A 71,850-nucleotide genomic window follows, 5' to 3' on the forward strand; every position below is an offset into this window, starting at 1 on the left:
CTAGCTGATTTTTTTTCACTTGAGTTGTAATGTCTCCCAGGTCTGAACTATGTTCTAAGTATCAAGTGTCTAGCTCAACGGGAAGTTACCGAAAAAGACTTTTCCGTGGGTCAAAAATTCGTATGGAAATGAGGTGACAAACATGAAAGGGACTTAATATAAAGGCATACAAAATAAGTTTGATTGTGATAAATTAGAACACGCAACACTTACTTAATTGGCGCTTAACCGTCTAAACGGTTATGACCGTCCAACAAGGCGCGCCAGTCGCTCCTTCGCTCCGCCAACCGGCGCCAATTGGTCACACCAAGGGAGTTTAAATCGTTTTCCACCTGGTCCTTCCAATGGAGCGGGGGCCGCCCTCTGCCTCTGCTTCCATAGGCGGGTTCCAATAAAAACACTTTCTTGGCCGGATCATCATCTTTCATTCGCATAACATGGCCTAGCCAGCGCAGCCGCTGCGTTTTAATTCGCTGAACTATGTTGATGTCTGCGTATAGCTCGTACAGCTCATCATTAAATCTTCTTCGCTACTCGCCATCGCCAACGCGTAGAGGTCTATAAATCTTTCTAAGAACTTTTCTCTCGAACACTCCCAAAGCCGCTTCATCTGCTGTTGTCATGGTCCATGCTTCTGCCCCATATAGCAGGACGGGTACGATAAGTGACTTGTAGAGTATGATTTTCGTTCGCCGAGAGAGGACTTTCCTTTCAAATGCATACCTAGTCCAAAGTAGCATTTATTGGCAAGATTGATTCTTCGCTGGATTTCAGTGCTAATGTTGTTGCTGGTTCCCAAATAACGGCAACAAGTTAATTGTTATTAATTATATCTTACCTTCTTTATTTATTATATTTAAAATTTTTTTCAATGTTTAGCGAAAACTACTGAATAAGCAATAATTTGTGAGAGTATTCAACTTCTTTGGAGTCAGTAGATTACTTACTATATAACAAAAGAATTTCCAACTTAATTCCAACACTTAAAGTATAAAAGATGCACCCAAAGGCATGGGAACCCAGGCAGTGTCAAGAACACTTAACTATTTAGTAAATACTTTTAGGCGCAGCAGATATTATTTTGTAACGAGTTTTAACAAAAGCACTTTTAAGTATTCAGATGTTAAAGTCACTTTACGGTCATCTATAAACCAGTTACATAAAAAGTTTTACAAGTACAAAATTCAAACACTCATTTACGCATGCCAACATATTTTGTCCATATACCCTTGTTGTCAAAATATGGCTTATTTCGTGAACAAATAATGGCATCTCTGAACTTGGTCGAATATACTTCAGGTATAGCGTTGTTCTTATATAAATTGTATAAAAATTCATAAATCTAAGAGAAATAAGAAGAAAAAACAAATTTAGTACTGCATTCTGTATGTATGCAATGAAAAATTTTACTTAAAATATGTACCTTTGCTTCCTGATCTTTCCAGAACACATGCTCACACAAAAGTTGCATACTCTCTGGAAAAAGTGCAAAACGATCTTTACGCTGTGTTGCGACTGCATCCAAATTACCCAATAATACAGCGCAACCGGAAAGCACAACCACAGCTAAAATGAAAATATCTAAAAGATATAAAACTTTATCTAATTTCTCTTTGTTAGATGATTCGGCGAGTAGTGCTTGTATTTGTAAAAACATTTCCATAATCCAGTTACAAGACTGTTCATCCTTATTGTAGGCATACAAAGTTGCAACTAAATGACGGAAAAAGAATTGTTGCTCTTCGTGCCTAGTTGCATATGCATCGATAATGGGTGAAAGCCATTTTAATGGGTTTGTCAATTTTGTGTTATACAATACTAAATAACAACGTATAATTGTCGCTTTTTTCAGCTTTCCTATAGGAGTTTCCCACCAATTCGCTGGTGAGGTGAGCCCATCAATAGAGTTGGGATGCAGCACGGATACGACTTCGGTATAACGCTCAAAGAGCTGGATGAAATTGGAAAATTTAATTTTTGATTTTGTTAAATACTAATTTTGTATGAATAAACCTTACTCTTGAATCCAGATCCATGGAGTCCATATAACGTTCTACTATCAGTGTGAAAATATCAAGCACTTCTGGTATGTCACATTTGCCTAGAAATACGTATTTCACACTGTCTATAAATTTTTCAAAGAGGCATCCTGAAGATATAAGAAAAAGACATTTTTTTGCGATGTTATATTCAATTAATTTATATATCTTATATCTCATCATAAACTTTAAACGAGCAAGTCTTGTATATTCGTATATTTGTATAGCCCCGAACGATCTCGGGAACGGCTCAACCGATTTAAATGAAATTTGGCACAGAGGTAATGTATTATCATCTTCTACGACTTTCTACCTATTCGAAATTAAAAAAAATTGCATGATATATGCCGATATGGGTACCAAACGAAAGGTATTTAACTTCGCATTACAATAGGGACATTTTTGAGTAGGGTTGCCCTTTAGGGTTGCCACCTATTCGAGATTAAAAAAAATCGCATGAGATATGCCTATATGGGTATCAAACGAAAGGTATTTCACTCCGCATTACAATAGGGACATTTTTGAGTAGGGTTGCCACCTATTCGAAATTAAAAAAAATTGCATGAGATATGCCGATATGGGTATCAAACGAAAGGTATTTCTCTCCGCATTACAAAAGGGACATTTCTGAGTAGGGTTGCCATATAGGGTTGCCACCTATTCGAAATTAAAAAAAAAATTGCATGAAATGCCGATATGGGTACCAAACGAAAGGTATTTCACTCCGCATTACAATAGGGACATTTTTGAGTAGGGTTGCCATTTAGGGTTGCCACCTATTCGAAATTAAAAAAATTGCATGAAATATGCCGATATGGGTACCAAACGAAAGGTATTTCACTCCGCATTACAATAGGAACATTTTTGAGTAGGGTTGCCATTTAGGGTTGGGGAAGTTAGAAGAAATAGTACTCTACTTACTCATATTCTATTAAAGCTTTAAAGGAGAACCTTAAAGTTAAAAATCTTCGTAAAAAAATCTTATACATGATTCGACTTAATTTTCTGAATTTCACACACGCTAATAAAATTGAAATGCAATATCAAGGCACCCAGGCAAATTCTAGCAAAATATATTTAAATGCATATTTTTGGCAAATATGAAATGAATAATTGCAATTTGTCACAGATTACTATTAGAAAGATTTCTCACCATAGCAAAAAGATATACCAAAATGTTTGAAATTAATAATTCGGCGCATGAAGATACTCGACCTAAATAATTTAGTTCTCGATTCCACTAATCGTCATAACAATCCCTTATATTATAGGCTGGAATTACCCATTTCAAATTTTTCATTCCAGTTCATTTTGCGGTTAGTGTTTGTATTGTTTTTAAAAACAAATTTTTAAGGAAATCAAATATTGGTATGTGAAAGTATGTCTGTATGTATGTTTGGACTTGAAGCCTAAACCGCAGAATGGAATCGAACGAAATTTTGCCATGACATACCCTGAGTGCGTCAATCTATGGTAGGCCATATAAAAAAAGTTTTCGACAAGGGGGCGTGGCACCTCCCATACAACTGGAATTTTTCGTAGTCAATATATCTGAAAGATTAAGCTAGACGACCCCTCCAGAAAAACTGGGTATAACGAAAAAGGGGGCATGGCACCTCCCATACAACTGGATTTTTTCGTTGTCAATATATCTGAAAGTATTAAAGCTATACGACTGAAATTAGGTGAGGAGGTATATAATACTAATCCCTACCCCCTCGGGAAAAATTGCGGATAGCGAAAAAGGGGCGTGGCATCTCCCATACAAATCGGGGTTGGGATTAGTCTAATATATTAGTTTATATAGTACTGCTTTTATTTATACCCGAACGACGTCGGGTACTCTGCTAGTATATAATAAATGTACATATAAAAAAAGTGGAGTTTGATTAATGATGACATGTAGAACAAAGTATGTTATGCGGCATACTCGAAGATTACCGAGCAAAGCTCGGTCGCCCAGGTACTTTTACAATAAATAACCATATTTTTGATAAATTGCAACATATTGTGACGAATATTAGCAACACTAAGGCATACTATCAACTCTAAGCCGATACTAAGCAGTCACTTGTATCTACATAAACAAATCAATAATTATGTCTACACATATGTACGTACAAGCAGCGGAGAGAAACGCACAAACACATGCATATATCTGAGCTATTCACAAAAGTATGCAATCATCGGTGGGAGTATAACTCACATATATACACGCGTATATGGCTATGCGAGAAGCTCTAATCGTGCATCTGTAGTTTATAGCTGGTAAACAAGTAGTAAATTCTAGAAGAAGAAACGCCTAGAAGTATGCGAACGAGGCATTAGAGAGTATAAAAGGAGTTAAAGCTGAGTAATCAGAATTCAGTTTGATTTAAGCACGCTATCAGTTACGAAGTATAAGTGTTATGTGGAGTATTTTCAAAGTAGTCTAATAAAGACCATTTTGCACTATTGAATATTGGAGTTATTTATTCAACAATTTTGTGATACGAACGTTAGTAGAAGGTGTAAAATAAGCGGAGTTTCCATAAATTCGTTACAATATCATCGACTTGCAAAACTTTAAACTGTTCATATTAATGAATTAAGCTGGCTCGAGGTCAGGTGTAATAAAAACACAAGAAGTTCTCGTAAAACCGATATATTTTGATTACCTTTGGTAATCGTGCTCATGGCAAATTTATTTTCATGCTTGCACCGTATGACGTGGAGTATCATACATCGAAATATATCGGTTTTCCGAGAACTTCTGGTGTTTCTATTACACCTGACCTCGAGCCAGCTTAACTCAAAGATGCTTTAAAGTTTTCTTTTACTTGTTGTTGTTGCAGATCCGGAAGCTCTTGGGGAGTATAATCGATGTTAATGGCCCTTTGCCGGATATAGATCTTTTACGTTCCGGTATTGAACCTGATACACCCTATTTCATAATTTGTTTCGAAAGGGCCCTATCTCAGAACTTGGTTGAAGAACGCCTCACCTCAGCATTTTTTTTATAAATGTAATGGAAAAACTGTATTGAATTTAATCTCAGATAGGGCGTTTTTGAAACAAACTCTGAAATAGCGAGTTCAGATTAGCTCGAGTCCTACATTTAGGTGAAGGTATCTACATTTTGCGCAAGTTATCGTGTTAACTGATGAACGGAAGGTCAAAAAGTAGGCGTGGCTTTCTACTGATTTCGCCCATTTAGACTACAAACAGTTGCCGGAATAAAAATAAAAAATGTCCTCACCGAATTCCACTAGGAATGGTTTATTTTTGTTTGACTTATGGCATAATAGTATTTTAGATATTGACCAAAAAATGAGGCGAGGCAGGCCCACATTCAGCAGTTTTCAATCTATCGTACTTTGCTCTACCATATCACTACTGAGGTGGAATATCAGCATAATTCAGTTACGATTATACTTTGAAAAGAAAGATTTTTATAAAATGGGCGTGACTGTCATAGCACTGCCAAAGCTTCTGTCAAATTTTAGCATGATATTAACGGCTTTTTGAATTTTCTGGTAATAAACGTAGGCGGAGCCACTCCCCTATTCCAAAATTTTACTAAATATCAATTTCACGCCATAAAGCCATATTTCATTCACCAATTATCGGCCTTTTTCGATATCGAAAAATTCCGCATGGTTAACGTACGATTTCACTCATTTTCAATACTGATATATTCTGCGTTCGGATAAGCAAGTATATATACCAAATTTGGTAAATATATGTATTTCAATCTATTAAATCTAATATCTTAATCTAACCTAATACCCTGTCTACAAGTTTAGCTAGGTATGAAAATTCCCTTTGATGTACATATATAAAATATTTCTAGCTCATAACTTTTTTTTGGAAGATTTCAATTGGTTTTATGATTTCTGAATAGAGATGGGAAAGGGGTAAACACCCAAATGGTAAATACCCGGTAAATTGGGTATATATGGTAAAAATAGGTAAATATCCAAATATTTACCCAAAAGAAGGGTAAAAATAAGCTTTTGGAAAATATGGGAAACAAACACACAAATTCAAAATGTACCCAATTTCTCCTATATTGGTGGGTAGTTATCCATTACGCTATCGGTTGAATTAGTTTTAATCTGTAATCCATCGTTTTTTAAAAATATTTCGCCCATAATGCATGTCGTTGCAAAAATTTAAGTTTACCCAGTAAACATTTTAAGTCAAAAAAGAGTCTGAAAAATATCTAAATTGGAGCGTTTACAGTCGGTATGTGCTCATTTGGGAGGCCGAAACCAATGTATTTCCTCCTTGCACTGGTCGTCCTATATGAGCCTATTAATGTATATCATTTGAGCCTAAATAAGAGTCTGACATAAGTCTTAAAAGGCGTTTATACAGCTTATATTATACTCTACTGGAGCTCTTTGGCGTCATTTTTAACTCTAATAAACTCTGATTATCTGACACCTATATGACCTTTTTATTAGGCATCGTCAGCGCTTATTGGGGTTATATATAGTTCGACACACCTCGACAGAGCGTGGCAGCTTTGCGTCACATTAAAAATGTCGAGAAGAGTCCATGAGCGGAAAAACGTCGATGCTTATACAAAAAGGATAGCAAGGGTAACAATAATGTACAAATGTAATTCATTTTGTATTAAAATTTAAAATTGTCGTAACAAAGTTTCAAAATTTATTCCAAACTCGCTGTGACTAACATAAATAGTTGATAAATGCTAATTTTTGCATGCTAGGTTAGGAGCTTTTAGGCCGTTAAATAAAAGGCAAAAATTAAATTTCCTTTTACCCTCCTACGCTTTTCGACGCTTTTCTGATTCAAAGCTTGGACTCCTTTCAGACTAATTGTTGACTCCGGGTGTTTGCTGGGTTGGTTGTTTAAAATAAAAACGAAAATTTTTTAATTTCAAATGACGTATAAATTTAATTACTGATTGTAATTCTAAGCAGCCTCGATTCAAATGATTTTTAAATACCCAAAAAAAGATACAAAAAAGGAATATTCCGGGTATTTTCCTGGCATTTACCCATAAAAATGGTAAATACCCGGTAGAATCCCAACTCTATTTCTGAATTTTTATATACATATATAAAAACCTGGATCGTTTTGTATGGACGAAAGTTAACTGATATCGCGCTATCGATTTTTCGATAGGATTTCGGCTCAGGAAAAAAAGTTCCACTACGCATACCCAAAAAATAATAATTTTCGAGCCTGCGAAAAAAAAATGGCGAAAGGGTCAATTTTTCGACCAAAACACTCCCCAAAACCCAAAAAATATTTTTTTTTTCAAAAAACTGTTGTAAAAACGTTGGCGATAACAGTTTTGAAAAAAAAAAAATATATATTTTTTGGGTTTTGGGGAGTGTTTTGGTCGAAAAATTTACCCTTTCGCCATTTTTTTCGCAGGCTCGAAAATTATTTTTTTGGGTATGTGTTGTGGATCTTTTTTTTCTGAGACCAAATCCTATCGAAAAATCGATGGCGCGATATCGGTTCATAAATCGACCCAGTCTAATATATAATTACTAAATGTCTGCCTTTTCTTTCTACCGCTAGGCGAACAAAGTAAACAAAAACAAAGTATGCTTATTTAGACGACTCAACCCAGCAAACCATAAAACTTAAAATTGGTCCAAACAAACTCTTCAAAAAAGATATAGAAACTTTACTACAAGCTGCATATAGGTATAAACATTAATTCGAACTATGTACCTTAATATTAATTCCAAACTTACCTTCAACAAAGCCAATCAACTGTGATTCCTTGAATGAATAAATTGCTATTTTCTCAGCGAAATTCTTTAAAATTTGCAAACTAACGCCATTTGCGATTTCCGGCAACAAAGAAAACAACAAAAGCAAATCTTCTTCAAAACAATTCGGTTCGAAATCCGCTAGGAAGTTTTCCAATAAACGTTTCGCTGTACCAGAGTGCAGTAATTGGTTTTTCGCTATCAATATACAATATTTCCTAGCTTCAAAGGAGAGATGGAAGAAACAATGTAGAAAGCACCAATCCAGCGGCGGTATGGGTTTGGAAAACTTTTTGGAAATTGCGCGCAACGCATTTATAACAACATGCGGTTCTGTAACATGATCACCAAAGCGTGATTGTCCCACCAAATAATTGACTATAGCGCGCAATGGACTCTGAGCAAATAGTCCTTGCAATTTTCGTGGTTCTGGTTTGCCTTCTGGCAAACGATAGACGCCACTACGATAGCCATTAATTTCGGCATATATATGATGTGCTATCAAATCGGCAGCTGCTGCACCACATTCAGGACGTATTTTTTGTAAAAGATGTACCCAAACTTCACCAGGTACCATTTCTTGCTGCAAATCAACCACCTCACGACCACCAGCAAACTCACGCCGGGTACCTGACACTGTTTCTACACGAAATTGCATGGGTATATGACGCATAGCTAATAGTGTGCCTATTTCGTAATTTTTCAATGCCATCAAAGCTTCGCGTACTAGTTCGGGTTCTGCATCCCCACGACTCACTGTTAACCAAAGTTGTTCAAGCGCCTCATCAACCAGTTGTTCATACTCTAAAGTGGGCGTGTGCAATGCTGGTATGTGTGCAAAAAAGCGATAAAGAGATTTTAATGCGCGCGGACGACGTTCATGTCGAAATGTATTACTAAGTACGCGCCATGTTGAGACAATATTAACGGTATGACTATCACAAAGTGCGACGATAGCATCGAGTGCCAACGAAGTGGCCAAATCCCCAGCATCATCGGTGCATGAATTTAATGTATCAGAGAGATGTGAAACCAATTCGGAACCGTGCTGTGTGGGCCTGAAAGGAAAAGCAATATAAATATTGAGTTAATACTGAATCTAGTTATCTTATAAGTTGCACACTAACTTGTCATAACATATTTCGCGTATGGTGTGTGTCTTGGCTATTTCAAACTCCCAGCGTTTGGTGTTATCCTTTTGAGGTATTGAGAGTAATTTAACTAAGAAGGTATATGTACGTGGCTCAACACGCCATAAACGTAAGTATAAATCCATTGCAAATGTGATATTTTCGGCAGTGAGATTACGTATCGTATTTAAAATCATTGGGATGTTATCCTGGAAGAAAGGGAGGAGATATAGAAAAAGGGTGTATAAGTGATAGGACGTTTCAAGCAAATGGCGAAATTTGCTACAAAGGCGCGTTTAACTTGTGGAAAGGACCCATTACTAGAAAGTCGTCTTGTGATGCAGAATATATGAATTACTATTCTTGGAGCTCCGGTTTTTGGCTTCGTTAGAGTTTAGAAGTATTTCGTATCTCATAACCCAAATATTAAAAAAAAAAAACAAGAAAGCATTTAAGTTCTAAAATTAGGCTAAAATTTAAGATAGGAGTACTTTGCGTTTACCAAAGTAGTTCTTAAATGATCCGGAAAAATGTTCTCCAAATAATCCAAACGTTGTGTTGAAATGATGCTGGAAGCAATTTCTTCAGTTTCGAATTGCATTTGAAAACTATTCGGAACCAGTTCATATATGCCCGCACAAATAACTCCAACATTTGTCTTAGAATAGTTGTGAACTGACCCCGTAACAGCCCTAAAAAGATCCCAGAAATACCCCAAAAAACAGAAGCGATCCCGAAATAGTCCTGAAATTATACCCAACATAATTAAGAAACTTTCTCGAAAATAATTTTAAACTTATACTAGCCCCGAAAATAAGATGCTAAAAAAATCTAATCATCCCTTTTTAAGGTCCGATAACTGGAACCTCGGTGTTACTATGAGTCTTCGGCAGGTTTTGAGGTCAAGCTTCGATCGCTTCAACATGAAAAGATTTTGAAGTTTGTTAGCTCAGCTCAAGTTGTTGTGGTTGGTGTAGAGATAACCCCGAAGGCTTTGGGGAGTGTTATCGATGTGATGGTCCTTGGCCGGTTATAGATCCGGTACGCTCCGGTAACACAGCACCTTTAAGGTGCTAGCCCAACCATCTCGGGAACGATTTATATGGCCACAGTAAACCTCCAGGCCAGACCTCCCTCCCCACCCCCAAGTTCCGTGAGAAGCTTGGGGTCGCCAGAGCCTCGCGACGGATAGGTGAGGTTGACAATTGGGTTTGGAGAAGCTATATATTGCGCTGGCAACCTGAAAGGGTTGCGCTACACACCCCTTGAGTCTGGTATTTTAGTCGCCTCTTACGGCAGACATACCTACCGCGTGTATATTCTGACCCCCTAACCCGCTGGGGGCTCAGCTCAAGTCTTCAACAGGAGTAGACAAGGCTGATTTTTGGATAGAAACGCTAACTATACGCATAACATGAAGTACACTCTGAATGTAGCACTAAGTTTTTCCTTTGAAGGGCCTTTCCTTTCCTTTGGAACCACGTTTAAAAAATCATCGATTGCGAAGCGTTTGCGTGAGCTCTATATCTGCTCGCCAACAGGGCTAATCAACCATCTTATTGTTTGGCGAGAATTATTTTTCTCTTATATCTCTGCTGACCGTATGCTTTCTTTCACTTACGAAAGCTATGTTATTCATGACTTTCCCCGCGATTAGGCCGCCAATTGTCTTTTTTGACCTCATTCGTTTTTGAGCGAAGTGATCGCAGGAGTATGTGGCTTACGTTGCGTATATCTCCGCAGTATAATCTCCCCCCCATTCGTTTTCCGCAGTCCACTGTCTTTCAGCCTTCCCTCTTAGTATACTACTAATCTTATTTTTATTTTCCTCTCCTCCTTCCTTCCACTCCTCTCTTTCTTTCTTTCACTTATCCTTTCTTCTCCTCCTAAATCTTCACATCTTTTCCGTTACCCTCTTCCTTCTACCCTCCTATATTTTCGAAGATATAACCAAATATATTTGGTAATAGTGCAATTTACGGTACCCACCGAAATTTGGGCCAAAATTTTCGAGTGAGGTATCAAAAGACGAGTATTCACGTCTAGATCAAGAATCCGAAAGCGGAAGTTAACTTTTTTTACCCGTTCAAAAGATATTAACGAAAATCCGAAAAAGACCCGCGGGACCCTCCGAAACCGGGGGTGGGATCCATAGTATTTTTGCGCAGAACACCTTTCTGCGTCGGCGGCCTTCGGCCGCGCTTATAAAAAATAACCCTGGGCTACGCCATGCCAAGTCCGGGTGTGTGGTATATGCACAATTTTTTTTGTGGGTACAAACACAACAACAACCACATTAAAATCGCCAACTTCAACTGCAAATATCTCCGGACAGAGATACAATTTTTCTTTTCCGGATTATTGTTCTCGAGATTAATACGCGTCTTTTGATACCTCACTAGAAAATCTTGGACCAACTTTAGGGTGGGAACCGTAAACTGCACTACTACCATATATTTTTTTCAGAAAGGACGTGACACCCTCTTTCCTAACATTGCATATTACTTTATCTTTAAGAAATATTTACCCAATTCAGTCCAAAAATTTTCCGTTTTAAAAATATTCCTCTTCATTTTCGTCACCCTATTTCTTTCTCTATTGCGGAGATTCAACAAATTTGCTTTGTTTCCAGGAAAAAATATACCACCACACATATTGGCAAAATTGCTAACTACTTCTTTAAAATACATCTATGGAAATTTTTTTCCTCCACTCGTTTAGCACTAGAATAATTCTTCCTCTCCTCCTTATTTCAAACCACCACAAACATATTTGATCTATAGGTAATAAACTTGCTTAATAACGTTTACTTGCACTTATGGCATTTTCTTTTCTGGAAAAAATGATACCCTCATGTTGAACTTTTAAATCCTAACTTTTAACCTAAGTCACCTGGCGATCTGCAAAATAGCTGAATTAGTAGGTAATGGTACCCGTTTTCCTATTTAGTGGGAAATATTTTGGGAAATGAGCACACAAACTTACGAGAAGGCTGAAGCATTGCTACAACAACAACAACAACAGAAGGCTGAGAAGAACCAAGCGGGTGACATTATTTTCAGAAAAGAAAACGCCAATAGTTTGGTCGTTAAGCAAACTTATGGTGCACTATGAGCTCATTCTGTCTATATAAGGTCCTTACAGTTCAACCTAACCTAATTAATACTTTTGTCCGTTAATTGCGATAACAAATTTGATTGCACATATATTGTGGCATGCGATTTTTATATTTTCTAGATATTAAGTTCTTAATATATTTATCTTTTACCTTCGAAACACCAAAACTGGGCAACCCACGCAGTAGCTCCATTTGTATCTCGGGCTGTTGTTCACCAGCCAATTTGAATATATACGTCATCAAGAAATCATAAGCAATATTGCTATTAACTTTGATTATTTCGAGTATAGCTTCATATATTTTAAACCAGCAATCCATTGAAGGTTCACGGGACAGGAATAATGCACGCAGAAACAGATGTAAGCGTTGAGAAAACATTGAATTCGCTTTAACATTGAGCGTATCAACAAATATGAATATATCTTTAAATTCTGATTCATCAAAAGATTCCACCAACTTTGCCACATCAAAAGCAATTGCTATATCCTGATGAAAGTAGCGCACTTGTCCTACTTGCAAATCGTTGGTGTGCACCACTACAGGCACGGATGTCTCCTTACTGCGTCCAAGTATTTTACGTACAATTTGATGAGCAAGTGCCAGACCTTCTGAGGGTATGAATGCAGTCTGAGACATCCACTGGATGATACCATCAAGGCACATGTTCAGAATGTATTGATTCCCACAGTTTTCTTGCACCACAATAAACGAGATGACACGCAGGAGTTCATGTAGATAATTTGGTGATAACAAATGTAAACATTCAGCCATTAGAACGAGTAAAACATTGTAATGATTAACAGTATGTTCGCGTACATTGTGCAATACGCTTAATAAACAATGTAAGCTTGGACGTGGATCGATGGCATATTTGTTGAGTTTGTTTATAATTAATGCTTGGAACAGGCACAAATCAATTGCGGTGGTAAAATCATTCGAGTTAAGGCAGTGTTCAATTGCTTCAATTAGGAGCGTGCTTGTCAACAGGCACGTTGTTGATGAATTAAATTTACTCCAACAAAATATTTCTCGTACAAGTTGTATAGCATTTGGATTCGTTTTACTGTGTGTAAGTAAAGCAGTCCATATGGCTTTTGAATCGGGCAGCGTTTGTGGACTGCAGAGCACATAAAGGAAGACTACACGTAAATATTCAACGCTGTGCTCTTTTATTCTGTAAGCGAAGAGAGAGAATTTTGGGTGATATATTTACATTAATAACACGATAAGGACTACGATTACTGTCAATATTGACAAAAACAACATCTATGTTGCCAAATACCTACTGAATTTGCATTGTGTTTATGTCAATACACTCAGAGAAAAACGTCGTTCTAAAATCCAGCACCACCGGACTCAACTCAAGCTTTCCATGTTCTTACTTTTTTGTTCTTGAAAGACGAACGACCTGTTCTCACAACAACACCCTTGTTCTTGAACTGACAACCTATTTCTTGAAAAGAGAACGGTTGGTCTTAAAATATGAACAAATGTTCTATTAATGAGAACAATGTTCTTAAATTAAGCTCAAGAAAAAAGAAACGGTATAATTCGTATGCACTGCAATGTTTAATACATTTGGCACAAGCTATCAAGCAGTTGTAGTGGCCCAGCGGCTATGATGTTATGGTTGCGCTCGTGTGGCGCGAGTTCGATCGCCATCGAACTCTGAAGTTTTTTAAAACAATTTTTTTATATTCTATTTTTTTAACTCTTATTTTTCGCTCAGTTCCATTCACATATGCACAGGCAATTCTCAAAATAATATGCATTTTTTGGTTTTAATAATAGTTTTTTTTGTTATCAATATTTTTAATTATGACAAAAAATAATTTATTAAAAAAAAAAAAATAAATTGTACCTTCCCACTTCCACCAATGATCAAGCACAAACTGTTCTTGAATTGTCACCGAAAACTGTTTAATCGAGCACAAATCGTTCTCGCAGCGTGAGAACGAAAAATCTTAAATCAAGCCCAAATAGAGCTTGAAATAAGCACAGAAGGTTCACTATTGATGTGTGAATTGGTCATAAAATACGAACGGTGTGCTTGGAAAAACTGTTCTTAAAACAAGCCCATCGGTCACGAGTTAAGAAAAAACGTACTTAACTGACTTTTGTCACGAATGTTCTTAATTTTGAACTTTTTTCGTTCGTTTTAGAACGATTTTTTCTCTGAGAGTATTGACAACCATAATCATTACTATAGGGCTAATTAAACTTCCTTAACCCTAACGCCATAGTCGTACCCATACCCATATCCATAACCATCTCCAATGTGATCGATTAATGGTGCCTTAACCTAAAAATCGTGAAAATTTCATAAAAAATGAAGAAAACGCAAAAAATTACAAACATATTCCACAAAAAATAAGTCTCTTAGTCATAACGTATCCAAAACAATGAATAAAATCTACAAAAAGTTATTAAATTCACCAACTCAAATATTTTTAAGTTATGTATATGGCGAGAAACCAAAAACCAATTGGTTGGCTATGGTATGGTTATGGCGTTAGCGTTATGGTATGGCACCATTAATCGATTACATTGATTTCCATAAGGTAGGTTCGATCAGCTGTTTTATCTGGTTATGGTTATATGGTTATAAGTCACCATTAATTGGCCTTTATAACTTTAATTTTTAATCTGAACTTACTGCTGATCATGATGATTACAAATACCAACAATTTTGTTTGCCACATCGTTCATGTTGACGGCGGGATTTTGTAGTAACGTTATAATAGGATGTTGTTGCGTTTTTAAACCAAATGTGCTTTGAAAGGTTTCGTTGTTTTTTAAAAGCGCCAACTTTCGTTTCAAACCTAGCAGCAGCACACTGATGATTCCTTCAGTGATCGTTATATATTGTATGGAACTAAAAGTATGAAGAATTGATTAGTATACGAATCTTTCAAAAGTACGATTATTAACTAAATGTAATTTATTAAAGGGTAGAAAGGCGAATCGAAGTTGATATTGAGACTGCTGAAGAATGATCCAGGTAGCCACACGCCTTTATCAGACATGCTTTAATAATAGAGTATTTTATTTAGACGGGCGGCCGCCGTGGTGTGGTGGTAACGTGCTCCGACTCCCACATCGAAGGTCCTGGGTTCAACTCCCGGACAAAACAACATCGAAAAATTAGAAAATAGTTTTTTCAATTAAATTCAATCAGCGATGTCGCCCCTCGGAAGTGATTTGGTAAACAAAAAAAGCTTCTCAGTGAAAATCCATTTGCCTTGCAGATGCCATTCGGAGTCTGCATAAAACTTGTACGTGCCATCCCGACAATTTGTAGGGAAAATTGAAAGGAGCACGGCGCAAGGTATTGCTTAATTAAATGTTATTTAGATGAGGAAGTTTAGTTAGAAAACTGTCCGCAGTGTTTAGTGGAACTTTATCTGCATACGCCGCTTGCAGTGGAACCTCTTCAGCAGCTTGCTGATGACTACCACCCACAGGAGAGGAGATAAAACCTCGTCCTGCGGCGTGCCCCTGTTGACGGATCATGTGGCCGTAATCTTCCTGCAGCTTGGCATTCAGCCGATACAATTTCTTAAGCCTGAATGTATTTCAATGAAATTAAAAACCATGGATAGCAGTCCGGATCCAGGAAGATACCAAAGGCGTACTCGTTGTATTCCAAGGCTTTCTCTTTGTTCATTACCAAACTATGTAGGCCTTTGGTACAGGCCTTTTCTGTTGCAGAAAAGAGTATTTCATACATGTTCGACTTTATATACACATTTATAAGCCTCTCAAGTGTTTTGAAAAGAAAAGATGTTAAACTAGTTTTCCTGTATTGGTTTTCCTGTATTGGTTAGGACCTGCCGATATATACTTGCAGAATGGGCGGTAACATTCAATTTCGCTTTCGGTCATCATTCCTTGTATTTTACGCTACATGATCAAACCCCTTGAAAAGGTAGAACTACACAACTCCTTTAATGCCCAGAAGCGCTTCGCGTACTTTTCCTTATCGGTAATAGTAATATTTTACCCTTGACAGGACTTGTTTTTTTAAACCTAGCTCTTCCGCTGGTGCATTTGTTGTCTTCACAAGCATTTTTCCATGAGCCTCTTTTAGTAAACTTTGTTTCACGTTCAAATATCCTTAACAGATTCATATACTCCTCCCAGTATGCACCGCTTTACACAGCCTTTGTTAGCTCAAAGGTCTCTCTTAACTACCTGACTTATAAGTAATTTAGCTCTTTACACCACCATGTTGGAGATAGTTCTTACCCGAAAATGAGAGCCGTGGCTTCTGGATAGCGCCTCTCTTCAATATAGCTTGGATTTATTTCAGGTTAATATATCGATTATATATCGAAAAGTTATCGATATATTATTAAAAATTTATTGATTTATTATGAAAAAGTTATCGTTTTCTTATCGAAAAATTATCTATTTCTTATCGAACTTGATTAATTTGAGGTTATTCATTCGATTATTTATCGAAAATCATCGATATACGTATTACCAAAAATGGATTGATTCGTTATCGAAAGTTTATCTTTTTGCTATGGAATAGTTAACGATTTAGGGCGAAAAAGATATCGATTTGTTATCGAAAACTTATCTATTTATTATCGAAAAAATATTTATTTTTTATCGATCAAAAATTCTTCGATTTGCTATCGAAAAGCTATCAATTTTTATATAAAAGCTCTCGATTTGTTATTGAAGTTTCAGCAATTTGTTATCGGTATATTATCGAATAGTAATCGACTACTCATCTGCTTGTTATGAAACAGATACCGATAAAACTTCAACAAAAAATCGAGGACTAATACTTTCCCAAAAAGCCGGAAATGCCTTGTTTCTGGCAAAGTGGATTCTGTTGTGTTTTAACTTCAACCCCTAAGTGAGCTCTATGTAGACGCACAACTGCACATTTATAGATCAAACTTTACGAGTACCCCAGGCCTTTTTTCTTCTATGAGAATTACCGGCAGGGATGTACCGAGACTGGTGCAAGCGGTGCCGTGCACCAGGGCCCCCAGCTACGAGGGACCCCAAACTCCCGACTCGGAAAAGTTTCACCGAAAGATTTATAAACTAAATTATGGGAAAACTTTTATTTTTTATTTATTTTATTCAAATTCTAATCCAAAAGCAGATATCGGGATGGACGTCTAGGATAGAAATTGAGTAAAATCCCGTATTCTACACATACTAAACGTCGATTTAGACCATCCACTAAAAATTCTCGGCTTCGCCTTGGATTTTGAACTGTGGATGAACGTCGGATACCGAAAATCGACGTTTCGAATGTGCTGAATGAGCTACTATTAGTGTCTGAAAATTATCTAATTACACTGGATCACAAATTCCAATTTTTTTCTGCACCAGAGACGCCATTATGAAATACCTATGTAAAATCATCCCCTGATTTCGAAAATCAAGGTTATTTTTAATTCTATGGTAACGTTTTTGAGATATTTACTAATAAATGTTTTTTCCAAAAAAAAAAAAAAATAAAAATTGGGTCCACTTAATCTTATATATCTCAAGAACGAATTTAACAATTCCAAAACGGTTTGAAGCTAATAAAATTTGCTATAAACTGTGCATACAACACATTTTTGCTAGGCCCTGCAGATTCAAAGATAACGAACAATCATTACGGATTTTTTCCATTTTTTTTGTAAAAATATAAAAAAATTTGTACTTTGCGAGGAAGTATCGAAAACTTTTTATTTTTTTTGCAGATTTGTTTTTTTCTCTCTAAGCTCTGTTTTATTACCAAAAAAATAAGATTTTTGGAATTGCTCAATTCGTTATTGAGATATATATGATTAAGTGGACCCATTTTTTTTGTCTTTGAAAAAACCGTTATTCGTAAATATGTCAAAAACGTTACCATAGAATTAAAAATAACCTTGATTTTCGAAATCAGAGGGTGATTTTACATAGGAATTTCATAATGGCGTCTCTGGTACATTTTACCTGTAAACCAGTGTTGTTGAAAGATTTTAAGCCCTTTAATATATAGTTGTGTAAATGGACACAATTAAATTCCACTTATATACGAACGACTCGAGACTCGTGCGCGGAGTTTATATTAAACCCTAGTAGGAAGTAGAGGTACCCACAACTCGTAACACACGCACAATTTATGTGAGCGTACGGCAATTTGTAATAAACTTAATAGAACAAGAGCCCGTGACTACCAGACCTTCGTCATTTTATAAAAGTTAAAATTTCGTCCAACTGAAGCAGAAACGTTGGTCTATTATAAAACTTGAGTCATAGTGGTTTTAACAGATATCGTACAAAAATTTTGCAGAAAAATAGACCTTTCTTTCGTCATTTTATAAAGACTGATTTTCATATATGGTCTTCGTCACGATATAAGAAGCTACTAGCCTCATTGCCAGAGACTTTCCATATTGTCTTTAATTAGCCAGATTGAAAAACTATATTTAGGTAAGCATATTCGATTATTTCTTTCGTTGTTTTTTATGAAATATAAATATCTAATAATCACAGGACTTCAAAAAGTGATCGAAAAATGCTTTTCAGTTTTTGGTCATCAAAAGTATTCATATTTGATTATTTCTTTTGTTCAATTGTATGATAACTCATTATTTAGTCAGAAAGAGTAATGAAATTGTATTGATATGTAGGTAACTTCAAAATTTAATCATCTAAATGATGAGTGGGATAATATATCTGTGGTTCATAGGAAGAACAGCTTAAGTCCACTTTGCCGTAAGGTTCATTTTACATGATATTCGGATACGACACAAGTAGTACGACAATTTGGCTGTAAAAAATTATGTAAAGAAACTATGAATGCAGAATAATATAAAAATATCCTACAAGCAGGCCCGACGAGGGGGGGCGGGGGATTCCCCCGGGCCCGGAGTTTCAGAGGGGACCCGCGATTTAGATGTACTAAGATATTTTTTTAAATTCAGGAGTCTTTAGTTGTTCCATGTGCAATTTTTAAGCCGAATTTCGAAAGCAACGAAACGCATTTCGTTTTAATATTATAGTGAACTGTGAAAAATAATTAGAAAAGTCCTTTTCCTTAAAATTTAAGAATATATATTTCATTTGGCAGCTGGCTCAAAACCATTCAGGTTCCGCATCCGATTCGACTATTGATAATAATTTTATGCCTGGGCCTTCGAGCAGTGAGGAAACAATAAAAACATCAAACAAAAATGTATGTTTACATGAATCCGAAATCGTAAAGTTTCGTGGTGACACTGACGAAGGTTCATTTCAAAAAGGCTTCCAACAATACCACCAACTCTGTATCAAAGTCCAGATTATTTAAACGACTTCGAAATCGGTACCGTGAATAATGAGTTTTTGCGATCTGAAGAAGTCAACGAAATAATTCGTCGAGGTTATCAAAAGTGTCCTGTTATTTTTCCACGTGATTGTCATGACGAGGCATTTCCTACCTCGTGTTGAACACAATCTTGGCATGTGGAGAGAAAGTGGAGCGTGACTTGTTGGTGTGGAATGCCAATAGCAATGCTTTTTATTGCCTACCATGTCTACTGTTAAGCACCAATACTTTAATTCGACCTAAAATTTGTTGTCCTGGCCGATATTCCAAATTGCAGGTAGGAAGAAGCTATACGATAAACTGCCAGCACACGAAAATACTCAAGATCACATTAAATGTTATATTCATGGGCGATCTTTACAAAATCTAATTCAAAAGGAGGCTACAATTGATACACTTATCAATGAACAGCTAATCACTGAAATTCAGAAGTGGAAAGGAATTTTATATAACATTTTGGACACTATTTTATTTTTGGGTGAAAGATTCCTAGCTTTCAGAGGCGAAAGTAAATACATATCTTGGTGAACAAAGCAATGAAAATTTTTTGAGCATCTTAGAACTCATAAGCCATTATGACCCGATACTTAGAGATCATTTGGGGAAAGTTGGGATTTTACAACAGCAGCACAAACTTTTACAAGTTTACTATCTTTCCCCAGACATTCAGAATGAGTTTATAGAAATTTGTGCAAAGCACGCGAGAGAAACTATATTAGATCAACGCAAGAATGCCAAGTATTTTGCTATTATCTTTGATGCTACGCCTGATGCTAGTCACGTTGAACAGACTGTTCATTTTGCGCTACCTCCATTTCAATTCGAAAGCAAAAAAATTTACAATTCAAGAAGGGTTTTTGGCTTTCGTGAATTGTAAGCAAAAAACTGGTAAGGATATCGCTGATTTAATGTGCCATACTCATGAAATCCCATTAAAAGATTACTCGCCTTGTGCAACCCACAGCCTGAATTTATGTGGTGTTGATGCTGCAGAATGTTGCACGGCTGCAATTACTTTCTTCGGAGTTGTAGAAAAATGTTTTACTATTTTCAGCAGCAGTGCACAACAATGGGACATCCTTAAAAAAATGTACCGCGCTATCATCACAGTCTTTCAGACACTAGGTGGTCGGCTAGAATTAAGCCAATCAAACCATTCGCAAACCATGTTCCAGGATTAACACAAGCACTAAACGCATAACTTAAGCTAAATTTGACTGCACAAGCATAAGGAGATATTACCGGCATTCTCAAGTACATCAACAAGTTCGAATGTATCTTGCTGTCCTCAATTTGGTTCAAAATACTGACTACCATTAATGAAAGAAACGTGGTACTCCAAGCTAGAGACGCCACCATAGATGTTGAGGTCCGACATCTTGTTCAGAAAACAAAAATTTGGATATTTTTTCATAAAACTTTAGTCAGAACCCTTTTTCAGAAAGCTAAAATTCAGAAATCAATATTCAGAAATCAAATTTCAGAAGTTAGCATTCGAAATATTGATTACTTTCTGAATTTTGACTTCTGAAATTTTTTTCAGCCTAGAACACAGCAACGTCGAAAGAAGGCGTTATATCCAATCGAATTTGGGATATGTATAGTATCACCAAATTGGGGGAAGTCCGTACAAATAATTCTATCGAAAGGTGGCACAACGTCATTCGAAGTGCGTTTGGGGCACACGCTAATATATTTAATTTCATAAATAAAATAAAAAACGAACATGCAATAACAGAAACAAAACTGCGGCAATTTTCAGCTGGAGGCGAGCCATATCGGAAACGCAAGATAAAATATAAAGACTTTGTTTCTTTAATATTGTAAATTCATTTGAAAAAGATAAATGCGAAAAGATTTAATTAATTACACGCTTGCTGTTGCACACAATTTAAAATTTTAGATTTTACTACTTTTTCTTTATACATAATTCCTTCCAAATAAATGAACGTTTCTGAATTTTGAGAAAAATTTTATGTTTTTTCCGTCGTCTGATTACTTTCTGAATTTTACCTTCTGAGTTTTGACCTCTGAATTTTGTCTTTCTGAAAAAAGGGTTCTCTCTAATGTTTTCTGAAAAAATGTGTTTCTGAATTTTCGTTTTCTGAATTTATGAGGGACACCCCGACATCTAGATGCCTCAGGAACCAATGGGAAACAATTTTAAACGAATGCAAAACAGTTGCTATTCAATTGAACATCTCGCCAAAGTTTCCGGACATTCGAAAGAGAACACCCAAAAGACGTTTTGAAGATAATGGAAATGAGATGATTACGGATGATCCAGAGTCTGATTTTAAAAACAATACATTCTTGGTGATCGTCGATTCGGTAATCACTGGCATTACTGAACGATTTGCCGCTATGAGAAATTTGAACGGGACGTTTTCGTTTTTGTGGCAATTTCAAGACATGGATGAAACTACAGTTTGGGCGAGTGCAGCAAAATTTGTCGAACAATACAAGTCGGACCTTTCTCAAAGCTAGGAATGCGAAATAATTCATTTGAAACACATTTACGAAGCAAATTTTGATAAATGTATGTCACCATTGGAACTGCTAAATGCCATCTATGTTCAAATTTTTCAAATCTGTATACAATTTTCCCCAACATTTGTGTTGCTTTACGTATCTTTTGCACTATACATACCTGTCACTGTAGCTAGTGTAGAACGTTCTTTCAGCGTCCTTGCAAGAATCAAAAACTCTCATAGATCGTGTTCATCTCAAGAGCGAGTTTCAGGACTTGCCACGCTTTGTGTTGAATCCGTTTTGGCAAGACAGTTAAATTTTGATATTATTATCAGACCAATTCTAAATATTCTCGCGGAATTTTGTTCTCGCGGATTTTTTTATTCCTGCGGAAAAATTCCTCCAATTCTTTTCTCCTAGTGAGAAGAAAAATTGGGGAATAGAAATTTCGAATTTTCGAAGTCAGCTGTTTTGTCAATTGAAATTTCGTTGCGTATTTCTTATTTTGTTTAAAAAATTTAAAAGTTTATTGTTGCGAATTTGTTTGAAATTAAGAAATAAGGTATAAACAATGCACATTATTGCATTTTATGTGGTTTTCACTGAAATGAGTAATGAATTGGTGCCACAGCAACATCAACAGAGGAGCATAAGAAGAAGACGGCGGGATAACATAAATCCGCCGGAGTTGCCTGCTTTCATTCTGCAAAGCAATTTTCTGGCGGCCAAGTCGAGTTGAGTTCGCCTTTCGCCATATGCCAAAATCTAATTAAGCCTTCTTAAAAAATCCTTGCGCAATTTCTGGATGGCTGCATCAAATATACAAAGAGCTCTCCGTTGGTTATGATATACTTTTTGACTTAAAGTAAAGAATATTGCGATTGTGGTTGTTGTTGTATTAACAGTGAGAATATTGTGGTAGAATCTAAATACATATTTTAGCACAAATTTGTACAAATAAGTGTTCTTTCTTAAAAGAACCAATTTCCTTTAACTATTTAGATGCATTCCCTTTAATTTAACTAGGGAAAAAACTCCTATGAAATGGCAAAGAAATCTCCATTTCCCTCACACTCATAATACCTACTTTTCTCCCATAACCGGTTTCCTCTTTTTCGAACATTGTTCAGAGAAGGGGGAAAGGGAGAAGTGAAAAAACTCACAAGGAATTTTTATTTAGAATACGAGGAATGGGAGAAGGGAAAAAACTCGCACGGAATTTTCGTTTAGAATTGGGCTGTATAAAAAAATTTGCAGCGAAAAAAGCAAGAAAAGCCACTCTTTGATATCCGAACTTTCTATATTGAATAATTAAAATTTATAATCATCATTAAATTTATCAGAAATGTATTAAAATGTTACCGAATAACTAGAAAAGATTATTTGAAACAATCAGCCCAATTCTAAATGAAAATTCCGTGCGAGTTTTTTCCCTTCTCCCATTCCTCGTATTCTAAATAAAAATTCCTTGTGAGTTTTTCCACTTCTCCCTTTCCTCCTATTCTGAACAATGTTCGAAAAAGCGGAAACCGGTTATGGGAGAAAAGTAGGTATTATGAATGTGAGGGAGATTTCTCTGCCATTTCACAGGAGTTTTTTCACTTGTTAAATTAAAGGGAATGTATAAAAATAGTTAAAGGAAATTGGTTCTTTTAAGAAAGAATACTTATTTGTACAAATTTGTGCTAACATATGTATTTACATTCTACCAATATACTCTCACTGTTAATACAACAACAAAAACAACCGCAATATTCTTTATTTTAAGTCGAAAAGTATATCATAAGCAACGGAAGAGCTCTTCGTATATTTGATGCAGCCATCCAGAAATTGCGCAAGGATTTTTAAGAAGGCTTAAATAGATTTTGGTATATGATGAAAGACTAATTGAACCCGACTTGGCCGCCAGACAATAGTTTTACTGAATGAAAGCAGGCAACTCCGGCGGATTTGTGTTATCCCGCCGTCTTCTTCTTATGCTCCTCTGTTGATGTTGCTGTGGCACCAATTCATTACTCATTTCAATGAATACCACATGAAATGCAATACTATGCATTGTTTATATTTTATTTCTTAATTTCAAACAAATTCGCAACAATAATTAACTTTTCTATTTTTTAAACAAAATAAGAAATGCGCAACGAAATTTCAATTGACAAAACAGCTGACTTCGAAAATTCGAAATTCCTATTCCCCAATTATTCTTCTCCCTAGGAGAAAAGAATTGGAGGCATTTTTCCGCGGGAAAAATCCGCGAGAACAAAATTCCCCGAGAATATTTAGAATTGGTGTGAATATGTAGCTGTTAAAAGGGAATTTTATTTCTACGTTACAATAAAACAGTATAAATGGTAAATATTCTGTGTTAATTTTATTTTTAGCTCTTAGTCCAAAAGTCATTTAGTTGATGTGGTAAACATTTTTCCTGATGTAATCCATCATAGTCATTCATGAATGAGACGTCATTAATTCAAATTAATCAAATGTATTAGTGCATTTTTTATAGGGGCCCGTAAATTGGTTAGTGCCGGGCCCGGATTTTCTCTCTATGGCCCCGCCTACAAGAAAAACCTTGTGTCGTATAACCATTTTTTTAGAAAAAGGGCCTCCTGTGAATTTTGCACAAGGGCCCCCACGACCTCCGGTACGGCCCTGATTACCGGTTCAGCTGTTAGATGTAAACACCTGCTATGAGCCAGGTTAATATTTTGTTCAGATTATGTGCTTTGTTAGTAGCGATTAGGTGGTGCCGTCTGTCAACGCTTTAACGGATATAGGTGGTGCAGTTAACGTTGAATAAATATATCATTTATGCTCATTCCGGTTTTGTATTACCCTTATTACTATGCAATTATTATTTGAGCGTAAGTAACTTTTTTGTAACATTACAGGAAGTTGTCAAGGCTTTTACGTTGAACCTTTGCATTTTGTTTTACTTTCTTACATATGTACTTCTTGTTGTAAATGAAGAGGAATATGAAGTTCAATGTCGCTTTGTATACGCGGAAGCTTGTTAGAGCCACAATAAATAACTGAATATTGATTGTGCTTTCTTCATATTTAACTACATGAGAGCTACTGGGAACGTTGCGGACTTTCGGCTTCAACTCCTTAAGGGTTGTTCTTTCGATTCACTTAGACCTCGATACCGTTTGCTTTAAATCGGATTCATTACGAAGATTAGACTGCAATAAATTTAGTCCAACAAACGAGTCATATAAGCTTACTCAAGTTTGTGTTGTTGTTTAACAATAGTTTTATTTAATATATACCTTATTTTTTATGCGGCGTAGCCCCAATATTTATCTCTTTTGTCTTTCATTTCCGATTCTGATTGCTTTAAGCGAAAATTTGCAATTGCAAATTTGTAAAGTGCAATTCCGGTTCTGCTTATGGGTCCGATAAACTCAGTTTTGTAACATTACTGAAAAGATTTGCTGCGCCACACACTGATTCGTGTGAGCAACGTATAAATTTGCATATCAAGTCGTTAAATCATTGGAAATTCTATATTTCAAATTATGATTGGACGGTGCGACAAACGAGATTTGATTAAGACCTTTATAAAATGAAGTGAAATTATAGTATCGAGTTTACAATAATGGTAGGACGCTGAACGGGACTTTCTCAGGACTACTAACGGATCATTTCAGGACCATTTGTTTTCGGCATCATTTCTGGGCTATTTCGGAATTGATTATAGACTATATTCGGATAACTTCGTCATTTATTTTGGACATACTTTCGGGACTATTTCAAGATAATTTCCGCACTATTTCGGAATTTTTACCACCTTTTTTGTGACCATTTCTAGATAATTTTAAGACTATTTCGTAATCAATCCACTACCTCCCGATCATTTCCGAAGCAATTTGGGACAGTTTCAGTCTTTGTTCGTTATCGTGTCGAATCTTTTGTGGAATTGTTTTGAGACAGTGCTCGGGATAACTAGGAACTACTTCAGCACTACTTCGATCTTGCGTTCAATTCGGAATTAATTACAGACCATACTCGGACAACTTCGTCAATTGTTTTCCAGATATTTGCAGGACTATTTCAAGATAATTTCCGTACTATTTCGGAATCGATTTCGGACTATTCCCGATAATTTCGGACCAATTTGGTGCATTGTTTTTGCGACTTTTTTGGATAAGTTTTGGGATTGTTTTTTGAGACTATATCGTATCGGGATAATTAAGAATGATTCTCGGTATTGTTTTAAACATTATTTTGGAACTACATCAATCTTGGGAGTATTTTGGATTAAATTCGGGACTATTTTTGGAATCATCTTGAAACTATTTCCAGACGAATTCGGGATAGTTTCGGAGTAGTTCTGAATTATTTTTGTTATCTATTTGATGTCTTTTCAGAATTGTGTTAAGGATCTTTTCGGGCCTCTTTCGAATAACTATCGGAATAATAAAAGCAGCATTTCGGAATCGTTGCAAGGTTTATAGCAAACTCAGAATCATTTGGGACTGCTTTCACGTTTATTTCGGGAGTACCTTAGAGATGTTTTTGGAACATTTCGGGATAATTTTCTCGACTATACGGATAGTTGCGGGATTATTTTGGAACTGAATTATATCGACAATATATCGGATTTGGTTTAGGGTCAAGCTTATTTGACTTATACTGTTTTCACACAGACGGCTTATTGAATAATAAAGGCAGTTTTCTACATTAAGACGCTTATTGAGCTCAATCTTCCCTACAAAATTCGAATCTATTATTATTTCATTAGTAGCTAATCGAATGCCTAATGAAGTCAAAAGCACAATGCAACTCTGTTGGTAGCGTTCCGCTTCCGTTTCCGCTTCTTAGTTTTCAAAGCAAATGTCATTGTCTGCATGGCGGAACGATACAAGGTGGCCGCATCGAACAGCTGATTATAACCTTTTTTATTTGATTTGATACATCAACTACCGGCGCAGTACGATTTTGACATTTGTCCATCGAATTTACAAGTACATGGAATTTTTTTTGTTTGTAGGTATGTCACCATGCTCCCACCTTGTATCGTTCCGCCATGATTGTCTGTCTCATCCTTCATACTAATCGAGCAGTTACTTCTGTGTGAAAACAAACAATTTACGATTTCATTAGCAGGTGAAATGAGATCATTAAGTTTCTGTGTGAAAACAGTATTAAACTAATGTATATAACTCCGTTATGTATATAAATTAGGGTGGTCCTTATAAGTCAAGCAAACCATTTTGGAAGTAAAAAAAATAAATAAATGTAAGGCGCGATAACCTCCGAAGAGATCTAAGGCCGAGCTTCTCTTCCAATTTGCGTCGTGCTCCTCTTGATTTTCCCTACATACTGGCCGGACGGGACCTACATGTTTTATGCCGACTCCGAACGGCAAGGCAGATGAGTTTTCACTGAGAGCTTTTCATGGCAGAAATACACCCGGAGCGCTTGCCAAACACTGCCGAGGGGCGACCCTAGACAAATTTTTTTCTAATTGAAAAACCTTATTTCTAAAATTTTGATGTTGCGTGTGGGTGTGAACCCAGGGCATACGGTGTGGTAGGCGGAGCACACTACCATAACACCACGGTGGCCGCATTTTGGAAGTATTTCCTGATAATTTGGGACTGTTTCGCATTTTTAAGGAACTACAGCCTATTTGACCTACACTAATATATTTGGCAAGTGCGTCATATACGTATGTACATTAGGGTTGCTTTATAAAGCAAATAAAGTTTTTTTCCTGCCTCACTCTTTGCGATAGAAGTATCAAGGTCAAAAATATCACATATACATTTTGGTCGCTTTTTAGGGCGGTTTAGAAGTGCGGCGCAGGGCTAAAAGCTAAAGCTTTCCACGAAGACTGAAGAAATTAAAGTTATTATTTTTTTCACAGAGCTTAAAGTTGAGATTTTAATATATTTCGTCTTCATAGAGTAATATGTATATTGCGTCTTCATGTTACAACATAAACATACACAGCCCACGACGGTCAGATGAGGGAACAACTCCCTCTAGCCACCTTATGGTCACGCTAATATTGCACGCCATTAATTTAACCCCAATGTACTACCCGGTCGAATAGAAAAATGGAGACAATTCTTCTTTACAGATCCCCAGCTTTCGGCAGACATTCGTCCGAAGGGATTGCTATAAGCAATCAGCACCACAGTTAGGATCCCTGAGTCTTGATGTTACCTCTATTTCGCAAATCGCCACCATTTCCCTCTGATTTGCAGCTTTCGAAGTAGTTGCTTACTCGGACCTATGGTTTTGACTATCTTCTCCTTCTCTATTGTTGTTGTTGTTGTAGCAATGCTTCGCCCCACCTAATAGCTGCGACCCATAACAAATTGTCATCAATATCCTCTAACGGGAGTCCAAGGAAACTTGCTGTTTCAACAGGGGTGGACTATAATGAAAGGGGTGTTAGAGGCGTTGGTTCCACATTACAATTAAAGAAATGGTTGGTGTCATGTGGAGACACATTGCAAGCGGGGCATACATTTTGTATGTCGGGGTTGATTCTGGATATGTAAGAGTTTAACCTGTTACAATATCCAGAACGAAGTTGAGCCAGAGTGACTCGCGTTTCTCTGGGGAGTGGGCGTTTCTCTTCCGCAAGTTTTGGGTACTGTTTTTTGAGTACTGGATTCACCGGGCAATTCCTGGCATAAAGATCCAACGCCTGTGTATGGAGTTCACCAAGGAACTGCTTGTGTTTTTTTGCTTCATACGGCTGAGTTCTCAGGTGCCGTATTTCCTCAAAATGCTTACGGAGATGTCTGTTGGGATGCCCAGGTTTCTGGGTATTCAACAGGAACTGTTTCGTTAGCATCTAATTTCTCTTCCTGATGGGGAGTATTCTCGCCTTATTATGTATATGGTGTTCTGGGGACATAAGAAGACAGCCCTTGGCGGTTCTGAGAGCAGTATTTTGGCAGGCCTGTAGCTTATTCCAGTGAGTAATTTTTAGGCTTGGCGACCATATAGGGGACGCGTAGCACGCAATCGGCTGGCCAATTGCTTTGTATGTGGTAATGAGCGTTTCTTTGTCTTTTTCCCAAGTACTGCCAGAAACGGATTTGAGGATTTTATTACGGCTCTGGATTTTCGGTACAATTGCGGCTGCGTGCTCACCAAAATGTAGATCCTGATCAAACGTCACACCCAAGATGTTGGGGTGTAGGACAGTCGGTAGCGTAGTGCCATCGACGTGGATGTTGAAAATGGTCGACATTTGGAACGTCCATGTTGTAAATAAGGTCGCGGAGGATTTAGTCGGTGATGCCAGGTTTCGCGAGGCGAAAAAACTGGAGATATCAGGGAGGTAGCCGTTTATTCTGTTGCAAAGCTCATCGATCTTTGGGCCTGGGCCTGTGGCCATTATTGTGCAGTCATCGGCGTAGGAGGAAGGTGGCGAAGGTAGCTTAGATATGTAGAAATTAAACAAAAGTGGGGATAGGACACCACCCTGTGGCACCCCCTGTTTAATTCTTCTTGGTTTTGATGTTTCATTTCTAAATTGCACCGATGCCTGCCGACCACCCAAATAATTTGCGATCCACCTTTTAAGACATGGGGGAAGGGTAGACCCTTCCAAGTCTTGCAGTAACGTGCCATGGTTGACCGTATCAAAAGCTTTTGATAGGTCTAGCGCAACGAGTACCGTTCTATGGTGGGGGTTTTGATTTAAACCGCAATTTATCTGGGTGCTGATGGCATTTTGCGCGGTGGTGGTGCTATGGAGTTTTCTGAAGCCATGCTGATGGCAGGCTAGCTGCAAATTTGCTTTGAACTAGGGGAGCAAAATGGCTTCAACCGTCTTGGCTACTGGCGATAGGAGAAATATCGGGCGATATGACTCTCCTATGTTAGCTGGTTTCCCAGGCTTTAGTAGCGGGACCACCTTGGCCATTTTCCATTTTTCGGGTATGACAAAGGTGGAAAGAGACAGGTTGAAGACATGTGCTAAATATATGAAACCCTCTTTCCCTAGGCTTTTAAGCATCGGCATGACTATGCCGTCTGGGCCCACTGCTTTGGATGGTTTAGCATGACCGACGGCATCCTCAACCTCTTGTTGTTGTTGTAGCGATAAGGTTGCTCCCCAAAGGCTTTGGGGAGTGTTATTGATGTAATGGTCCTTTGCCGGATACAGATCCGGTACGCTCCGGTACCTCAGCACCATAAAGGTGCTAGCCCGACCATTTCCGGAACGATTTATGTGGCCGCATTAAACCTTCAGGCCATTCCCTCCCTCCCCACCCCAAAGTTCCATGAGGAGCTTGGGGACGCCAGAGCCTCGTCTGTTAGTGAAACAGGATTCGCCACGGATAGGTGAGGTTGACAATTGGGTTTGGAGAAGCTATATATTGCGCTGGCAACCTGAACGGTTGTGCTACACAGGCCCTTGAATCTGGTATTTTAGTCGCCTCTTACGACAGGCATACCTACTAGATATACGCCGCCGATAAACGCCGCCGCCACCGCCGATTTTGGTCGTTTTTCTCACGCCGCCGCCGAATGTCAAAAATATCGGCGCGGCGGCGGCGGCGTCCGGCGCGCTACTATATTTTCTACTCATTTAAGACTGTCTAGGCCACTTATTGTTCATCTCGAAAATTGGTCCGATATGGTCGAAAGGGGTATCAAAGGATGCGCATCACTGCCAGTTATAAAAATCCAATTGCGAAATTTAACACTTTCTAACCGTTCAAAAGTTATTTGAGAAAACAGGCGCTTTCAATGCCAGCTTAATACAGGTTTCGCATCACCGAATTCATCAAGTTATTAAAACAAAACACTAAAAGAAAAGTTATATAATAAATTTATATGTTCACTTTGCATATTTTTTTTCAAAAAATTAATAATGAACAATGAATTCAAATAAAATGACCCCAGAATAAGAGAAATCAGTGATGCAAAATCGTTTAGTAGGTTCTAGGGGCATATACACTCCTTTGAAATGATTCTCACATTATACTTAAGTTGAAGATATATGTACGTATGAGAAGGGTTTGAAAAATCACTTGGGCTTACATTCAAACATCTTAAGTCTATTTGCGAAACTATACAATAGCGTCTCAAATGTTAATTTTGATTTTCACATTTAATCCTTCAACACCCAAGTTTCACGGTTTGAGATTTCCTAAAGTTGGCGGCCCTATCCAAAACTAGTCCCTTGGAGTGAATCACATTGATTATAGCCTATCAATCAAGTTTAGATATCACCTGCACACCCACACACACCAAGTTAAATATCACCACCACTCCTCAAAGTGGTGAAGCAAAAGCTTTCCCAAGACGTAGTCGACAGTCGAACTAGTCTGAAAACTCAAGCTACGCGGTCATTTATAATAATATCTTATATCATAAGGCCGGAAAACAGCAGTTAACATCTTTCAACTTAAAATCGGTGGACTTTTATTCTAAAATATCGTTTTGAATTAACAAAGAGTATTGAAATCAATGTTGTGAACACAAACGTCTGCAAACTTTGGTCTACATTTGAAAAATTTAATTATGTAGATGCGCTGAGGATTATACGATTTTCACCCATTACGCAATGACGACATCCACTTAGACTGCTTATGATTTCGAGGGCGACATCTTTGGCCGAATAGTCACTCCCTAAAGTTTCAAGGTGTTTCTCTGGTGTAGCTCGGCAGCATAGCGCGACAAAAGCATCCGTTGGAAAGTCTTCGGTGCTACACCTAGAGCTTCTAGGAAAGTGACGCCGACGAAGGTATGAGTTCGAAGTCACAGTCCTATAGCTTCTGTGCTGGCATTTGGTGTGAGGATCAAGAGGAGTGGTAGCGACTGGTGGTCGGGATTGCTACTGTTCGCAGATCGGGAATTGTAGGTCTTAAAAACAGCCGAAACAACTAGAGGCGCCCTGTACCACGAGAGTCATGAGTATTAATAGACTATTAATAGCAACCGCAAGTCGCCTTTGTGCGTGACCGCCAAGGAGCCACAAATGATGTAGAGAAATTATTTTCGCGACCATTATTAGGAGTTAACCCTTTTCATGAGATATACTGACAAAAGTGCGACTATTGTATGTATCTCTATCGGGAATATTCTGACCCCCTAACCCGCATCCTCAACCTCTTTGGCGGTGATGGTAATTGGTGACGCCTGAATTTATGTTTATGTGCGTGTCTGTTGGCCCTCCGTCTATCTTTGTCGACCGTAGAATGCATTATATATTGTCGACAGAAAGCGCTTGCGCATTTTTTCACACCCGACAGCACTTTATCGCTTAAAGGCGATGGAAACTTTGTCATTGTGCCTAGACGGATTCGATAGGGACTTTACGGTGGACCAAAGATTACCTACACCGGCAGAGAGATTACAACCGTTTAGGTGCACCTCCCATTTCGCCCGCTTGTGTTCATCCACAAGCAATCTGATGCGTTGGTTTATATCTTTTGTTTGGGCGTCGCCGGGATCGAGCTGTCTTATAAGGTCACGTTCTCTCGCTAAACTTGCGGCCTCCGCCGGGAAGTGGGGCCGAATTTCGGGAATTCTACCGGCGGGAATGAAACGAGCCGAGGCGGATTCAATGACCTTGCGGAAAGCACGCTCTCCTTGGCGGACATCAGTCGGGATAGGGAGGGCAGCAAAGCGGTTGTCTGTAAAGGATTTGTATTCGTCCCACTTTCCTTTTTTAAAGTTAATGAAATTGCGTTTTTCTGCGGAACGCTCGAGCGAAATAAGTATAGGCAGGTGGTCGGATGCCAATGTTACCATCGGCTGCCAGTTGACGCAGTTTACGAGTTCTGCGCTCACGATTGAAATATTCGGCGAACTGTGACAGCTTCCTACCATACGTGTGGGGACGTCCTTGGCAGGAGCTGCATTGGGCGGATGTCGCAAACATATATATTCTCCTTCTCTCCTCCTCCTTGTCTCTAATTTTTGAATCTGAGTAGTTTCGCTTAATCGTTCGACCTTCTTTCTTACAATAAATATGGAGAAGAATAACTATAATAGCAGCGCTCTTACTGTGGTAAGGCCACAGTTTCTTCCCGAGATGTAGTGCCTAAAGTAGGGCGCTATTAAGATCGGCTAAGCACTCACACGATCGACCAAATGCCTACTTTAGTGTGTGGGTTCATCTGCTTCAACGTGTTCAATGCCAGTAACAAAAAGATAAGGCAGAACCACTGCAGTTTGATGGAAATCGAAAATAACCAGTCATTTCGTAGTAAGTGGGTTTTCCTTAAAACCTTGTTCCACCTCCACAGAGCAATGAAAAAAGTACATCTATCATAATCTTACTCTATGTACGTATGAAGCTTATTATATTTGTATTCCCAAATTGAGTTTACTTTTTTTCCATGTCACACAAAATTAAGGTGCGTGCGGAAATCTGATTACCCGAAGCCGGAAGACCAGTGTTTAAGTGACTTTTTATATCCTCACATAAATTAACTATCCTTAAAGCAGAGCATAAAACATTTATCAGATGTTTTGATTTTTATGCAATCTCATTCCACGCAAATAAATTTCAATTTAGCACCTTAACACCACATTTTACGAAGTCATTGACCACGCCACTGTTGGCCAGTTATTACCAAATATTGAGGTCACCATGTCAGCGTTTGCAAGTCAGGGCTATGTGTCAAAACACTTGAAAAACGCCTTTAAGAGTACAGAAGTTAGCTTTTGGAAAGGTTATAAAGGAGTGCAATGAATATTACAATTTTCACAACGGACGAAAACAATAAATAGAAAGTAACCAAAATGTTGTGCCCTGACTTCAGAGCGAATGTGAGTTTCGTTTAAGAATAAGAAATAGGAGTCACAGTCATGCAATGAGTTAATTGTTTACATATGTACATAAATAAATAAATAAATGTAAGGCGCGATAACCTCCGAAGAGATCTAAGGCCGAGCTTCTCTTCCAATTTGCGTCGTGCTCCTCTTGATTTTTCCCTACAAATTGGCCGGACGGGACCTACATGTTTTATGCCGACTCCGAACGGCATCTGCAAGGCAGATGAGTTTTCACTGAGAGCTTTTCATGGCAGAAATACAATCGGAGCGCTTGCCAGACACTGCCGAGGGGCGACCCCGCTTAGAAAAATTTTCTTCTAATTGAAAAATCTTATTTCTAAAATTTTGATGTTGCTTTGCCCGGGAGTTGAACCCAGGACATACGGTGTGATAGGCGGAGCACGCTACCATCACACCACGGTGGCCGCCATATGTACATATATGGTTATTAAAAAACTGTATGTTATCCGTTTGTAGGTTTTTACAGGTCCCAGAGTTTGCAAATTACAGAATGACTGATGGAACTACATATATATTGTAACGAATTTAGGGAAATTCCGCTTATTTGAAACCTTCTGATAACGTTCTAATCGCTATACCAATCACTCCAATATTCTGTATTGCAAAATGGTCTTTATTTGACTACTTAGGTACTAGTAAAATTATACTACACAATCTGGGGGTTGTTATTAACTCTAGTCTCTCTTGTGATGATCATATTAACGCTGTTATAAGTAAAGTTTACTACACTCTACGTAATCTACGAATGTCTGTCCTCTTCACCCCACTTGGAATTAGGAAGCGGCTTGCCATACAACTAATGCTACAAATTATCTGCTATTCGGATTGTATATACAGCAAATTAGATTTAAAATAGACACATAAGATTGATGTCGCCTTTAATCATATCACGCGGTAAGTCTTCGGGTTGGCTAGGTATGATCATATATCAGCGTGGCGAACGAGTCTCTTGGGTTGTGAAATATCTGAGTATCTTAAGGCAAGGAACTGTATATTTTTGTGTCGTGTGATTGCTGATAAAATGCCTACTTATTTATACAACAAGCTAACATTCTCTAGATCTGCTCGCATAAATGACTTGATCGTGCCCAGCTACAATTATCTAAACTCTGCAAGACTTTTCTTTGTCAATGCTATCCGCATTTGGAACTCTATCCCCAACTCGGTGCGCAACAGCTTAAGTAGAAGCAACCTTAAGAATGTTATATTTTCGTTCTTTGGTAAAGTTTATACAAATTAGAATCTGAGTTTAGCTACTTATTAATCTAGTCAATCATTGTTGCTAAATGTCCTTGTCACAATTCTTGAGAAACTTATATATTATCACTTTTATTACTTTATGGAATAATATATACATTTTTAAGTTTTAAGTTTTAAAAAATTATACTCATTATTATGTAACCATTGTTGCACTATAAATGTCATACAAGATCTTATTGTGCTAATACTGTCAATAAATAAATGAAATGAAAAAATTATACTTCACTTCGCAACTGATACCGTGTTTAAATCAAACTGATTACTGACTACTAAGCTTTCGCTGCTTTTATACTCTCTGTTGCCTTGTCCCCCATTTCTCCGAAACTTCGCCAATTTCATGCTTGGTTACCAACCATATATGTGCATGTATATTTGTAGTTTGTAGTCTCTCGCATAGCCATATGCGTGGATATATGTCAGTACTAAATCAGCTGATGGTATCTCTCTGCTGCATTGTGTATACATGTGTAAATGATGATTGATTTGTTTAAGTACATACAAGTGGCTGCTTAGTATCGGATTAGGGATGCTAGTATCACTTAGTGATGTGAATATTCGTCACAATAAGTACATATGACGTTGTTGTTGTAGCGATAAAGACACACATTACATATAACGTGATGATATTGATATTAGCCGTGTTTTTTTACATCTATAGACGTTTACGGTTAAACTTTATACGGACTGATATGCGTCAAACTTTAAATACACCTCTGAAATTGCTGCGCATACAATTTGTACTGCTAAATTTCAATACGCATTATACTCAGATGTAATTGAAATATGTGCCTATGTTTCACCCTCTACACTAATTCTATGTATTCTATGCGTGTCCACTATTCATCGCAACTGATTCAGCTATATGTTATACATTATGGCCACCAAAGGTTTGTGTTTCCGATTTTAGGTACACCCTGTTCTGTAGCTAGTTATTTAACCACTGCCGCTAGATGGGTCTCCTAAGCATTATCTAAGCGAGGATAGGCGTTTTTTTTAAGCGCAAACGTAAACTTATACGCGTGTAAAAAAAAAACACGGCTATTGATGAAGTCAATAATTCGTAAATTTACCATAATGAAATTGTTCCTAGGGAAGATTCGATATTGCGATTTCGATAAAGTAATCATCCATAATAAATTGCCTATCAACCGCTTAAAGATTATGGGTGTTGCTCGCGACAGCTGGCACCAATTTGGACCAGTAGGGGAGATTAATATGGGTGGGGATTCTGTAACTACAATTTTCGTGTCAGAATCGTATTGTTTGACTTTTGTTGTAATACAAAATCTGTCATATTCGCTAAGTGGTTAAAAAATTCCAATACAGGCCTTCCTCCAAGTGTTTTTCAAAACTCAGGCTCCCCATTCGCGAGGAAGACTTTGAGGATTGTTTTAAGAAAAAATGTTCAATTAGAAACAAGTAAAGACGGCATAGCCGAAGACTTCATATCTTTCATGAATGGAGCTGAGCATTTTTTGAAATTTGAAGGTTCTAGCTGTTAAAATGGTGTACAAATTGCGAAAAATCCTCCGCAAAACCTCCGAAGAGATCCTAAGCCGAGCTTCTCTTCCAATTTGCGTCGTGCTGCTCTTGATTTTTTCTACAAATTGGCGGGTCGGGACCTATTTGTTTTATGCCGACTCCGAACGGCATCTGCCAAGCAGATAATTTTTCACTGAGAGCTTTTCGTGGCAGAAATATGCTCGGAGTGCTTGCCAAACACTGCCGAGGGGCGACCCCTCTTTCTCTGTTCTAATTGAAAAAACTTGTTTCGAAAATTCTCATGTTGCTTTTCAATAGTTCTGGAGTTCCTGCAAAGAAGACAAAAAGTTCTGAAAAATTACGCTCCATATTAACATTTTTCCAAAAGTCGAAAATTTCAAAAAAAAAAAAAAAAATGCTACTGCATAAAAAAACTGTTCTGAGTAGCTTTTCAATATTTCTGGAGTTCCCACAAAGGAGACAAAAAGTTCTGTAAAATTACGCTCCATATTAACATTTTTACAGAAGAGGAAAATTTGCAAAAATTAAAAAAAAAAACAAGTAAGGAAGGTTAAGTTCGGGTGTAACCGAACATTACATACTCAGTTGAGAGCTATGGTGACAACATAAGGGAAAATACCCATGTAGGAAAATGAACCTAGGGTAACCCTGGAATGTGTTTGTATGACATGTGTATCAAATTAAAGGCATTAAAGAGTATTTTATGAGGGAGTGGGCCATAGTTCTATAGGTGGACGCCATTTAGGGATATCGCCATAAAGGTGGATCAGGGTTGACTCTAGAATTTGTTTGTACGATATGGGTATCAAATGAAAGGTGTTAATGAGTATTTTATAAGGGAGTGATCCTTAGTTCCATAGGTGGACGCCGTTTCGAGATATCGCCATAAAGGTGGACCAGGGCTGACTCTAGAATTTGTTTGTACGATATAGGTATCAAATTAAAGGTATTAATGGGGGTTTTAAAAGGGAGTGATGGTAGTTGTATAGGTGGTCGCCTTTTCGAGATATCGCCATAAAGGTGGACCAGGGGTGACTCTAGAATGCGTTTGTACAATATGGGTATCAAACGAAAGGTGTTAATGAGTATTTTAAAAGGGAGTGGGCTTTAGTTCTATAGGTGGACGCCGTTTCGAAATATCGCCATAAAGGTGGACCAGGGGTGACTCTAGAATGTGTTTGTAGGATATGGGTATCAAATTAAAGGTATTAATGAGGGTTTTAAAAGGGAGTGGTGGTAGTTGTATAGGTGATCGCCTTTTCGAGATATCGCCATAAAGGTGGACCAGGGGTGACTCTAGAATGCGTTTGTACAATATGGGTATCAAACGAAAGGTGTTAATGAGTATTTTAAAAGGGAGTGGGCTTTAGTTCTATAGGTGGACGTCGTTTCGAGATATCGCCATAAAGGTGGACCAGGGGTGACTCTAGAATGTGTTTGTACGATATGGGTATCAAATTAAAGGTATTAATGAGGGTTTTAAAAGGGAGTGGTGGTAGTTGTATATATGAAGGCGTTTTCCAGATATTGACCAAAATGTGGACCAGGGTGACCCAGAACATCATCTGTTGGATACCGCTAATTTATTTATATATGTAATACCTGCCAAGATTTCAAGAGTTTTTTATTTCGCCCTGCAGAACTTTTTCATTTTCTTCTACTTAATATGGTAGGTGTCACACGCATTTTACAAAGTTATATTTCGCGTCAATAAACCAATCCAATTACCTTACCATGTTTCAACCCTTTTTTCGTATTTGGTATAGAATTATGGCACAGGGCGTGGTCATAGTCGGATTTCGTTCATTTTTTATACCAAGATAAAGTGAGTTTATATAAGTACGTGAACTAAGTTCAGTAAAGATATGTCGATTTTTGCTCAAGTTATCGTGTTAACGGCCATGCGGAAGGACAGACGGACGACTGTGTATAAAAACTGGGCGTGGCTTCAACCGATTTCGCCCATTTTCACAGAAAACAGTTAACGTTATAAAATATATGCCCCTACCAAATTTCAAAAGGATTGGTAAATTTTTGTTCGACTTATGGCATTAAAAGTATCCTAGACAAATTAAATGAAAAAGGGCGGAGCCACGCCCATTTTGAAATTTTATTTTATTTTCGTATTTTGTTGCACCATATCATTACTGGAGTTGAATGTTGACATAATTTACTTATATACTGTAAAGATATTAAATTTTTTGTTAAAATTTTACTTAAAAAAAATTTTTTTTTAAAGTGGGCGTGGTCCTTCTCCGATTTTGCTAATTTTTATTAAGCGTACATATAGTAATAGGAGTATCGTTCCTGCCAAATTTCGTCATGATATCTTCAACGACTGCCAAATTACAGCTTGCAAAAGTTTTAAATTACCTTCTTTTAAAAGTGGGCGGTGCCACGCCCATTGTCCAAAATTTTACTAATTTTCTATTCTGCGTCATATGTTCAACTCACCTACCAAGTTTCATCGCTTTATCTGTCTTTGGTAATGAATTATCGCAGTTTTTCGGTTTTTCGATATCGAAAAAGTGGGCGTGGTTATAGTCCGATATCGTTCATTTTAAATAGCGATCTGAGATGAGTGCTCAGGAATCTACATACCAAATATCATCAAGATACCTCAAAATTTACTCAAGTTATCGTGTTAACGGACGGACGGACATGGCTCAATCAAATTTTTTTTCGATCCTGATGATGTTGATATATGGAAGTCTATATCTATCTCGATTCCTTTATACCTGTACAACCAACCGTTATCCAATCAAACTTAATATACTCTGTGAGCTCTGCTCAACTGAGTATAAAAACGCGACTGCATAAATGGCCTTACATCACCAACTGCAATGGTCATACACTCCAAAACCAATGTTTTAAGTTTTCTACTTTTGGAAAAATGTTAATATTGGGCGCAATTTTGCAGAACTTTTTTTCTCTTATCAGGAACTCTAGAACTTTTCAAAAGCTACACAGACACCAATTATAATTTTTTTTTTAATTTTCCACTTTTGGAAAAATGTGAATTGGGGGCGTAATTTTGCAGAACCTTTTTCTCCTTTTCAGGAACTCCAGACCTTTTTAAAAGCTACTCAGACACCAATTTTTATTTTTTTTTTAATTTTCCACTTTTGGAAAAAAGTGAATTGGGGGCGTAATTTTGCAGAACTTTTTTCTCCTTTTCAGGAACTCCAGACCTTTTAAAACCCTACTCAGAACACCAATTTTTTTATTTATTTTGAAAATGTTTTTAAAAATTCGACTTTTGGAAAAATGTAAATATTAAGCGTAAATTTTCTCGTTATCAGGAACTCCAGAACTTTTCAAAGGCTACTCCCCACATAGCATATGGAAGATTGATTTAAGTATAAATCACCACAATGAGACATTTTCGACTCCTTTTGACGACTAAAAACTGTTTAATCAATTTTGCGATCAAAAGAAGACTTGAAATCGACTCCCTCTTATGAGTGAAATATGATTTATTGAAAAAGCAACAACAAAATGTAAAGCAATCACAAAAAATGATTAAAATAAGATTCCAAATAGTCTCTTAAATGTCTCGAGAAAGAATCGCAAAAGCTTTAAAACACACTTAAAAATTCTTCCCACAAGACTCATAAATGATGGTAAATATGACTCGAAAAAGACTAAATACTGATTAGAAATATGGGTTAAAAGAGGCTCACCAAGTGTAGTCGCGCGTAGGGTACCATTTTCTCCGACGAGGGAGTATTTTCTGATCAGAAAATGAGCGCATATATGATTATTTTGATCATGCTGGAGACTCGAAAAAGACTCTAATATGATTAATAATTTCAAAAAATGGTGGGTGGGTAAGAGCAACCATAAACATCGATAATACTCCCCAAAGCCTTCGGGGAGTGCATTTATTGCTACAACAACAACAACAACTAATTTTATGTAGGCACAACTGCATTCTGGAAATCCTGTATGATGGCATTATTATGCTAACATTAGAATTGCCTGCTCAATCAATCAATAAAAAATGGATACGACTAGCTCCAAGAGCATACATAAATATAAGCTCACACCCATTTCCGTACAGGGCATGCATGAGCAATTGTGCATAGAAATTTATACATCTGCATGTAATTATGCCTTTATATGTGAGAACGCTAACCAACAAGTTTTTAGCCAGACATTCAGACATGCAATGACCAAAACCAATATAGAGCAAAGTAATCGTCCTAAGTGCGACTGTTCCACACTGCACTGCAATGCAACTATTGAGGCGCGTATCTTTAACGGAAATAACGGTGTAGCTTAGCCATGCGGAAGAGCAATTGCACGGAAGAAAATGGAGCAGCTCAACCAACTATTGTTGCATAACTACATATTGTTAACGAGTTGCGATAATTTAACGCTAAATAATGCTTAAAAGCAGGATGTGTAGTGATAAAATATGCGCAAAGTTTCAAAGTGATTTGCCTTTGATTCGCACTCATTTCCGGTACAAAATAAAAGAAGACAGAGCTAAGCAAAGTAATAGACGTTCAAAATGTTAGTCCAGGTAATGTGGTTTTACTTTCCAGGATCAGCTGGTTGTTGCTGTAAATGTTTAGGCTTAGAAGAGTGTTAACGAATAGTCAATTGCCGTCGGATTTCCATCGCAACATTAGCCCGACAGCAGCGAAAGCAATTTGTATGAGCCCTCGAAACTTCGGATCGATTTATCTTGCTTATCTGCGTTCCTGACAAACGCGGGAACGATTTAGTATGACCATATGGGACATTATAGGACATCCCGCCATTCCACCCCATACGATAGTCATATTCACACACTGTCATCTCATGCAAAACTTGCTTTCAAAATATTTGGAGCTACACAGCTTCTCCAACCTAATTTCCAGTCGCACATCCATTGGGCGAATCCTGTTAGATAGAGAGTAGCCAACAGTTATTCTTCTTCTTGCAGAGACAAGGAGATTCCCGATGGTTTTAGTTGGAGTTTTATCTATGTTGATGGTCCTTGGGCAGATATTACGGAATATAGCGCCATTACGGTACTAGCCCGACCATTACCGAAATGATTTGATATGATCACGTGGAATACTCCTCACAAAGAAGAAATAAAATGCCGAGCAAACAGTTTCTGCTGAATACCCAGAAACCTGGGAGTCCCAATAGAAGTCATCTATGTAAAACTATAAATAAATTAGGCATTCAAGAACTCAGCGGTGTGAAGAGCGCACAAAAAGGCCTTCAAAGACATACACAAAAGATCGTCGAATTATTATAACAATTGCCTGGTGAGGCCCGTTCTCAAAGGTAAATACACTAAACTCGCAGTGGAAGAAAGCAACCTCCCCAGGTAGACGCGCGTAACCTTAGCTCAATTCCGATCTGGATACTGTAATAGGTTAAACGAAGCCACCACACACCCAAAGTAATCTCCCGATTTTAACTCACATATCTCCACATGACACAAACCATCTTTTCTTGAAATGTGGAACCGAGAGGATTCAAGGGGTTGATAAGCGCAATACAAAGCTTTATAGCTTCAAAGCTTCAGCAACCCAATTGTCAACCTCACCTACGCGAGGGGAATCCTGTTACTAATATGAATGTATCACACACATATTTAGCAGGCGAGGCTCTGGCGACCCCAAGTTATTCATGGAACTAGAGGATGGGGCCGGGATGGCCTAGAAGGATTAATGTGGTCATATAAAAAGTTCCCGAGATGGTCGGGCTAGTACCTTAATGGTGCTTTTTTTACTGGAACGTACGGGATCTATATCCGGCAAAGGACCATCAACATCGATAACACTCCCCAAAACCTTCGGGGAGTGTCGTTGTCGTTAATATAACAACAACAACAACACCCTTATCTTTTGGGCCCAACCCTGTTGAAAAGGCAAATTTCAGCTGACTTCCGTTAGCGTATATTGATTCCAATTTTTGAGAGATCGCCTATTGGATGGGGAAAATCACTTCCTCAAAAACAACAACAACTACGTTGACCTTCTAGGCCTCTCCTTCCATTTGGAACTTGAGGTCGCCAGAGCCAGGGTACCATTTTCTCCCGACGAGGGAGTATTTTCTGATCAGAAAATGAGCGCATATATGATTATTTTGATCATGCTGGAGACTCGAAAAAGACTCTAATATGATTAATAATTTCAAAAAATGGTGGGTGGGTAAGAGCAACTTTTTTTTACTTTTGCTTTCTTTCAAATTTTCAAATTTTTTAAATTCTACAGACCGTTTTTTCTAATTTTCAGGAACTCCAGAACTATTTGAAACATGCTGAGATCAGTTTTTCTTTTTATACCTTTCATGAAAATGAAATGGTATATTAATTTCGTCACGAAACCCAAAATTGTAAGTCCTTAAAGGAAAATAGATAGACCCACCATTAAGTATACCGAAATAATCAGAATGAAGAGCTGAGTTGATTTAGCCATGTCCGTCTGTATGTCTGTCCGTCTGTCGGTCTGTCCGTCTGTCTGTTTGTATGCAACCTAGTCCCTCAATTTTTGAGATATCTTGATAAAATTTGGTGAGCAGGTGTATTTGGGTGTCCGATTAGACATTTGTCGGAACCGGCAGGATCGGACAACTATAGCATATATCCTCCATACAACCGATTTTTCAGAAAAATGAGGATTTTTGTAATATCTTACTCAATTTAACAGATTGAAGCTTCAAACTTCACCAACTACTTTCGTATATTGCACATATTGTTGCCTGAAAAAATTGATGAGATCGGTCGTATATATAGTATATATCTCATACAACCGATTGTTCAGATAAGAAACTTTTCGTAATTACTGCCCTATTTTAAGAGCTAGAGGCTTCAAATTTCAACGAATGCTTACGTATATAGCATATATTGCTGTCTGAAAAAATCATACAGATCGGTGGTATATATAGTATATATATGGTGGTATATATAGTATATATATATGGTATATATATATTCGCAATTTTAGCCCCATTTTAACAGCTAGAAGCTTCAAATTTCACCGAATGCTTACGTATATGGCATATATTGTTGTCTGAAAAAATCATAGAGATCGGTTGTATATATAGTATATATCTCATACAACCGATTGTTCAGATAAGAAACTTTGCGCAATTTCTGCCCCGTTTTAACAGCTAGAAGCTTCAAATTTCACCAAATGCTTACGTATATAGCATATATTGTTGTCTGAAAAAATCATAGAGATCGGTGGGATATATATTATATACTTCATACAAACTGTCATATTTGCCCCTTTTTTACGGATAGAAGCTTCAAAATTCATCAAGTTTCATAAAATAGTTACGTTTACTTCATATATTTTTGAAATACGTAATTCGTAGTCGTAGTTTTTACATGTAGACCACAAAAAACGTGAAGCTTTGCATCCTCACACAAAGTACCTACCTATTTGTATACCTTTCATGAAAATGAAATGGTATATTAATTGCGTCACGAAACCGAAAATTGTAAGTCCTTAAAGGAAAATAGATAGACCCACCATTAAGTATACCGAAATAATCAGGTTGAAGAGCTGAGTTGATTTAGCCATGTCCGTCTGTCTGTTTGTATGCAAACTAGTCCCTCAATTTTTGAGATATCTTGATAAAATTTGATGAGCGGGTGTATTTGGGTGTCCGATTAGACATTTGTCGGAACCGGCCGGATCGGACAACTATAGCATATATCCTCCATACAACCGATTTTTCAGAAAAAGAGGATTTTTGTAATATCTTACGTATTTAATTAGCGAGCTTTGCTCATATTGCTTTATACAATGGTTTTTGTAATTGATATTAGAGAAAAATTGTAAGTTTACAAACGGCGTTGGTTACTAGGACATGTTTCTGAATTTCACTTCTTCATCAGCTAGCTTTTCGGGAGCTGAGCGTTGAACTCGAATCTCCAACATTCATATCAGTGCAAGCCTTTAGCTGCTACGCCATATGAATGTTCCGTTGTTCGCTGTACAATTGGTCTCTAAGAGTTGCCTTTTTGTTTATATTCCTTTTGATCACCATGTAGGCACATCCACTCTGTATGTAGTTTATTCCTAATGGTGTGGATATGATTTTTAGGCGCGCTTTTGAAAGCTCTCTAATATCAATTACAAAAACCATTGTATAAAGCAATATGAGCAAAGCTCGCTAATTAAATACATATGATCATGTTGATATAATAGTAACAGCGGAAGTATTAAAAACAAATACTGTAAAAATCCGAACAAATGTTACTAAGCTTTCAAAAGCGCGCCTAAAAATCATATCCACACCATTAGGAATAAACTACATACAGAGTGTATGTGCCTACATGGTGATCAAAAGGAATATAAACAAAAAGGCAACTCTTAGAGACCAATTGTACAGCGAACAACGGAACATTCATATGGCGTAGCAGCTAAAGGCTTGCACTGATATGAATGTTGGAGATTCGAGTTCAACGCTCAGCTCCCGAAAAGCTAGCTGATGAAGAAGTGTAATATCTTACTCAATTTAACAGATTGAAGCTTCAAACTTCACCATTTAATTTCGGATATTGCACATATTGTTGCCTGAAAAAATTGATGAGATCGGTCGTATATATAGTATATATCCCCCACAACCGATTGTTCAGATAAGAAACTCCTCGTAACTGCTGCCCTATTTTAAGAGCTAGAAGCTTCAAATTTCAACGAATGCTTACGTATTAAGCATATATTGTTGTCTGAAAAAATCATACAGATCGGTGGTATATATAGTATATATATGGTGGTATATATAGTATATATATATTCGCAATTTTAGCCCCATTTTAACAGCTAGAAGCTTCAAATTTCACCGAATGCTTACGTATATGGCATATATTGTTGTCTGAAAAAATCATAGAGATCGGTTGTATATATAGTATATATCTCATACAACCGATTGTTCAGATAAGAAACTTTTCGTAATTTCTACCCCATTTTAACAGCTATAAGCTTCAAATTTCACCGATTGCTTACGTATATAGTATATATTGTTGTGTCAAAAAATCACTGAGATCGGTGATATATATAATATATATATGATGGTATATATAGTATATATATATAGTATATATATATATATTCGCAATTTTAGCCCCATTTTAACAGCTAGAAGCTTCAAATTTCACCGAATGCTTACGTATATGGCATATATTGTTGTCTGAAAAAATCATAGAGATCGGTTGTATACATAGTATATATCTCATACAACCGATTGTTCAGATAAGAAACTTTGCGCAATTTCTTCCCCGTTTTAACAGCTAGAAGCTTCAAATTTCACCAAATGTTTACGTGTTTAGTATATATTGTTGTGTGAAAAAATCATTGAGATCGGTGGTATATATAGTATATATCTCATACAACCGATTGTTCAGATAAGAAACTTTGCGCAATTTCTGTCCCATTTTAACAGCTAGAAGCTTCAAATTTCACCAAATGCTTACGTATATAGCATATATTTTTGTCTGAAAAAATCATAGAGATCGGTGGTATATATATTATATACTTCATATAAACTGTCATTTTTGCCCCTTTTTTTACGGATAGAAGCTTCAAAATTCATCAAATTTCATCAAATAGTAACGTTTACGTCATATATTGTTTAAATACGTGATTCGTAGTCATAGTTTTTACACGCAGACCACAAAAAACCTGAAACTTTGCATCCTCACACAAAGTACCTACCTATTTTTATACCTTTCATGAAAATGAAATGGTATATTAATTTCGTCACGAAACCCAAAATTGTGAGTCCTTAAAGGAAAATAGATAGACCCACCATTAAGTATACCGAAATAATCAGAATGAAGAGCTGAGTTGATTTAGCCATGCCCGGATCGGACCACTATAGCATATATCCTCCATACAACCGATTTTTCAGAAAAAGAGGATTTTTGTAATATCTTACTCAATTTAACAGATTGAAGCTTCAAACTTCACCATATAATTTCGTATATTGCACATATTGTTGCCTGAAAAAATGGATGAGATCGGTCGTCTATATAGTATATATCCCCCACAACCGATTGTTCAGATAAGAAACTTTTCGTAACTGCTGCCCTATTTTAAGAGTTAGAGGCTTCAAATTTCAACGACTGCTTACGTATATAGCATATATTGTTGTCTGAAAAAATCATACAGATCGGTGGTATATATAGTATATATATGGTGGTATATAATATATATATATAGTATATATATATTCGCAATTTTAGCCCCATTTTTACAGCTAGAAGCTTCAAATTTAACCGATTGCTTACGTATCTAGTATATATTGTTGTGTGAAAAAATCATTGAGATCGGTGGTATATATAGTATATATCTCATACAACCGATTGTTCAGATAAGAAACTTTGCGCAATTTCTGTCCCATTTTAACAGCTAGAAGCTTCAAATTTCACCAAATGCTTACGTATATAGCATATATTTTTGTCTGAAAAAATCATAGAGATCGGTGGTATATATATTATATACTTCATATAAACTGTCATTTTTGCCCCTTTTTTACGGATAGAAGCTTCAAAATTCATCAAATTTCATCAAATAGTTACGTTTACGTCATATATTGTTGAAATACGTGATTCGTAGTCATAGTTTTTACACGCAGACCACAAAAAACCTGAAACTTTGCATCCTCACACAAAGTACCTACCTATTTTTTATTTTATATTTATCTTAGAAATCGTTTAGGTATGTAGATCTGTTCACTATATAATTCTTAGCTTATACATCCGATTATTCAGAGATTACGAATGGGATAAGATTATTGTTCAGCCCCATTCATGAAAGGTATGAAGTCTTCGGCACAGCCGAAGACAGTCCCGTCCTTACTTGTTTATTTTATATTTATCTTAGAAATCGTTTAGGTATGTAGATCAGTTCACTATATATTTCTTATCTTATACATCCGATTATTCGGAGATTACGAATGGGATAAGATTATTGTTCAGCCCCATTCATGAAAGGTATGAAGTCTTGGTTAATACGTAAGCATTTGGCATTAACTCCCTTTAATATCCTGATCAGTGGACTTAAGGAGGCACGATTATTGTTGATAAGGAATTTATTCTAGTGCCCATCTGACATTGGCTTTCTCTGTAAATGTAGGAAAGAGAAAGTGTTTGCACCTGGCAAGAGAAGGACCGACGAGCCTCAACTGAATTAACTCGGTTGCTAGTTCATTAGCAACACATGTTCCAGGTAGACATTTGAGGAAGCGCTCCTGCCTTGAAGAGCTTTGATCGCTACTTGACTGTCAAAAGTAAATTGCATCGGACGTGAGATTCTTAGATAGTGATCATCTATTTAATGGCTGTTGAAATATTTTTTCCGTCATTGAAGGTCCTCATCACCTATTCCAGAAGTTCATGAATTACCCCAGCATAGTCATTTTATGTACTAACAGCGGGTTAGGGGTTTAGAATATACCCGCAGCAGGTATGCCTGTCGTAAGAGCTGACTAAAATACCCAAATGAGTCAAGGGATCGGCAGCGCTATTTATAGTTTCTTCAACCTAATTGTCAACCTGGGGGTGAGAGAGGGATGGCCTATAAGGCTCAATGTGGTCACATGAAATGGTCGGGCTTATACCTTGATGGTGCTTCTTACCGTAACGTACCGGATCTATAACCGGCCAAGGACCATAAACATCGATAATACTCCCCAAAGCCTTCGGGGAGTGCATTTATTGCTACAACAACAACAACAACTAATTTTATGTAGGCACAACTGCATTCTGGAAATCCTGTATGATGGCATTATTATGCTAACATTAGAATTGCCTGCTCAATCAATCAATAAAAAATGGATACGACTAGCTCCAAGAGCATACATAAATATAAGCTCACACCCATTTCCGTACAGGGCATGCATGAGCAATTGTGCATAGAAATTTATACATCTGCATGTAATTATGCCTTTATATGTGAGAACGCTAACCAACAAGTTTTTAGCCAGACATTCAGACATGCAATGACCAAAACCAATATAGAGCAAAGTAATCGTCCTAAGTGCGACTGTTCCACACTGCACTGCAATGCAACTATTGAGGCGCGTATCTTTAACGGAAATAACGGTGTAGCTTAGCCATGCGGAAGAGCAATTGCACGGAAGAAAATGGAGCAGCTCAACCAACTATTGTTGCATAACTACATATTGTTAACGAGTTGCGATAATTTAACGCTAAATAATGCTTAAAAGCAGGATGTGTAGTGATAAAATATGCGCAAAGTTTCAAAGTGATTTGCCTTTGATTCGCACTCATTTCCGGTACAAAATAAAAGAAGACAGAGCTAAGCAAAGTAATAGACGTTCAAAATGTTAGTCCAGGTAATGTGGTTTTACTTTCCAGGATCAGCTGGTTGTTGCTGTAAATGTTTAGGCTTAGAAGAGTGTTAACGAATAGTCAATTGCCGTCGGATTTCCATCGCAACATTAGCCCGACAGCAGCGAAAGCAATTTGTATGAGCCCTCGAAACTTCGGATCGATTTATCTTGCTTATCTGCGTTCCTGACAAACGCGGGAACGATTTAGTATGACCATATGGGACATTATAGGACATCCCGCCATTCCACCCCATACGATAGTCATATTCACACACTGTCATCTCATGCAAAACTTGCTTTCAAAATATTTGGAGCTACACAGCTTCTCCAACCTAATTTCCAGTCGCACATCCATTGGGCGAATCCTGTTAGATAGAGAGTAGCCAACAGTTATTCTTCTTCTTGCAGAGACAAGGAGATTCCCGATGGTTTTAGTTGGAGTTTTATCTATGTTGATGGTCCTTGGGCAGATATTACGGAATATAGCGCCATTACGGTACTAGCCCGACCATTACCGAAATGATTTGATATGATCACGTGGAATACTCCTCACAAAGAAGAAATAAAATGCCGAGCAAACAGTTTCTGCTGAATACCCAGAAACCTGGGAGTCCCAATAGAAGTCATCTATGTAAAACTATAAATAAATTAGGCATTCAAGAACTCAGCGGTGTGAAGAGCGCACAAAAAGGCCTTCAAAGACATACACAAAAGATCGTCGAATTATTATAACAATTGCCTGGTGAGGCCCGTTCTCAAAGGTAAATACACTAAACTCGCAGTGGAAGAAAGCAACCTCCCCAGGTAGACGCGCGTAACCTTAGCTCAATTCCGATCTGGATACTGTAATAGGTTAAACGAAGCCACCACACACCCAAAGTAATCTCCCGATTTTAACTCACATATCTCCACATGACACAAACCATCTTTTCTTGAAATGTGGAACCGAGAGGATTCAAGGGGTTGATAAGCGCAATACAAAGCTTTATAGCTTCAAAGCTTCAGCAACCCAATTGTCAACCTCACCTACGCGAGGGGAATCCTGTTACTAATATGAATGTATCACACACATATTTAGCAGGCGAGGCTCTGGCGACCCCAAGTTATTCATGGAACTAGAGGATGGGGCCGGGATGGCCTAGAAGGATTAATGTGGTCATATAAAAAGTTCCCGAGATGGTCGGGCTAGTACCTTAATGGTGCTTTTTATACTGGAACGTACGGGATCTATATCCGGCAAAGGACCATCAACATCGATAACACTCCCCAAAACCTTCGGGGAGTGTCGTTGTCGTTAATATAACAACAACAACAACACCCTTATCTTTTGGGCCCAACCCTGTTGAAAAGGCAAATTTCAGCTGACTTCCGTTAGCGTATATTGATTCCAATTTTTGAGAGATCGCCTATTGGATGGGGAAAATCACTTCCTCAAAAACAACAACAACTACGTTGACCTTCTAGGCCTCTCCTTCCATTTGGAACTTGAGGTCGCCAGAGCCTTGCCTGCCAAGTGAACAGTATTCGCCATGTGTAGGTTAAGTTGACAATTGGGTCTGAGAATAAATTGTGCAAATAACCCCTTGAAAGGGCAACGCTACACAACCCCTTAAATCCATATCACAATGTACTTGAAATATCGGCCTTGCATCATAATGGTCCTAGTTTCCGCATAGTGTGTTTATTGTTAATCAGTCAATCAATCAATAAAGAAACAGGCCATTTTTGTTAAATAAATGAAACCAATTCGATTCTTATCCAGCCATCTATTCACTGCTACAACAACAAAAACAACAAGCCATCTATTAATCAATGAATCCAAAGATTCATAGCAATAAACTGTGAGGACTATGGAACGAGGTCCCGGCCGCCTCCTATTATGGTTTAAAGTCAAGTAGCCAAATAGAAACCCGAAAAACAAATTAACGTATACACTTACCTTGAGTTCGGCAATATGGAAATCAACATTGTTAGCACATTCGGCGTGTCCAAAACACCATCCTCCACCAAACGAACAAATGTTTGCGAGCTCATCAAACTCAATTGCACAACATCGGACTTGCATTGTGATTTTAAAAATTCGATTTCCTTAATATTTTGTTCAGGGATTTTCTTTTCACGACTATCACAAATCTTTTTATAAAGCTTTTCAAGACATGCCGAGATCTTCACCACCGAAGTGTCGCTAGTTATACTTTTGCAGTCATCCATCTCACGTGTTATAGATAAATGCAAATTTATTAGCAATTTTTGTTTTATTACAGTAACTTGCGCTTATAAATTTATCAATATTTCAAACTCTTTTACACAAAAATTTTACGTTACTCCTTATCAGAGGACATTCCTTGCCGCACCGTAATGGTTAGAAAAGTTCATCAGCCATTTAACTCGCGCGACACCACAAACGGTCCTGTTCAGCTGCTGCTTAGTTCTAGACTCAATTTGGTGAGTCTTCAATTGTTTTAGCATGGCCAAGTGAACAAGGCGCATGTCCTTTCTCGGTTTATTTTTGCAAAACAATAAGCGGCATAATAAATTAATCAGCTGGTTTTGACATTTCAGAAAGTGTAGTGCTTCCATATTTTGGTTTTTATGAATTAAAAACCTTCCACAACGACACAACGACATCTAGTGACCAATAGCACAGCCCTTGATTTGCAGTTATGTGCTATTCAACAAAGCAATTGCACGGGATATATTGGCGCATAATCATAGTCAAAATAAAGTAGGTTTTAAATTTAGTTGCAGCTTTTTGACATAATTTTCTATGAGCTATCTGTCAAAAAAGCTGCAACTAAATTTAAAACCTATTTTATTTCTACCATGAATATGTATGTATGTATGTATGTATGTATGTATAATTTATTCAGTCTATGATTAAACAATCTTACGACTAGAATACAAAAGCAAATAAATACTTAAACAAATCATCAACTGAAAACCACAACGAATAACGTAAGTAACATGTCTAGCGAAAACAAAAAATAAAAAGATAATGCAAGTAAAGATTATAGGAACTCTTGCAAAGTTGACTTGAAGATGCTTCTCGACAAAGAAAAATCAATAAAAAACCTCCTTGAGAGTCTATTAAATTCATTTAGTGCCCGAAAAATTGGGTCAAAATTACAATAATTAGCCCTGCAAGCACTCATGTAAAATGGAAAAAATGTTCGAAGACTCCGATTAGGTACATTACATGACACCTTCGCTAAGAGAACTGGGAAATCAAAAGAGCCAACTATTAGATCATAGACGAACATTAGCAGATGTTCTATCCTTCTGGATTCGAGAGTTTGGAGATTTATGAGTAAGCAGCGCGAGTGATAGGATGGAATTGGGTCGTCAAAGTTGAGTGAAAATAGACAAAAACGAGTAAATTTTCTTTGAACCCTTTCAATTCTGGCAGCATAGCAGCTATAGATAGGATTCCAAACAATTGAGGCGTATTCTAGTTTTGAACGAACGAGAGAGGTATAAAGAGCCTTCCTTGTATAAGGATCCTTAAAGTCTTTTGCATATTTACGAAGAAAGGCAAGGTTTCTGTAAGCCTTGGGAAGCATATAAGAGATATGATTGACAAGAGAAAGAGGAATCAAAAACAACACCTAAGTCAATAAATTCATTAACCGAAACCAGTCGAGCACCTGCGATATCGTAGAGGGTGGAATATAAGTTAGATGATTTAGTAAAAGACATGTGGAAACATTTATTCACATTGAGGAAGAGATTATTGGCATTACACCATTCAAAAAGATTATTTAGGTCATTTTGTAGGAGTAGGGAATCCGACTCGCCATTAACTCTATGAAATAACTTTAAATCATCTGCATATAGAAGGAAAGAGGACGAAAAAAAACAGGAACCAATATCATTTATAAAAAGCAGAAACAACAAAGGCCCGAGAATGGTACCCTGAGTAACTCCAGACGTTGCATAAAAAGGTAGGGACTTGCAGCCCACGATTTCAACACATAGAGACCGGTTCGATAGATACGATTTTAACCAAGATAAGAATACAGAGTGAAATCCAATATACTCAAGTTTAGATAGTAAGGTTTGATGTGAAACTTTATCAAAGGCCTTTGAGAAGTCGGTATATATGGTATCAACCTGGCAGCCATCCTTAAATGCAGAGATACAGAAATCAGAAAACGACCCTAGATTAGTGACAGTAGAGCGACCAGCAACAAACCCATGTTGATGCGGGTCAATCACCCTTTTAATGATAAAAGAAAACTTCTCCTTTATGATTTTTTCGAAAAGCTTTGAGCATACTGTGAGTTTGGCAATCGGCCTATAGTTAGAGATGTCGTTTTTATTACCAGATTTAAAAATAGGACAAATTGAGCTCCTTTTCCATTTATCGATAAAAGTTCCAGAGGACAGAGATAAATTGAAGATATGGCAAATGGGAGCGCAGAGAGTTAAACTACAGTGCTTCAGTACAAAGGCGCAAAGGCCATCAGTGTCACAACTTAGCGTGGGTTTAAGGGAAAGCATAGCATTGCGAACATCATCCTCTGAGATAATGAGGGAGCCAAAATCAATCTGGGAGCTTACCCCATTACAGGTCATACAGATTAGAGAGAAATATATTTGCCCAGTTAAGTGCAAGTAAGACATTGTTCAACTCACTCGAAAGTTAAAAGGAGAGTTATCCAATGACGTCAGCGTAGGGATAACAGCAAAGGTATTTAATTGAATGACAAGCGGTAAGTGATATCTATGGGATGGACACACAGGAAGAGTACTCTCAGAGAGATCAAAAATTAAATTCTCATCGACAAACACTAGATCAGGCAACCTCGAAAGAGTATTAAATAAATATCTAGTAATGAATCATGATGTAGAAGTTGAAACCTCGATGAATGCAGGTTTCTGTTAACTGCAATCAACACTCCACCCCCTTTCTTTTGACCAGTTTTCACGGAGTCTCGATCTTTCCGGAAGGTTAGGAATAACTTAGAGTCAAAGTATTCTTCATCAAAGAAGTCTTCATTGAGCCACGTTTCCACAATGACATAAACGTCATAGTCCATACGAGACGAAGACAAAAGAAAATCATTAGATTTGGTGCGCATGCCGCCGACATTTTGAAAGTAGACTCTCAAACGTGCATTCGATGAGCAAGTGTGGATATTATGATTGTCGTTGAGTTGATCATTACGTGAACCTACGATACCGATGGATTTTCTCCGATTTTTGGAAAAAACCGAAATGGCTTGATAGTGACATTAGAGGGCCACAGAGCAGGATCAAATAGCTTATTATAATCTGCTGAGCGCATACGAACTTTAAACGAAACTCTCACCAAAGAGTTGATGTCAGCATCCCTCCTTACTAACTTAAAACAAGCCAACGCTGATGTATCAATTTTGATATGCTCGGATATATATTTAACAATTTTTTCCTCTGTAACCGAGGGTCTGAAAGATGAAATATGGATCCATTTATATGGTACAAAAACATCCAGCCAGCTCAGCATTGTTATTATTGCCATTAACATTTAATTTGGAGCACGTGCGCTTCGAATAACTGTGGCAGGAGCCTTAGGTGATTTGCTAGTAGGGCAAGCAGTGACAGTGGCATATGATAGAGTATTTACTGACTCACTATTAGTAGCAATTGTCGAATAATTAGAATGAGTAATAACAAATCCGCTCTGTATGGAATCGCCCGCTGGGGGTGCAGAACCTTTCGATCTCACCTTATTTTTTGTTGACGTATTTGAAGAATTGATTATGTTAAATGTCAGAGCATTTGACAATAATGATTGTGTGATAGTTGCAGGGTAGAAGTAGATGAATTGTTAATGTTAGTTGTCAGAGCATTTGACAATGATGATTGTGTATTAGTTGCGACTGTAGAAGTATGCGCCATTATTTTGAAGTATATAAGTATATGTGACCCGGTCTATGAAAAGGTGGCTTTTGACTCAAAAAAAATTACTATTACTAAGAAACTGAAGAAATGCATTGTTCATCTTTAACAGCTGTTAATCGCAATCTCTTTTTTGAGTCATAAGCCACCTTTTCATAGACCGGGTCACATATACTCTTTGACACTGGCGCCTCGCTAAAAGCGTTTTGATCGAGGGGACGGTAAGGTGGGCAGTAAGGTCTTCGATAAGTTCAAACCTCCAGGAGTAGACGGCATTAATCCGGCCTTTCTTCAGAAGACGGAGGCTAATCCCGCACCTAATGAAGATTATTAAGGACAGTCTAGCGCTTGGACATATCCCAAGAGTGCGGAAAAAACCCAAAAGGGTTTCATGTCCAAACTATGAAAAGAGGACTACTCCCTGGCGAAGTCGTTCAGACCTATAAGTCTAATCTCTCTTTGCTCTGAAAGAAATGGTGGAAAGCATAGATGAGATAAGATAGGACGCGATTCAGCGAAAACAATTACATCGCCGTCAGCACGCTTAAAGGATGGGGAAGTCGGCGGAGTGCCTTCGAATAAGTAGATATAGGTGCCATCAACAACACAGATCATCAAATGTCAGTAGTACGCTTGAAGAGAGGGAAGTTTAATGACCAATGTGGATAGACGCCCTACTGCATACGAGGATAGCCGAAACTTCGATAGGAGACGGCCAATGCCAAATAACGCCCACAGAGGGCTGCAAGAGGACGGACTCTTATGGTGGATGAGTTCCTGCAACTACTACTAGACAATGAGATTCGCTAAGTTTGACAAAGAATTAATGCGCCCCAGTACGACTGAAAATCAATCCTAAAAAGACAGTCATTGTTCCATTTTCAAAAAGGATATCCGTCCGTGGGATCAGACCACTCACACTCCGCAGAAAACTGTTGGAGATGGTGACTGAAGTCAGGTACCTAGGCGTCACTTTCGACTCCAATTTGTTGGGGAGACAACAAGTAGACAACGTAACATACAAGGTTACAACAGCAATAATGGTGTTGGCAAGTCCCGAGGATGTAGTCCAGGATTCTACAGTGGATGTATAGCATGGTAATAGTGTATGGAGCAGTTGCCTTCGCATCTCAAGGAACTTTAAATATTGTAACGAATTTACTGCAAATCCTCTTATTTGCAACCTTCTGCTAAGTACGAATCACTAAACTGTTGAATAAATAACTCCAATATTGAATAATGCAATAATGGTCTTTATTAGACTACTTGAAAATAACACTTATAATTCGCAACTGATAGCTTGCTTAAACGAAACTGATTTTCAAAATAATACTACTATTGCTCGCTAGATAGCGTCTTAAATCCAACTAATTCTCGCGCCTCTACTGTTGCTGCCTTTTATACTCTCTGATTTCCTCGTTCGCATCTTCTAGGCGCTTCCATTTCCAGAATCTACTAGTTGGCCATCAGCTATGAAATTTCTCAGCTGTAACTACAGATGCACGATTTTATAGCTTCTCTCATTGCATACTTTCGGGAGTATCTCACATATATGCATGTGGTTGTGCATTGCTTCTCCGCTGCGTGTACGTACATATGTGTAGACATAATGATTGATTCGTTTATGTAGATACAAGTGACTGTCTGCTTTATTTTTGTTGTGACTTCATTTACTTAGCATCAAACTAGGGATGTGAGTATCACTTAGTGTCACTAATATTCGTCACACTGCCCTCCACCTAAGTCTGATCGTCCCGATCAGACAAATCTCTCGATCTAACCGCTGCTAGCCTCTGCAAATGAACCACCCTTCTATTTCGAGGTTTCCCAATTGTTTGTATGCGGTAGATGACAACACTGATCCTCTTCACAACTCTGTACGGGCCTTCCCAACTGCACCGATATTTGGATGGAACACCATTCCGCCGGTGAGGGTTGTATAGCAGTACCAAACCTCCCTCCCGGAAACCTTCCTAATTATTTTCCTTGTCGTACCTGTGTTTCATCTTACTACTCATTACACTGGGCCGTTCCATCACACTCTGTTGTTTGGCCAATGAACAACTTCGTAGAGCTTGCGCTTGACGGATTGGCTTCGCATAATCCGTAACGTTCCCACGTTTCACAACAGTAGTGCGCCCCGGCTTGAAACTACCCTCGCATACTTTCTGCAAAATTCTTTCCTTCGTTTTAGTGCGTCCGTTCGGGTTTGTCAATGCCAGTGTTTCTCTCGCAGGTATCTTTGATTTTGTTTTGTTTGGCCCATTCGTTCCATCAACTTTTACCTTTGACTTTCGTGGCCTTTGTCGACTCTTCTCCACCAGTACTCGATTACTGCTGAACCCCTTTTCCAAACTGAAGCTAAGTGGCACATCCTTGTTCTTATAGCGCATAATCTTTCTCCGCATATCGACCCTGATGTTACGGTCAATTAAGAAGTCCAATCCCAATATGACTTCATCAACAATCTCCGCCACAATGAATTTGTGTAGAACCATGACCTTTCCAATTAATACCTCACATACCACTTCTCCTTGGACTTGGTTATACTCGCCAGTGACCGTACGCAACCTTGCTCCAGGTAACGGTTTTACTCTCCTGTTGATCAAGTCAGATCGAATTAAGGAATGAGATGCGTCCGTATCTACAGTCAGTACACGTTCTTTGCTATCCACATTCCCTCTGAAGGTAAGACTGCTCAATTTTCTACCAATTTGCAACACAGATATCACAGGACGTGCAATGTGACCGGGCTTCCCGCATTTGAAGCATTTGATAACTCTTTCATTCCGCTTTTGCGATCCTTTCAGCGCCTCCATTATTGCGTCTACCCACTCCGGCCTTTCTACTTCCACACGGCGTGCTTTGAAAACTGGCTTACACAGAAGCGATGCTGTTTCCTGAATCAGACCATGTGATACCGTTTCTGCGAATGTTGGCTTTGGGTTTGCGTATGTAGCTCGCTTTGTTTCGACGTCCCGTATGCCATTTATAAAGCTCTGAATCTTTACCCTTTCATTGTATTCCACGGGTGCTTCCGCATTCGCTAAATGTGCCAGCCTTTCAACATCCGACGCAAACTCTTGCAATGTCTCACCGGGCTTCTGGAAGCGGTTCAGTAACTCCATTTGGTATATCTGTCTCCTATGCTCAGTTCCGTATCGTCTCTCTAGAGCTACCATCAATGCTTCATAACAGTTCCGTTCGCCTTCTGGAATGGTTTGTAAGATTTCAGCTGCAGGCCCTTTCAATGCCACGAACAGTGCAGCAACTTTATCTTCAGCTTTCCAGTTGTTCACTGCTGACGTCTTCTCAAATTGAAACTTGAATACCTCGAAAGGAACAGAGCCGTCAAAAGATGGAGTTTTTACCTTCGGATTGCTCGCTGGAAAAGCGAGTTGTAAAATTTTTGCATCCCGCTCTTCCAGTTTCGCAAAGAGCTGCGATGATACCTGTTCGGAAATTTTTGTCGACATTCCAGATATACGTGCCTCTTGCGCTTCCAGTTGAGATGACATATATGTCCTCTGTTCTTCCAATTGAGATGACATTTGCGACGCCATTTCTGAAATGCGTGCCTCCTGTGACTCCACCTGAGATGCCATTGTCGATGTCCTACCTCCTAAGGATGTATATCTGAAAAGCCATCACTGGAACCAATAAATAGGACTGCGGGGCGGATACAACACCAAGCCATGCAGAGCAACAATAAACCTCCCCAAAATAAATTTAGAATGCTAACATGGATACTTGCAGGTCTCTGCAGGCAGAAAAGTCGTAACCTTGCCAGCGTAACTTTTGTGGCTTTATTCTTTACACTACATATGCTTATGTCTGCCTTAAACTCATACAGCTCATCAGTAAATCGTAAATCTTCCGTAAAGAATATTCCAAGGGCTGTCAAATCTTCACTCGACACTTCCAATGACTTCAAGCCATGCATCAGTACAAGCGTGACGAGGGACTTATTGAGCATGATTCGTACTTCTAAGTTGCATTAGTTGGCTTAACTGATTCTCCGCCTGAGTTCTAGGTTAAAACTGTATAACTATGCTTGTAACGAAGGTTCGCAGATAGACGATGTCCCGAAGACAAGAATGCGTCAATTCTTCCTTTCCTAACTGCAAAAGCTTTGGGATTTAGTCTTTTACATAGTATGCTTAGAAGAGCCCTCACCGAAATACCTCCGAGGAGGTTTGGGCTCAGCTTCTTTTCCAATTCGCCTTGGTCTGCTTTTTGATTTTTAAACCGACCCGGAATGGCTTCATTTTGATTGCTGCTTTTCCTGGTAGGCGATAACTCTACAGCATCGCCGTGGTGGTATTACGAAGGCTGAACTTAAGGTGATTGGAGTTACGCGGTCAACCGACCATATTTTGCGTAGGAATTGGTATATGCTCTTTATCACCTCTTGAACGCGGTGCTTGGACAGCTAGACGTGAAGTTTGATGATACCCAGCGCCTTTTTATTTTTTACCTGCGATAGTGCTCACTTCGCCATGGTTGCAGGCCGGAGCGCATATTTTGGCGTTAGGGATTGGAATATCGAAGTACTCGATGGTAGGAGAACAGATAACTACTAAAATAAATGTAACCTCCAAAGAGATTTTAGCCCGAGTTTCTACTTAAGATCCCTGCGACAATCAGTGGAGATTGGCCGTTTGGTATGCATGCTGAGAGAAAACGAATTCCTTTTAACAAACATTTGCAAGAGCTGGGGTGAGAAGGAACTAACTGCGCGAAGCCCAGCTCTGACTATGGGCTGTTATATACTGCCGGAACACCAGGAAGTTGCTAAATGCTGTGTAAAATATGCCAGCATTGTCCATATCAAAAGATTTGAATGGATCAGCGGCCCTGTACGCTACTTGGGCCCGGATCTTTGGTATTCGGGCGGCACAGCAACCAACCAACCAACTACTACAACCAACATAGACGAACAGAGCTCCACTCTGGCCTACGCCCCTACTAACATGGCTAGAGAACCTAACATCTTCTGATAGAATCTACAATCTTTGACTCTTTTTGAGTACACTGACCACAGTCCAAACAAAATATTATTGTCCGAGTTAAACATTTAACTAAAAATGTTTTAAAATATTTATTACTATACTTATGCAACTTTCATATAACCGCCTAAAGTTCCTTGCAGAAATTGTCCAAGACCGATTGGGACCTATAAGACGTTAAACAGCAAAACTATCAATCAGTTAAATATTAATACAAATAGTACTTACTTGTAAAATATTGTGGATTAGACCTGGAACAACCACCACCTGTGGTTCATGCGGAGCGGGATAAACGACATGTACTACATTTGAATCTGGGTTGGGATTATAGTTCTATCGGAAGAATGCAAGCAAAAACATGTTAAATCTTGTGTTAAGAAGAAATACGATGGGTGACAGAATTCTTTAAGGGGAGCAACAATTGCGGCTGGGTAGCAGTTGCCTTTGGTTGTCAGAGCACCTTAGGTACCGTGGGATGCATTGATGAACCCAATACCGAGGGTATATTTTTCGCTGGGTTTCTTTTGTGGAACCTTCAAGGCATTCCCAGATGTTATTTCTGTACGGAAATCGGGGTTACCAGAGGCCAAGTGGAAAACGATTTGCGCACCCTTGGTGGCATCAGGAGAGATGTTCTTGCAATAACTAAAATACGCCGTCGTTTCCAGGTCACTTTTATAATTTCAATCCTAGTGTGCACATAAAATATTTAATACTCACGCGGGGCGGCGCAGCAATTGTGACCTGCAGTAAAAACGCCAGTATTAAGAGCTTAGTCAACATTTGTAAGAGTTTTTATGTTTTATGTCTGGAGTCCGTTGCTGTTGTTTCCTTGTTGTGCACTGATTGAATGCATTCGTTTCGTTTATATATCGGTCTTTTTAAAGCTATTACCTACAAGTTCAACAAGCTCGTTTCGCTATGTTATGTCCGAGATAAGAACCTCTTAATAATTGCAATATCAGCGGAAGTCGTTATTCCATCCAAAATCTTTAATAACATACCCAAACATATTATCTGTTCCGTAAATTATATAAATTAATCATTTACGGCTGAGGTCAAAAGATTATCAATTAGTATTATTTTTTAGGTTTGAGGTATTTTGATGATGTGACTCGAGTTAATCAGCTTAAGGACCTATTTAAATAAGAAGCGCTTATCATACTTCACTAAGTACGTATCCGGCACGTCCGGTTTCCAGCGAGTCCGAAAAAGCTACTGGCAAAATGTAAAATGCCGAGCCACTGTGAAAATCGCTTAGCCGCCCAAGCGATTTTATCCGCTTCGTAACAAGTCACACCAGCTATTCCTATTTCGCGACTACCTGCGCCAATTGGGAGAACAAATGTTGACCTCCATTTCTACCCTCAGCTGCCTCTATCAACTAAGTAGAAGTCTCCCTTTTCCTTTGCTTACAAATGGCGTTGTCGATTGAAATACCTTCCGGACCGGAGCGTCTTTGTCCATTCGCATAACATAACCTAGCCAGCGAAGCCTTTGAGTTTATATTCGTTGCATTGATAAGACTAAATTTCTCTAAGGCTTTCGACTCAGTTAACCATACCCTTTTGTGTTGGAAACTCACACACTTTTCCGGATTCTCTGAATGCTCAACTAAACTCATGTTAAGCTATCTCATGGGAAGATTTCAGCAAGTTAAAGGTGTCACTACATCATCTCAGTTCAAGCCTATAAAATATTAAGCTTTATTGTACATTTTGCTCTTACATGTTTTTTGTTTGTTTTATTAGTAACATAAGATTATTTTTATATATGTCGCAGTTGTACATAAATAAAGAAATAAATAAATAGCTCAAACAGTACATCATTATACCTCTTTTGCAACTCGCCCTCGGCACAACGGAAAGAACCACACATCTTCCGAAGAACTTTTTTGCGAGTACTCCGAGAACCATCTGATCTTCTCTTGACACCCTCTAAGAGTCCGAGCCATATATCAGAGCAAGTATGATGAGCGACTTGTAGACCGTGACTTTACTTTTCACATACTCAGTCCAAAGTAGTATGTACCTGTGGCAGTAGATATTCTTCGTTTGATTTCTAAGCTGACGTTGTGTTTGCTGTTAATGCTGGTTCCCCAATAGACGAAGTCTATCTTACTTACTTGCTCAATTGTCAATTAACTGATAAAACGGCCGCTTTTTCGCACTACCAACTGGCGCCAATTGGTCACACCAAGTGAGTTTAAATCGTTTTCCACCTGGTCCTTCCAGTGAAGTGGGCGCCACCCTTTTCCTCTGCTTCCATAGGCGGATTTCGATAAAAATATTTTCTTGCCCGGAGCGTCATATTTCATTCGCCTAAAATGGCATAGCCAGCGTAGCCGCTGCGTTTTAATTCGCTGGACTATGTTGATGTCTGCGTGAAGCTCGTACAGCTCATCATTAAATCTTCTTCGGTACTCGCCATCGTCAACGCGTAGAGGTCTGTCAATCTTTCGAAGAACTTTTCTCTCGAACACTTCGAAAATTTCTCGCCGCTTCATGTTGTGTTTTCATATTCCATGCTTCTGCACCATACAGCAGGACGAATACGATAAGTGACTTTTAGAGCATGATTTTCGTTTGCCGAGAGAGAGAGGACTTTACTTTTGTCAAAAAACGCTTTTGAACTGTGTAGGTAAATGAAAAGTACTCTCTCGACGAACAAAAGTAACGGTCTATTAGTATCTCTCTATTCCTTTCCTTATGTATGGACGGAATCCTTAAGGATATTGAGAAAAGAAAGGATGGCTCTTGGAGTACTCGAGAGGAAATTTCTCCAGAAGATTTACAGTCCTATTTGCTATGACAACGGTGTGATTCGAAGTTGATTTAATGATGCGCTGTATGAGCTTTACATAAATATAAAGATAGTGCAACGAATTAAAATGAAAAGGCTTCGCTGGCTTGTTATGAGGAAATCCTCCATTAAATTGAAAAAACCAGGTGGAAGCAGACTTGAGCTCCCTTATAACAAGAAATATTTCAACTAAAAAATGGCGTAGATAAAATTTCAACGCTCTAGGTGTATTATTATTTGATAAATAATCAGGTTTTTTGTGTTTTCTAAAATATTATATATATAAAAAGTGGGCGTGGTTATCATTCGATAGCGATGAAAGATGAATGCCAAGGAAACCGTATACCAAATTTCAATAAGATATCTCAATATTTACTCAAGGCATCGTAATCACTGTCAGACGTATGGGCATCTATATCAATTCCTTTTTTCATCCTGAGAATTTTGATACATGGAAGTCTATATTTATCTCGTTTCGTTTATGCCGTTACGATGAACCATTAAGTTACCAAAGATAATATACACTGTGTGCAAAGTACGCTGAGTATAAAAATTGACCAATAAGGCAGTAAATAATTACCAATGTGATGGTCACATTTTGCGTTTGCCATCTACTTTTGACAATCCCTACGCCAGTGCAATGAAAAAAATAAAATCAGCTGATGAGATGAGCCAACCAGATAATTAAGCCATGGAACAGAGATTATACAAAAATTTTTTTTAGCTTTTTCTTATGATGTAAATACCGTGCTAAGAAAGAAGAATTAATGCAAATTTTCTGGAAATATCTTCAAATTCACACTATATTGTGGATTATTCCATACATGTCTACTTTTATTATGCTCCACCTTGTAGGGAAAGTAATAGCAATGAAAAAAGTAACTGTAAGTAAAACTGTTTGTTCTGCTTCACAGCCGACCCTTATATGTATATATGTGGCCGCATGGTGTGATGGTAGAGTGCTCCGCCATCCACACCGAATATCCTGGGTTCACGCCCCGGGGAAAGCAACATCAAAATTTTAGAAATAAGTTTTTTTAATTAGAAGAAATGTTTTCTAAGCGGGGTCGCCCCTCGTCAGTGTTTGGAAAGCACTCCGAGTGTATTTCTGCCATGAAAAGATTTCGGTGAAAAATCATCTGTGGGTCCTGTCCCGCCAATTTGTAGGAAAAAATAAAAGGAGCACGACGCAAATTGGAAGAGAAGCTCGGTCTAAAATCTCTTCGGAGGTTATCGCGCCTTACATTTATTTATTTATATGATTCAGAAAAAAAATTACGATATACGAACGCGATTTTTATTTTATAGCTTAAAACATTCCGGTTCATAGAAAGGTAATGTAAATAACGACAACTTGCAATCTCTATGGCATCGCAGTGTTAAAACTCCTACTATGTATACACTAGAAGGCCTCTGCTTCAGAACTGGAGACTCTTCATACAGGGTATAAGGTTGACATTCTATACGAAGCTTTAATTTTGAACCAAATTTGTGTTATTTGACAGGTTTATATAGAAATACATTTGCACATATATATGTATGTGCATATGCATATCAACATACCCGTATGTACACAAATATTTTAAATTGGATTGCTTTGCAGATAATAACAACTCGTACGTTTTAATTTTAAAATTCCTCAAAACATCTATTTTTATTGCCGAAACATTTAATATTAACTCCTTGAACTTTATCTTTGTTATTTTTGTGGCTAATATTAGCAGCTGCGATAAGTCACTATGCTGCTAGTACATAAATACACAACAGAAAAGCAAGCAGCCACACATACATGTAAATAGCGAAGGTAGGTTAGGTTAGGTTTAAGTGGCTGCTGTTCGCATCGGAGCGGCACACCTAGGCCTTTATAGGCCCATTGTGAAACCACACGGATTTGTTCCTACTCTCCTAATCAAACCACTTTGTTGAGTTTGCGAAGCTAACTAAGCATCGTGTATTGACCTCAGCTATATCAGCCAGACCTACGAGAAACATCTTGCCCATAAAACGTTGCCTTCTTCTACCGAGCGCCGGACATTCACAGAGTAGATGCCTCACAGTTTCAGGCTCTTCTTCGTTGCCGCAGCTTCTATAATATTCATTAAATGGAGCGCCAATCCTTTCCGCATGCGGTCCAATACAAACGTGACCAGTGAGAAGACCTACAACTAAGGAAATATCCCTCTTACGGAGGGTGAGAAGCTCTCGCGATCTCTTCACATTCCATTCCGGCCATGTGAGTTTTGCGGGTGGCACCTATCATGATGCTTCTATCTGGCTCCCGCTTCCATCAGTAGAGACTCCTTTATTTTGAGTTTGCAGATGGAGAGCGACATGCCCAACCTCTTCCAGGATGACGAAAGTGGAAGGGAGGTACCCTTTCTTGTAAGCTCATCCGCCATCTCATTGGCCCATACCAGATGCAGAGTAAAGTGTTCAGCCATCACGTTAACTGATCTGCGACATCCTACTACAGTTTCAGCATTAGTTGTGACAGAGTCAAGGGCTTTCAGTGCTGCTTGTCTGTCTGAGAAAATATAAATGTGTTTCTGAGAGACTTCTGCCTGTCTAAGGCAGTCCACAGCATCTTGTATGGCTGCAAGCTCGGCCTGGAATACGCTACAGTGAATCCCGAAGGCGAAGCGACCTTTGTATGTCGAATCGTTCCGAATAGATCATGTTATCCAGTTTAGATCCATCTGTGTAGATCTGAATGCTGTTAGTGAGCCAATCAGGGTCACTCACCCCCTGCCCCCTCTCAGGGATTAATATCTCGTATTCCTTGTTAAAATTAGTATGTGGTTTGCAGAAAACTGTACATTCTGATATTCAGAATTTGCCGAGAATTTCAGTATTGTTGCAGTAAGACCATGTGGTCAGTCTCCTCAACCTAATAGCTGCACATGCTGCATATTTTATGCCTACTATATCTATATATCCATAGCCTCCTACGTTGGCGTTGTGCGGATGGCTCCGCTTATGCATAGCAGTGCAGATCTTTTGCACATTTTGAAGAGCAAGAACCATCGAGGATTTATTCAGGGCGGGCCACCATATCGCCACCTCGTATAGCAATATTGGCCTAATTATGGCCGTGTATATCCAATGCACTATCATAGGGGATATACCCCATTTCCGTCCAATTTCCCCTTTAAATGTGTAGAGGGCAACCGTGGCCTTACGAATACGTTCTGTGGTGTTTTGTGTCCAGTTCAATTTCTTATCAAGTGTGAGCCCTAGATAGTTGGCGAACTCACTTAACTTAAGCATTGTGTTTGCCAGCACTGTAGTTGAGAGAGGTGGTATCTTATACCTCCTCGTAATGAGCACCAGCTCCGTTTTTTTGGGTTCACGCTAAGACCATTATCAACTGCCCATGTTTCGACCCTTCTTAATTCCACCTGCGTCATATAGCAGAAGGTTTGTGGAAACTTCCCACTTACAGCATTAGTTCTTTGATGGATCGGGCGCTTCGGGATATTCATACCTGGGCATCTAATGTCGGGTTGAAAGTCAATGCGTAGAAGACGGATATGGTCTTGTTTACAAAGAGGTACAAGGTCCCAAATTGGACCAGGCCTAAGTTATGAGGGGTGACCTTACAGGAGAAACTTTGCACAAAATATCTAGGAATCATCCTAGACAGTAAGCTGTCATGGAAGCTCAACGTGGAGGAGAGGGTCAAGAAGGCCTCAACGGCACTCTATGCATGTAAAAGAATGCTGGGGTGTACGTGGGGCCTATCGCCCTCTCTTTCTCATTGGGTTTTTACAGCGATTGTAAGCCCTATTCTATACTATGGAGTTCTTGTTTGGTGGAAAGCCACACGAAAAACAACATACATCAAAAAATTAGGGGGGGTATGCAGACTATCGATGCTTAGCATTACGGGAGTCCTGAAAACAACCCGACGGCTGCAGTGTATGCCATTGTGCACATTCCACCTGTAGACCTGGTAGCAAAGAACAAAGCATTAACGACCGCAACCAGGCTCGGTGCTTCGGGGGGGCAGCTTGAGCGCCGACCATATGGCCATAGTAGTATAGCGTCATCAATCACAAGACGAACAGCCTACCTGATAAGCAGATCCTACAGGCTGCCGGATTACTGTAGCGTTTTCCAAGCGGAAATATTAGCCGTAACCAAAGCAGTAGAAACCCTGGAAGAGAATAGCTTAAGCTGCAACCGTGTTAACTTTTATATTGACAGTCAAGCAGCAATTAAGGCAATAATCTCGCATAGAGAATCGGGACAGGGAGAAGCATTACATCTATATTGGGTCCTAGGGCATATGGGAATAGATGGGAATGAAAAAGCGGACGAACTAGCTAAAAAGGGCGCATCCTTTGAAGCTTGCTCCGTAGATGTCCCAATTAGATTGGGCAAGATTAAGCGAAGGCGAGAGGGGTTGCTTCTATCATTAAAAAGAGAGGACTGTAAACTCATGACGGGTATTCTGACTGGACACTGACTTCTGACGTCACATGCCTTTAAATTAGGCTTGGTCAGTGATAGCAGATGTAGGAAGCGCGGGTTGGAGGAGGAAACTATCGAGCACGTTATGTGCCCATGCCCTGCACTTGCCAGGCTAAGACTCCAGCTATTAGGTGTGATACAGCTGTCAGATCTAGAAGCAGCAAGTGGCTTAAGTCCTAGGAAGCTTCAAGTATTTGCCAAGAGGACGGAGTTATTTTATAACATAGGTCCTGGTTTTTGATAGGGTTTTTCAGTTTAGTCGTTAAAACAAATTTCTGGTAACACTACGGAATCAATCAGTCTATGTGAGGTCCTCATGGACCGGCCAGTTCAACCTAACCTAACCTCCCACTTACAGCGAAGGTAACAGCAAAGAGAATATCCAACATACATACACACGCATATAACTAGAAGACAAACGTTAATATCGGATACATTAAGGAGAAATAAATAAGCAGCTGTTAACGAAAAGTCTAAACCTTCGGAGAAATATGCGAACAAGGCAACGGAGAGTATAAAAGCAGCGCAAGCTGAGGAATAATGAGTCAGTTTGATTATAACACGCTTTTAGTGAAGTACACGAGTATTGTAATTGTGAAGTACTAATACTACAGTAGAGTTATAAATAAAGGAGATATTGTTATACTGAATATTTAAGTTATTTATTCGACGGTTCAGCGATTCGAAAGATAGCAGGTGAAAAATAATTAGAATTTCCTAAAATTCGTTACACTATTGATACAATTGAAACCCCCAATTCCTTAAAGCAAAACACCCGGCCTATTTGGCCGATCATCCTAATTTAAGCCTTAAACTAACATATGATTGTGCCAAATTTATATAGGGTGGCAGTTATTTTTTTTAATAATAATTTTAATAAAACATGCTAAGTTAAATTATTTAATTGCTGAACAGGGCGAAGCATTTCTTAGGCGGCGTGCCTTGTAGCCGCTTATGCTTGGCGAACATAAGCCGTGGTTTTTTACACGCGTATACGTTTACGTTTGCGTGTAAAAAACGCTTATCCTCGCTTAGATAATGCTTAGCAGACCCATCTAGCGGCAGTGGTTAAATAACTAGCTACAGCACAGGGTGTACCGAAAAGCGGAGACATAACCCTATGATGGTCATAGCGTATAACATATTGCTGAATCAGTTGCGATGAATTGTGGACACGCAGCATTTTAAGAGGTGATACATAGAATTAGTGTAGAGGTGAAACAGAGACACATATTTCAGTAACATCTGAGTATAATGCGTATTGAAATTTAGTAATGCTAATTTTATGCGCAGCAATTTCAGGTATGCATTTAAAGTTTGACGTTTAGCAGTCCATATAAAGTTTAAGCGTAAACGTCTATAGATGTAAAAAAAAAACACAGGTATAAACAAATGATCTCCAACCTTTCCCTTTTTATAATGCTTACATCGCACAGCAACCACTGTTATGTTCTGCGATTCACATCTGTAAATAAATTGCGGACAACAAACTTTTACTTTACGGACTGGACATAGTTTCTTGAACATGTTATGATAAACTATTTTTTATGCGAACTGGGTCAGATATCGATCCATAAAAAATGTTATTTACGAATAATTCAAATCGTTTGGAATTTGGTACTTTCCCTAGAATATTATATGGGATGCCTTTACTGCGTGAAATGAACCACGGTCCGAACTGTCCAATTAAAAATTAAATAAGATGCGTTTTGGGAAGGTGGAATTGAGAATATTTGGATCAGGAATCGACTTATTAGAAACAAGTAAGGAAGGTTAAGTTCGGGTGTAACCGAACATTACATACTCAGTTGAGAGCTATGGTGGCAACATAAGGGAAAATAACCATGTAGGAAAATGAACCGAGGGTAACCCTGGAATGTGTTTGTATGACATGTGTATCAAATGAAAGGTATTAAAGAGTGTTTTAAGAGGGAGTGGGCCATAGTTCTATAGGTGGACGCCATTTAGGGATATGGCCATAAAGGTGGATCAAGGTTGACTCTAGAATTTGTTTGTACGATATGCGTATCAAATGAAAGGTGTTAATGAGTATTTTAAAAGGGAGTGGGCCTTAGTTCTATTGGTGGACGCCTTTTTGGGATATCGCCATAAAGGTGGACCAGGGGTGACTCTAGAATGTGTTTGTACGATATGGGTATCAAATGAAAGGTGTTAATGAGTATTTTAAAAGGGAGTGGTCCTTAGTTCCATAAGTGGACGCCGTTTCGAGATATCGCCATGAAGGTGGACCAGGGGTGACCCTAGAATTTGTTTGTACGATATGGGTATCAAATGAAAGGGGTTAATTAGCATTTTAAAAGGGAATGGCCCTTAGTTCTATAGGTGAACGCTTTTTCGAGATATCGCCATAAAGGTGGACGAGGGGTGACTCTAGAATGTGTTTGTACGATATGGGTATCAAATGAAAGGTGTTAATGAGTATTTTAAAAGGGAGTGGTCCTTAGTTCCATAGGTGGACGCCGTTTCGAGATATCGCCATGAAGGAGGAACAGGGGTGACCCTAGAATTTGTTTGTACGATATGGGTATCAAATGAAAGGGGTTAATGAGTATTTTAAAAGGGAGTGGTCCTTAGTTCCATAGGTGGACGCCGTTTCGAGATATAGCCATGAAGATGGACCAGGGGTGACCCTAGAATTTGTTTGTACGATATGGGTATCAAATGAAAGGGGTTAATGAGTATTTTAAAAGGGAGTGGTCCTTAGTTCCATAGGTGGACGCCGTTTCGAGATATCGCCATGAAGGTGGAACAGGGGTGACTCTAGAATTTGTTTGTACGATATGGGTATCAAATGAAAGGTGTTAATGAGTATTTCAAAAGGGCGTGGGGCTTAGTTCAATAGGTGGACGCCTTTTCGAGATATCGCCATAAAGGTGGACCAGGGGTGACTCAAGAAAGTGTTTGTACGATATGGGTATCAAATTAAAGGTATTAATGAGGGTTTTAAAAGGGAGTGGTGGTAGTTGTATAGGTGGTTGCCTTTTCGAGATATCGGCATAAAGATGGACCCGGATGACTCTAGAATGCGTTTGTACAATATGGGTATCAAACGAAAGGTATTAATGAGTATTTTAAAAGGGAGTGGGCCTTAGCTCTATAGGTGGAGGCCTTCTCGAGATATAGCTATAAAGGTGGACCAGGGGTGACTCTAGAATATGTTTGTACGATATGGGTATCAAATGAAAGGTGTTAATGAGTATTTTAAAAGGGCGTGGGGCTTAGTTCTATAGGCGGACGCCTTTTCGAGATGTCGGCATAAAGGTGGACCCGGATGACTCTAGAATGCGTTTGTACAATATGGGTATCAAACGAAAGGTGTTAATGAGTATTTTAAAAGGGAGTGGGCCTTAGTTCTATAGGTGGACGCCTTTTCGAGATATCGCTATAAAGGTGGCGTTTTCCAGATATCGACCAAAATGTGGACCAGGGTGACCCAGAGCATCATTTGTTGGAAAGCGCTAATTTATTTATATATATATTACCACGAACAGTATTCCTCCCAAGATTTCAAGGGTTTTTTATTTAGCCCTGCAAAACTTTTTCATTTCATTCTACTTAATATGGTAGGTGTCACACTCATTTTACAAAGTTTTTTTCTAAAGTCATATTTTGCGTCAATAAACTAATCCAAATAAAATTATGGCACTTTTTTCGTTTTTCGGAACTTTCGATATCGAAAAAGTGGGCGTGGTCATAGTCCGATTTCGGTCATTTTTTATACCAATACAAAGTGAGTTCAGATGAGTACGTGAACTGAGTTTAGTAAAGAGATATCGATTTTTGCTCAAGTTATCGTTTTAAAGGCCGAGCGGAAGGACAGACGGTCGACTGTGTATAAAAACTGGGAGTGGCTTCAACCGATTTCGCCTTTTTTCACAGAAATAAGTTATCGTCCCAGAATCTAAGCCCCTACCAAATTTCACAAGGATTGGTAAATTTTTGTTTGACTTATGGCATTAAAAGTATCCTAGACAAATTAAATGAAAAAGGGCGGAGCCACGCCCATTTTGAAATTTTCTTTTATTTTTGCATTTTGTTGCACCATATCATTACTGGAGTTGAATGTTGACATAATTTACTTATATACTGTGAAGATATTAAATTTTTTGTTAATATTTGACTTTAAAAACATTTTTTTTTAAAAGTGGGCGTGGTCGTTCTCCAATTTTGCTAATTTTCATAAAGCATACATATAGTAATCGGAGTAACGTTCTTGCCAAATTTCATCATGATATCTTCAACGACTGCCAAATTACTGCTTGCAAAAATTTTAAATTACCTTCTTTTAAAAGTGGGCGGTGCCACGCCCGTTGTCCAAAATTTTACTAATTTTCTATTCTGTGCCATAATTTCAACTCACCTACCAAGTTTCATCGCTTTATTCGTCTTTGGTAATGAATTATCGCACTTTTTCTGTTTTTCGAAATTTTCGATATCGAAAAAGTGGGCGTGGTTATAGTCCGACATTGTTCATTTTAAATAGCGATCTGAGATGAGAGCTCAGGAACCAACATACCAAATTTCATAAAGATACCTCAAAATTTACTCAAGTTATCGTGTTAACGTACGGACATGGCTCAATCGAATTTTTTTCGATACTGATGATTTTGATATATGGAAGTCTATATCAATCTCGATTCCTTTATACCTGTACAACCAACCGTTATCCAATCAAAGTTAATATACTCTGTGAGCTCTGCTCAACTGAGTATAAAAAATTGATTTATGGTTGGTGAGGGAGAGAGATAGATGGAGTGGTAAATTGAGCGGGATGGAGAAAGAAAGGTAAGAGAAAAACGAGGTTTCCTGGAAGGAAATAGAGTTGCGGAGAAGAACAGGGACGCATGAGGGACAGGGAAATGCAGAGGCAGACCCAGATAGGAGGGGGAAGGCAGTGTGAGAAGGTGAAGCTGAGGGCGAGGAAGAGGCGATAAAAATAGAGAGTAAAAGTAGGAGAAGAAGGGAAATAAATAGTGGAAAATAAGTTTGGAGAA

At 38.3% G+C, this 71,850-nt stretch overlaps 1 protein-coding gene and 1 long non-coding RNA gene across 2 annotated transcripts; both read right to left on the reverse strand.

Annotated features, from left to right (window-relative positions):
* Positions 1-817: 817 nt before the first annotated feature.
* On the reverse strand, positions 818-51,228 carry LOC137245096 (focadhesin). The gene is made up of 8 exons (XM_067775214.1): positions 50,611-51,228; positions 14,682-14,900; positions 12,176-13,199; positions 8,905-9,116; positions 7,760-8,835; positions 2,019-2,149; positions 1,424-1,951; positions 818-1,342 (listed from the first exon to the last, which is right to left on the reverse strand). Exons 1-8 carry the CDS (start codon positions 50,880-50,882, stop codon positions 1,193-1,195), a joined length of 3,612 nt encoding a protein of 1,203 aa, XP_067631315.1. The 5' UTR covers positions 50,883-51,228; the 3' UTR covers positions 818-1,192.
* An 8,393-nt stretch (positions 51,229-59,621) lies between these two features.
* On the reverse strand, positions 59,622-60,387 carry LOC137246977 (uncharacterized). The gene is made up of 3 exons (XR_010951751.1): positions 60,281-60,387; positions 59,789-59,893; positions 59,622-59,727 (listed from the first exon to the last, which is right to left on the reverse strand). It is a non-coding gene; the product is annotated as an uncharacterized lncRNA (long non-coding RNA).
* Between the last annotated feature and the right edge of the window lie 11,463 nt (positions 60,388-71,850).

Source organism: Eurosta solidaginis, chromosome 3, assembly GCF_040869045.1.
Source record: "Eurosta solidaginis isolate ZX-2024a chromosome 3, ASM4086904v1, whole genome shotgun sequence".
NCBI classification, from domain to species: Eukaryota; Metazoa; Arthropoda; class Insecta; order Diptera; family Tephritidae; genus Eurosta; species Eurosta solidaginis.

What these genes read in the sequence shown, in the direction of transcription:
- LOC137245096 (XM_067775214.1), bottom strand. Translation starts at nt 50,882, where the DNA reads ATGGATGACTGCAAAAGTATAACTAGCGACACTTCGGTGGTGAAGATC. An exon ending in CCAGTTTTGGTGTTTCGAAG is followed by an intron (nt 9,117 to 12,175) that starts GTAAAAGATAAA and finishes CCTTTCTTCCAG; the next exon opens with GATAACATCCCAATGATTTT. An exon ending in GTTGATTGGCTTTGTTGAAG is followed by an intron (nt 2,150 to 7,759) that starts GTAAGTTTGGAA and finishes TTATATCTTCAG; the next exon opens with GATGCCTCTTTGAAAAATTT.